The sequence below is a fragment of the Daktulosphaira vitifoliae genome, unplaced genomic scaffold (assembly GCF_025091365.1).
Source record: "Daktulosphaira vitifoliae isolate Bord-2020 unplaced genomic scaffold, ASM2509136v1 Scaffold_4, whole genome shotgun sequence".
Classification (NCBI taxonomy): domain Eukaryota; kingdom Metazoa; phylum Arthropoda; class Insecta; order Hemiptera; family Phylloxeridae; genus Daktulosphaira; species Daktulosphaira vitifoliae.
The window spans coordinates 37,610,306-37,682,394 of record NW_026099575.1 but is presented as its reverse complement, the minus strand read 5'-3'; the positions used below and the strand labels follow the sequence as shown (position 1 = coordinate 37,682,394).

The window sequence follows — 72,089 nt, the reverse complement described above, 5'->3', positions numbered from 1 at the left end:
AAAAACTCAAGAAAGAAACCTAAAGTTAGAAAAATTTAGATATGGAAGAAGAAAACTTAAACATTGTTTGGATAGAAATAATCTTAATTATAAATCCAAAAAATTTCTGATCATTGGTAGATTTAAATAGTTTATTTTACTAAAATTACTTTTTTGATTGATTTATATTTTTGATGTTCAAATCTACGGTTGGGATTAACATTTTTTATTAAACCACATTAATTAGGGTAAATCTCTTTAAATAAGTCAATATTGTATTTGAGATAACTATTTAGATAACTTTAAAATATTTTAAATTATAATAATAAATTATTATAATAATAAATTCATTTAGATAAGATAAAGATAATGAAAATTATCAAAACGACTTATTTATTAAAGTCCTATCACATTGGACTCTTGTTTAGTGAACAATTAGGATGTTTGGAAAGATATTTCAAACAATTCTAATGAATCTTCAATTTTTACAAGCATTATATAGTAAAAATCGTTGTCTAGTTTAAGATTTTACATTAAAAATAATTTTGAGTAATTGCCAGTGGAAATATATTTTCGGTTCGAAATAAGAGGGTAGAAAATGTTTATATATTGATTTTGGCAGGATTTTTAGTATAAGTAACCATTTTTTTTGAAATTGACATTTGTCATTTTTCGCTTCATTACATTATAATGCTATTGGTGATTAATTGATAACTAGTATTGAATTGAATAGTTGAGATATAAAAATCATTTAGCCTATGAATAATAAAATAGATTGGAAGTAATTGAAAAGAATAAATAAGAGCTTAGCACTAATGGTTCTTTTTTTTACTTTTAAAAATATGTCGTAAGTAACAAAATTCAACTTCAAACTAACAAACAACAATTTTTATAAATAATGGCTTCATAAAATTAAATAATTAGTATAATTTAAAACTTACACGATTAATCTTGTTTGCCAAATGGTATTGACGTATACCCAAATAACCTACAAATAGACAATGCAAAATATCTAAAGACGGCCATAGTCTAAACTTTGCCATCCAATTAATTTAAAAATATGAAATTTTATTGAGTACATTTGTACCACTTATTTTCCAAACTGAATGATTAAATTACTCCGAAAAATGTTACTAAAATTTTTACCTAAATTATTTTAATCCTTTACTTATTAAACTTATTAGTAAACTTTTTCTGTTTAATTTTTGTATACAGTGAACTGTATCCATATCACAAGTTTTACAATTTCATTTAATACAAAATTAAATACTTTTTGTATAAAGTGAGTACAGTATTAAGAAGTATGTATTATTAAAATAGTTATTATGGTTTATGAAACAGACAAATTAACTATTAAATTTATGCTCTTAAATTACGTCCTGTCACCAATTCAATGTTTTATATTTTAAAATTTTTATAATAGGTAATATAAAATTATTTTCTTTTTTATGGTTTATATGCTAATAAATAAATAATATAATTTGTGCTAAAATTCTTATGAAAAACTTTTTTTCTATAATTATAGGAAGTTCATTTGACTATGAAATGAAAGAAATGCTCAGAGAATACATGTACCTTTTCGAATATAAAAAAAAAAATGCACAGGAAATAGTTGAGGAAATAGTTGAATATATTCGTAGTAAGCTCAATAGAAATCAGTTAGCTAAATTTGGCTCGGTACAGTTGTGCAATCAAACAATAAGTGCATGCGCAACGCTATTTATGAAATCCCATAGAATAAAAGAAGTACCAAATAATGTGAGTACTTCTACATAATTATAAAATTCAGTTAAAAAAAAAAAATTATAAATTTTTGATTATTAAAACACTCTTGGTTATGCAACGAAATAATAGTTTATCATGTAAATTATAAATTAACAATACAACCTACTAAACACCTTAAGATGATATAATCCAACAAAGAGCTGATGACGACATACACACTCTTTTGGTGGTAGCTAATTTAATTAAATATAAGACAAAAGAGTAATGATCACGACGATGGTAAAAAGTAAACTACTGTTTGTGAAAATATACTTAGATGGTTTGGTCATTTTATGAGGAGAGAAGAATCGGAAGCTGTAAGAAAAGTTATAGAAATGAATTTTGAAGGAAGAAGAGGTAGAGGAAGACCAAAAAAGAGATGGAGGGATGCTATTGAATGTAATATGAGGACAGCTGATGTGAGCGTAAATGATATGAGTGATGGTATTAAGTGTATATTTTGGATAAGGATCGCCAACCCTAAGTAGTTTGGATGAAGGTGGGAATATAGAAGAAAGACAGGCTAATTAAATTTAAAATTGCCATTCAAAAATAAATTATTTAAGACACACTTACAAGATGTAAAATATTAACCAAAAAGAAGTTTTATAAACTAAGATATATACAAGATGATCCACCTTTTTAGACAAATCCTATAATAAATAATTACCTTAATATTATTCGTTATTATCTTTTTAAAAACTTATTTGGATATAATTCTAAAAACGATATTATAAAAATTATAAATTTAAAAACATTCAAAATTTTTTAGAGTTAATAATAAAAAATTTATTTTTTAGCAAAATCCTCTTAATGTTAAGTGATTAAATTCCTAAAGAATTTTGAAATTTGATTAAATTTGAATTTTAATGTATTTATTTTACTTAAAAATAAATATTATATTAAATCAGTTAGTAATACTAAAAAAATCCACTAAATTTTATTTAATCAATTAACTATTTAATAGTACAAAAATAACAATAAGTCCCCATTTAACTTAGAAATTTACTCTTGAAAACTACCCATAGAAATAATTTTACCTTGAAATAAATGTAGTATTAACTATGATACAAATAATAAATAAAAATTTTTTATGTAAAATTTTATGAAAAATCATTGTTTAACAAAAAAATTGGGGGTAGTATACTTAATAAATTATACAGAATGCTGTTATCATGAATTGCTTAATTATTTGAAAGACAAAAATAATATTAATAACCTTTTTATTGGTTTATTTTAGTAACATATTTTACTTAACTTACCATTCAAGAAGTATTTTTTACGTTCATCCCATGTTTAATATTTTTAGTGCTCATTTACCATATAATGATATAATTAAAAGTATGACTTGTTTTGTATAAATTATAAATAATTTTATGTAATGACTAGAAGAAAAGCGTAGACGCTGCTATTTTAATAGCTAGACATTTATAGACCTCACTTTCCCTTGCCTAGGTACAAAAATGTATATAACTTCAAAATAGTGGTCCAAAATTTGTTATCCACAAGTCATTTTTTCAATAATTAAATAATCACCCTGTATATATAATATATATATATATATTTATAATTTTTAAAAGGTTATAACAAAAATAAAAAAACGTATTGGGCTAGGAAGAAATCGTTCTATTTCTTACTCCATTATATCAGATAGTGATGATGACCTATCAAGAGTAACTTCAAATGAAAGTTTCTTTACAAATGTCGATGAGGATTTACCCAGAAATGACAGTATAGTCAGCGTAGCAGAAAGTTACTACACAACTACAGAAGGTAATCTCTCTAGAGAACGGAGTTTAGCCACACTTTCTGAAAGAGGTTACATATCGAATGAAGATGAAGTAGAAGATCCTAATATCGAAACCTATTTTGTTGAAGATATTGATCAAAATGAGGAAATTATTGAAAAAAAAGACGACGAAAAAAATGAAGAGAATGATGAAAATGTAGATGATGTAGCTAAAAAAGAAGACAAAGAAGAGAAAGCTAAAGATGACGAGGAAGCTAGAAATGATAAAGAATCTAGAAATGCTGAGGAAGCTAAAGATGATGAAGAAGCTATAAATGCTGAAGAAGCTAAAGATGAGGAGGAAGCTAGAAATAATGAAGTATCTAAAAATGCTGACGAAGCTAAAGATGATGAAGAAGTTAAAATTACTGAAGAAGCTATAAATGCTGAAGAAGCTAAAGATGATGAGAAAACTAAAGATGACGAGGAAACCAAAAATGCTGGGGAAGCTAAAGATGATAATGAAACTAAAGATGATGAGGCAGCTAAAGAAGATGAGGATGTCAACAATTCTGAGGAAGCTAAAGAAGATGAGGAAACCAAAAATGATGAGGAAGCTATAAATGATGAAGAATCTAGAAATGCTGAGGAAGCTAAAGATGACGAAGAAGCTAAAAGTGCTGAAGAAGCTAAAGATGACAAGGAAGCTAGAAATGATGAAGAATCTAAAAATGCTGAGGAAGCTATAAATGCTGAAAAAGCTAAAGATAATGAGAAAATTAAAGATGACGAGGAAACCAAAAATACTGAGGAAGCTAAAGATGATGATGAAACTAAAGATGACGAGGAAACCAAAAATACTGAGGAAGCTAAAGATGATGATGAAACTAAAGATAATGAGGAAGCCAAAAATTCTGAGGAAGCTAAAGATGATGATGAAACTAAAAATGATGAGGATGCTATAAATGATGAAGAAGCTAAAGATGATGATGAAACTAAAGATAATGAGGAAGCTAAAGATGATGAGGAAGCCAAAAATTCTGAGGAAGCTAAAAATGATGAAGAAAATAAATACATTGGGCTAAGAAAAAATCGTTCTCCTTCTTCCTCCATTATATCTGATAGTGGTGATAACCTATCAAGAGTAACTTCAACTGAAAGTTTCTTTACAAATATCGATGAGGATTTACCCATTAATGACAGTACAGACAGCGAAGCAGAAAGTTTCTTTACAAATGTCGATGAGGATTTAACCATTTATGATAGTACAGTCAGCGAAACAGAAAGTTACTACACAACTACAGAAGGTAATCTCTCTAGAGAACAGAGTTTCGACACACTTCCTGAAATAGATTACATATTGAATGAAGATGAAGTAGAAGACGCTAATATCGAAACCTATTTTGTTGAAGATATTGATCAAAATGAAGAAGTTAATGAAAAAGAAGACGCTGATAAAACTGTAGAGAAAGCTCAAAATGAGAAGGAAAATAAAAAAGAAAGTGATGATAAAAATAAAGAGGATGAAATAAAAGAAGTAAAAGACTGCGACAAAAATGATGACGCTAATGAAGATGTCTAGGATAATAAGAAGTAATTTACTAAGAATTTTACTAACTATATCTTAAAGATAATAATAGGCATTTTTAAATTATTATACTATTTAAATTTATCTGATTATTTTTTATATATACTTTTAAATGAATTCCTGATATCATAAATATATAAGATCGCCAAAAAATGGTTCTCTTTCAAAAATAGAACAATATAATCAACACAATATAATCAGCTACTTGTGGAAATAAACCTAATTATTATACAGATTTTAAAGTAATGCCTACATATAGAATTTCTAACATAATTAATCAATTTGATTTAATATTCTTCACTTCCAAGATTATACTAGGAATCGTACTACTCAAGATATTTCTTTCTGGAACTTAGTTGATTTTTCAATTTTAAAAACACTTCATTTTATCAAATTTCTTTGTACTTAAAATATTTTTTTAATTATTTGAGACTTAAAATCATTGAAGTGAATTTTGTTTTGATGTAACCATTTATTTATTTATTATATAATAATATTTTGTTTTCCTATTATTATAAGGAAATTAATGTCAATTAAAGTTAATTAATTATCAACACATCTGTTTTAATTATTTCAATTTATTTTAATAACAAATCTAATAAAATTTATATGATTATTTAATAATTAAAATCCATTGTGAGTTTTCTTAGTAGGTGAGTAGTCTCTATTTAATTTCTTTATTCTAACAATATCACGCCGCACTATGGTTCGATAGCAAATTTAAATATTATAAATTATTAATTGAGGGGACCAAAATTTTGTTTTTTTGGACAGAATACATCAAAATTATATGATATAACAACTCCACATATTTTTTAAATCGTCGGCATGGTGTAGTATCACATTTTAATACATGTAATAAATATTATATATACTTTATACAAATATACCACCAATACACATACACAAAATTAAACCACTTTCTTGCGCATTCTAAAACGCTCACGTAAAAGATTCTATCATAATGACTAATAAAATACAACAAAAAAAAAAACCCAGCACAGGGGGGTCGCGGCACAGTGGTGACGTGGCATAGTTGGATCAAGTATAATGATATCTGACAGTGATTAAAATCACTATAAAAAAAAAACGCTTCGATGCAAATCTTTAGATAGTATAATAAAAATTGATCACTTGTGGCTAATTAAGTAAAATTAAAACTATATTAAAAATATTATTAATTTAAAAAGCTAAAAAATATTAACTCAAAGCCACAAAAATTAATGAAAAGTCGCGGATACGTATTTCGGAAACAATGTTACCATTATTAACGATAAACACATACTCATGTATGTGTNGTTTCCGAAATACGTATCCGCGACTTTTCATTAATTTTTTTGTGGCTTTTGAGTTTAATATTTTTAATATTTTTTAGTTTTTTTAAATTAATAATATTTTTAATATAGTTTTAATTTTACTTAATTAACTAGCCACAAGTGATCAATTTTTATTATATAATTATGGCGTTCGGGCCTTTTGATCATAATAAAGAGTTAAACAAACTGATGCAAATCAAGACGAAAGTACGCCTGATTGGAGCTGATATATTTTTTCTCAAAAAATGTATTAAGTTCCATATGACTCCGAAGTTTGCCAGATTACCAAGTAAGTCAAACAATAATAATATTAATTTTTACAAGTCAATAAATTTCGCTCAGGAGAAATTTCTTAAGTTAGAAATAATAAATCATTATCGCAATAGAAGTAGATTAGAAATGGGGGCTTATCAATTACATTTAAAACTCTCTAATTTTTTGAGTCAATCACAGTGGGACATCTTCGAGCTGAAGATGTACCAAGTGGTTTAACATAAATTTAAAACAAAAAAAGAAAAGTTAAATAAAAAATTTCAAAATTTAAAGTATGTGTTTAGCGTTGATAATGGTAACATTGTTTCCGAAATACGTATCCGCGACTTTTCATTAATTTTTGTGGCTTTGAGTTAATATTTTTAATATTTTTTAGTTTTTTAAATTAATAATATTTTTAATATAGTTTTAATTTTACTTAATTCTTTAGATAGTGTTTAATTTTAAAAAAATTGGTGTATTATTCCAAAAGCTACATGATCTGCTAGTTCCTTATTAATATCCTGATTAAGATAAAGTATGTCGAATGAAAAAAAGATTATTAAAAAATATTATTTCTCATAAAAAAATTGTATTCATCCATATATTTTTCAAAAAGTTATAGCATAATAAAGTTAAAAATGTAAAAAAAAAAATCGAGAATTTTCACACAAAAATAGCATTTGGTAGCTGACACGACTCACGTAGCAAAAAAGGTGGTCGACTCTGGTTTTGAGGGTAGAGAACCGTGGGCCGTTTATTAAATGAGCGACAACAGATTATGTTAACAAAAATAAAACAAACCGAAAAGATAAACACAGTAATAATAATCTTCGCATAATATCGCGGCACTTTCGCTGGCGTCGACGACGCGATGTTCGGCGTAATCCTTGGACGGCAAAATGGTTAGCAGCGTTGTAGGCGACGGTGCGCGGGTGCGGTTCGGCTGTCGACGTTGTCGCTTTCACAACGGGAGGAAGACTCTCGCACCATTTTCGGCGGGTCGTCGTCGGCCGTGCGGCATTTGCTGGACTTTGCACCGTAGCGTATAACACGCGGTGTTGGTCAGTCAAATATTCATAGTAGGGCGACGGCTGATAAAGGTGGCACGAGTCGCGGGGCATCGTGTATAACGAAGCGACGCGGGCCGTGTCATAGCTATTTTCACCACGAAGATAAGTCCAGAGGTCAAATTTTTTTTTTCAAATTAAAGTATATTACATAAGCTTTAACTTAAGATATATATAAAAGTGTCAGACCTTCTGGAACATTTTCAATAGTCAAGTTGAAAAAGTTAATTTTTTGTAAAAAAATTGTCATAAATTCCCCCCTGTGGGCAGAAAAAGGGTCAGATTTACAAAAAAAATATACCAAATGATAGGTAAAGACATCAAGCATCTATATAAAAAAATTATATTGATATGTTCATTTTTGAAAAAGTTACGGCAGTTTTTATTAAAAAAAATTGAAAAAATATAAGGAACGAGCATATAAGAGGAAGCATAGGTGTTGCGTCAATCGTGGATAAGATGACAGAAAATAGACTTAATTGACTAGATTGTTTAGTCATGTTATGAAGAGAGAAGAATCGGAAGCTGTAAGAAAAGTTATAGAAATGAATGTTGAAGGAAGACCAAAAATGAGATTGAGGGATGTTATTGAAGGCGACATGAGGACAGCTGATGTGAGCGTAGGAAATCGTGTCAGGTGGAAGCTTAGGATAAGGGTGGCCGACCCCAAGTATTTGGGATTAAGGCAAAGAAAAAGAAAAAGATTACCAGAAATTCCGGTGGCAATTGACATAATATGATTGTTGTTTGGGAATGTACAATTCAACGTTTAGTTGGGTTTAAACAATATAGCGTCAAATCAATTACCTACTCTATCGGTTGTATTTTAATATACACTACACTTAAATGATACTATAAATAAATAAACTCANAATATACACTACACTTTAATGATACAATAAATAAATAAACTCACACATACACACATATGCATTTATAACATTGTGTCTAACGTAAGTATAACATGATAAAAAGTAACCGTAAAATGAAAAAAATGGAATATAAATTTTAGTACTCATATTAAATATAATGTAACTCGAAAAATATTTGTTTAAATGAAAAAATATAAGATAATTTTTTTGTTTATAATTGTCTTTTAAACAACTTTTGTACGAAACTTTTTTTTGTAAGTTAAATATTTTTTGAGAAAATTAAAAAGCTCATATTTTTGAACTTTTGCGAGGCTGTAAAAAAAAAGCTCAATTCCAATCGATGAGGACTATTAGTATGTCATTATACATATTTTAATTTAAATTTTAAAAAAACAAAATTTAGTTGGGAATTTTTCCGCAATTTTTCCTTTGTTGACTGGCCTAGATGTCAATTTTAAACTTGTAATTGAACTAAAAGTTATGGTATTATATCACATTTTTTTTACTATAATATAAAAAATTAGAAGCGATAGAAAAAGTCTACTTGCAGATTTGAAAACAACGCGAAAAGTTGATTTAGAAAAGGATATTTTTGCTTCTGATGAAAGTTCCTTGTAGTCCAATGCATTTTTTTATAGTAACAAACAGTTTTTATTGAAAATTATTGTATCAAGCCCTTTAAATTTTTAAACACGTAAAAGTAAAGCAAAATATAACTTCTTTATTATTTTTATAATTTCTCCGTTTAAATTACAATATTAAATTATTGAATCACAATTTCATACTAAATTTAAAAACTATAATTAGTATTTATTCATATATTATATTTTAAAATCAAAGAACTACTAATCAGGATGTAATTAAAGAAATAAGAGTTGATGTTGCTTTTGGAATAATCCACCAATTTCTCTAAATGAAACACTATCTACAGATTTGTATCTTAGCGTTTCTTATGATAGTGATTTTAATCACTGTCAGATATCATCTATACTTGTCCCATCTACATTACTTTATTAAACATGTTATAGAATATTTTGCTAAAAATTAAAGTAATGATGAAAAAAAAGGACATTAGGTCCTTATTTATTAGAAGTTGCCTAAAAAATATTAATAGAACTGGTTCAAGAGGGGCCCATATCTTCCTTAAATACACCCCTGGTATACACAAAAATTATTAATATTCTAGTTATAATAATTTTGTTTATATTATAGAATAATTAAAAAAAAATTCAGCAGGTTATTATACGTGGGACTATGTAAAAAATTTAATTTTGATAAAAATGTTGGTAACTGCGTTGAGTATACGTTGGGCAGCTTATTTGTCATAGATGAATCCCAATTTAAACGATAAACTCATACTCATACATCATAGATGAGAAAAAAAAGATGATTAATAATGTACTGTTCTGAAAATGAAAGTACAAAATAAGAGTTGATGTTGCTTTTGGAATAATCCACCAATTTCTCTAAATGAAACACTATCTACAGAATTGCATTGAAGCGTTTCTTTAGATAGTGATTTTAATCACTGTCAGATATCATTACACTTGATCTAACTATACCACGGCACCACTCTGCCGCGATCCCCCTGTGCTGAGTTTTTTAGCTTCGATGCAAAGCTGAGAAGGTATTGGTATTACTATGATGTGTTTTTTTTTTATTTTTTTTTTTTTTTGTGTCTGTTACCACTTTTTCTCAGCTCTCACCGAACGGATTTCTTTCAACGATACGTCAAAAGATCACAAATCGTATCTAGTCGAAGACATTACCCTTAAAAATTGAAAAAATTTCCATTGTTCCCTCGTTTGGGTTTTTATATCTCATTATGCAGCTTTTTACGACACAGTCACCTTTAATTTACAGTAATCTAAAAGATTTTAATGGGACGGGATTTGCCCTGCAAATAGTTGGTATAAAGGCGAATAAGGGGTGAAACAAAAAACAATTAATTAAACAAATTTTAAATAATTTCTTTTTTTTGTGATTTTAATATTTTTTTGGGCTCTTTAATAACCGATTTGAGCAACCTCTTAGGGAAATGAGGATCTTCAATCTCTAGAAGTAAACACTCCGTGTAGAATAGCTAGAAAATAATTCACCCGGATGAGCTATTTTCAAAATACTCGGTGAATGTTTCAAAAATTGTCTCATCATATTCGAAGAAAAATGTACTCTTGATAATTTGTGACAATAATTTAATGATACGTAATTATTTTTTATGATCGAAGTGAGAATGATGATTTTTGAAAATCCGAAGTAATGACATAAATGTTAATATTCCAAGTTATATTTGGTTGTAGATTAAATAGATTGTCATAGATTAAATACACATAGATAGACCACGCCGTACACAATTTTGGCAGTCCAATTTTTATCATGAATGGTCGCAGGGAAACGATGTACTGGACGCAGGCGATTATGCTGATAGATAGCGTAAATTTTGAGTGCTTCTATTGGTTAAAATATACGTGGTATTTTAAATCTTTAATAATTATTAAATGAATGTATGATGCACATAATTAAACTGTTATTGTTATGCACGTTAATTGCATTTTATGACATAATGTAAGGTTATTTATGATTTTAACTCTTTGTAATTATTTTTCATTGAAATATTATTTAATTTTTTATTTTAATACTATACTAAGAATCCTTAACAGAACTTTGATATAAAATGTGGTATTACAGTACAAGACTAAACTGTTGGTCTCTAAATATTTTTAAAAATTATTTTAAACAGAAAGCAGTGCAGATAAATAACTTTGTAATTAGGATGAGTTGAAAAATCTTTATGATAAAAATCATAATGTGAGCTGTGCCCCAATATCACAAAGCTTTTATATTATACTTATTTTGTATTTGTATTACTATATTAAGATATATAATAATCACATCTAATAGTCCACAATAATAAAATATATTATTATTATGGACTATTAGATGTGCATAAATGGCTTTCTTTTTATTAAGTCCGCTTCAAATATTTCATTTATTTTAGAATAGTATCCCATTAAATTTACCTACGTATGGGGTAATCAATTGAAACCAAATTTTTCAGGGATGCCAAATAATAAGTGGTAAACTGGGTGTTCGAAGTCCAATTTGACAACGCGGATAAGTGTTGTCAGGAAGAGTCAAAGTAATAACTAATTATAATATAACATTCACTGATAGAACACTGACCACTGAGAAGATGGTCAAGGCTCCTTTTATATTTACATTTTTCATTAAATAATCATTAAAATATTAATACTATAATACTTTATAGTAATTATAATGTTGCATATAAATTGCTTAAAACTAAAATTTACAAAATAATTATGGGTTCACGACACCATCGCCCTTAAAGAGAAATAATATCTAAAATATTATTTCAAAAATTTTAATACATAACACATTTGAGTCACAATAGGATACACAGCAAACTGATATATGTTAATACAAAACAATAATACATAGAATAAATAATTTATAGTGTTTTCATACATATAAACATGTAACATATTTTAAATAACATAAATACATAAAATAACCTATTTTGAAATCATGTATTATAAATTCTAAACATTCTGAAATTATGAAAAATATAAAATTTTAAAATTTGTTAAAATAAGATATCTGATACTTTGCTTTTAATTTAATTTTTACTTAAAATTATGTTTCTAATCTAATTAATTTAACAAGCCAGTAATACGATACTCAAACATGATTTTGCATGTTTATACATTTTTTTTTTAAATAATAAGCACTATTTTTGTATCTAGCTTTTCTGAAAGGTGTAATTTCATTTTATTCATAAATATAACATTATAATTTTTTACGAATACATTTATTATGTATCATTTTTTCCACTTAACATAGCATATAGTTAAGATATCATAATGACTCAAATAAGTATTAACTTATTGGTTCATTCTTTTTTGTAGGTATTGAGTAAATTCTATACTAGTGCCTTTTTAAAAAATATCGTTAATAAATATTTCTGACATGGTAAAAATAATTCAGATTATTTAATCTTTTATATAACTCTTTTTTTGAACAATTAATTTATAATTTTTATGAAAATAAAAAAAGAGTATAAAACAAATCAAAAAAATATTTATTAACAGACAAAACATAATATATATATATTCCTTTATAAAATTTAGAATTCTAGACGAGTTCCATGGACTATTTGACTTTTCAATGCTACCTTGCTTTAAAAGATTTTTTAATTGTTTATCAACTTCCTCGTTATGACACATAGGGTATCAATTGTTTTATATTAATTGGATGAGCATTAGGAGTAATTATTTTATGTACAATTTGATTAGTATAAGATAATTTATCATCGGATAAAATTAATATATCATTAAATTGATTGTATAGATTATTAATAGACGACTTTTCTTTGCCGTTTAAATGATTTAATTTAAGGTTTTGATTTAAAAGAGTTAATCTATTATTATTATTATTAGCATTAACATTATTACAATTGATAGTATTTACATATTATTTATGAGCACGAAATCTTGTGATAAAAAATAAAATTTAATATTATTTATAGAAATCGAAACATCTTTTTCTGATGTGTTTAAAATCGGTATGATTGCATAATTATCTTTGATTTATGTTATACAACTTCCAATAAAAACATTTTCTTAATTACTATAAGATCATATATATAGCTAGAGATATAATTCCAGTTGTATAATTAGTATGGGTCATTTTTACTTTAATGATAGATTCTGACAAGCCTAATTTCATGAATTCATGTGACCCTACAAATTTAACACGATTAAAAATAAAATTTAACACTTTTTGAGAGATCGTAAAACAATTGTACTATAGACCACGTAAAAGAGTACGATTTAATAATACGATATCTCGGCGCCAGGATTATATTTGGAATTGCATTAAAAACAGGATGTATTAGCTATGTTTACATCTTATTGTAACACGAATTATCATGCCTATTTTGTATTTTTGTGTTGTTTTTAAAACCTATCAATGTAAAAATATCCAACTAGATAAAAAATCTTCCCTATTTCATAATCACTATTCATATTTTCACTTGAGTACTGAAGACTAAGGTCCCTTTTGCGTGGTTTTACCATTTAATATATTTATTTGTATTATTATCTGTATAATTATAATTATAACAATGAGTACACAACATGAAAATAAGTGTATTTTTTTTAATTGCGGTAAAAACATATCTTAACTTCTTATTTTATCATTTTTAGTGATCTGAACTTCGGTTAAAATTGCTTTATTTGTTTGAATATTTTTTTCTAAAATATTTGTTTTTAAAATTTTTATATTTTAAACTATATTTTATATTTTAAATTATATATTATTAAAATTTGTTTTTTTTTAATATTTCATTGTATATTTGAAAAAATAAATTACTAATTTTATACATGAAAACCTTATAATATGTGTAATTATTAATAAATATCTTTATTAGACTTGATTACTGGTAAGTTAAGAAATTAAACACCAAATAATATAAAAATCTTGACAGTGGACAAATCGGTAGCGAGAAATTGTTATGTAATAAGTTAAGATTTTCAACACTAAGAGAAAATTAAAAAAAATAAATAATATTTAAATTTAATCAATATTAATAAAATAAAAAACACATATTTTATCGAATTCGTATTTAAAACGAAAAGTTTCATTTAAATCAAATAGCAATCGCCTTTTAGTATTAACTAATTCTTATCTTAATTTGCGCTAACGATGTTAGTCGTACATCAATAATCGTGTCTATTATTTGAATATCAGCAAACTGGACAGTTATTATTAAATATTTAATATTTCCAAGAGGATATATAGCGCTATCTCTACGGGTATAAATTAACAAAAAATCGGTTGCCAATTGTCTGAATGCCGTGGCCTATCTATGTGTATTTAATCTATGCTACGGTTATAAATCTATATAAACAAACTCGTAGTAATCATCTAACATAACAATGATAACACACGTAAATGATAAGATATAACGTCGTGGTAATTAAATTATTATTATTACAATGTTTTATCTTGTTAGACGTTAAAAATTCAATGTGAACGAATTTCGAATTAGAACTTATCAAAACATAATTATAATATATTAATATATTTTTTAAATCATATTTTCTCTTAAATGAAATTAACAAATTATTTAATATTTTTACTTTTATATAGTGAAATTGATGATTGAAACTTACCTCTGTCATAATATTTTCATTTTATATTGTAGTGATTAGTTTTCTAATGAAACCAATTTTTATCTTTAATGACTTCATTTTACTTTGATTTAGCAAATTAATAATTTTCTTTATAAACTTAATTATTACTTAAATTAATTTGATAGAACACATTCAGTTTAATTATACAAATTAATTAATGTATAAATAATTTGTTGAAATAATTGAATAATATGGAGTCCAAGTTAAATAGGCAGCAAAATTTAATGAGTACTTTATCCAAGCCTAAGAATTATTCTGAACAGAAAAAAAATACATGGAGTAATTTATTACAAAAAAAATCAGTTTGCAAAAGCACTAAGAATTTGGAGAGCAAAAAGCAAAATAAAAGTTCATCAACTCAAAATTGTTCAAAAAGTAGGTTTTTTTAATACATTATCTATAAATTTATTTTTTAATTATAATTTTTTAAACAAAATTAAGGTGTTCAATGTATATTACCAACTTCAAAAATATGTCAAAGTTCTACTTCACTTTCTATTTTCAATCCAGTACGAACACTTCAATTTTTATTAAGAGAAATCAGTCATTTACCTAAAGTTCAAAGTATTTGATTGTACTTATTTATGTAAAATGTATATTAAATATACATATTTTTAGATCCAGATCTTACAAATATTGTTCATGATATGCAAATTGTAGTGGAAAGAATTGTAGATGAATATTCAGAATTAACTAACCAAAATTTTATTAAAATAAATGATTTTTCAGCTATTCCAACCAAAGGTGAACATTTTCTAGAGAACTTAAATGATAAAAACAAAGTTAGTAAACTAAAAGTAAAAAAATTTTATCATAAGTAATTGTTATAATAAAAATATTTTCTTTAATATTAGGTTATAATATTATTATAAACTTCAGGGTGACTTTTCAATAATGTCTATCGATGTTATTTAAAAATAAAACTAAAATTTACATAGTTTTTGACTATGAATTAATATTATACATCTTTATAGAGATAATTTTATTTGTAATTTCTATAGAAAAAAGAGCTATGCATTATAAAACATTCTTTACCTTTTTATCTTTTGAGATAGATTGTAAAATTGATTTTAGTGAGAGGAATAATATCTCCATCTACTAAATTAATCTTATTCAGCTAATGTAGCAGCCCATGATCTAGTCTTAATTTGATTACAAAATACATCTGACACTGCACCTTTATTAAATTATCCGCATTATCTTCAGTATGACATAATTTTAAAATGAGTAATAAAAGTTCTTTATATATAATTTAAAACTAATTATTTAATTTTTAATTAAAAAATTTAAAATTGTGATCTTTTAATTAAATTATACATACAATAACTAATAATGTGAAATGCTCATAGAATTATAATTTTTAGGCAGCTCGTTTATTTTATTTAAAATAAATTTGTAATATATATTTAAGTTTAAATTAAGTATGATATTTTACTAAGTTATTTTGGAATGTTCACAGGATAAAACTTATTTAACACTTGTTAACAAAATATCTGATCTTGAAAATAATAATACCTTACTAACAAAACAATGGAAATCAGCAGAAGAAAAGCTTCTAACTGTCACTTCTGAAAGAGATGAATTAATTAGGTATTATCAACTACACATAATAAAATTCAATAATTAAATAATTTTTCAATTTATAAAAAATTGCTTATATAAATATTTTTTGGGAAAAACCTGTTTAACTAAATTATTGGCAACAAGTTAATAACATATTTTTAAGATTATTAATATGTAAGAGAATTAAAAAAGCACTGTATAGTACTAGGTGATATGGTAGCGCAGTAATTATGGTCTATCAAAAATGCCAGATTACGAAAAGTTATATTATTACCTACATATATACTGTCTGAACATACATATTATGGCATCATAATCTAATTTGGAATGTGTTATCAAATAATGCAAAATAAATTTACTAAAATTACGTTTCTAAGGAATTATTTTGGTTGTATAGCTTAAACAAGCTTGTGGGACGGTGTGGCCGAGTCAGTAATGCGCACTGCCTCAGGTTCAAAACTCGGTCACAGACAGCTTCATTTTCCGAACGAGAGATCAGTTCGGTAATTGGAGTTGCCATCTTACTCTCCGACGACGGATTAACCACCCCTCCTGGAGTATAAATGGTTAAGAAAACCTCCTCCTAGGGGAGGTTGCTATGATCCTTAATAGACTAATAAAAGCAATAAAAAAAAAATAGCTTAAATAAAATTTTACTATAGATTGAAATGTTTGTATTATTCATAGGAAATTAAAAGATAATTGCAATTCATTAGAAAAGTTTAATAAACGTGAAAGGGACTATTTAGACACTATTTCGGATCTCAAATGTAAACTATTGGTGATGGAAAAGTCAACTAATAATAAAGAAATTGCCATCAAAGAGTTCACTAAAAGACTTATGATTTTATCAAAAGTAATTTAATACTTTAAAATTTGATATCATGTGTTATATTTTTTATTTAATTGACCATAGACAAATGAATACACAAAAAAAAATAACTTCAAAGAACCAAAAGAAGATGACTTGATAATTTTACCTAAAGAAAATAAATCAAAGACTAAAAAAATCAAATTGTATCAAGATTTAACAAGCCAAGAACGGTTTGAAACAAATAGTGAACCAGTTCAATTTGTGTTTGATAATGAGTATTTACAATTTTAACATTATATATAATAATTTAAAGTTTTTTCATTTAAATAGATTGATTTATAAATTAATTAAAATTTTATTTGAGTAATAGCAAATAAAAACACTATAAATAAAAAAAATTCTATCTCAGTGAGGTCTGTCTACTATATATAATATATACTGACAATGGTTAACATAATTAATATAAAAAATGCTTGTATACAAATCTGTTAAATTTTACAATAATTTGTATATTTTAAAATTTTACTAAAATATTAAATACTTGTTAAATTATTTTAGTAGTTGAAAATAAAGTAATTAAAAAAAATATATATCAAATATTTTTTTTTATTTTAAAAATCAAAATTTTTAAAATTGAGAAGAATCTTACAATCTTTGAAGGTGATACTTCAACTAGATCAAATTCAATTCTTTTAACATAGAGATCATATAAAACTGTCCCAGCGCAAACTAAAATTTTTTATGGATAGACAAAAAAATGCACGTCATGGTAAATTCATTATCTTCTCAGCTTTATATCAAATCAAAAAATATAATAGATTTTTTTTCTTAAAAAATATTTCATTTTGTATTTTTATTTCAAATAAAAGCTTTTAAAGTTTGTTTTGTAAAAAAAATTATTTTTCCTATATGCATTTTAGGTATGTAAATGGTAATTTTTTTTTGTTTGAATTCCTTACTTATATTATTATATATTTATTTGTTTTATTGAGATCTTTTGATGCATATATCAACAAAATAAGTCCAATGAGCTTAAAAAAATTTTTAACAGACATAAAATAAAACGGACATCATAGTAATGTTTTAACTATGATGTGCATTCATAAAAATTGTCTATTTAGAAAAATAATTATGTTTAATATTAATAATGTTAATATGTTTCAAGCTTAAATTTCTTATACAAATTATCTTAAGTAATATTTATTAATATCCAACATTAATATACAGATTATTGATGATTTAAAAAATAGATGAAGAAGGTTAATTGAATTTCGTATTTATAAATAAACAACGCAAAACCTAAAAAGTTTTTGTTTCCATAAAAAAAAAAAAAAATATTTAAAATATTTTTTTTTATACTTAAATTTAATTTTGCACTTGCTATTTTTCAGGATCATAAAAAAATCCAATAGTAAATTTAAAAAAATAGATAATATATCTCCATCAAATACATTATGTCAGTTAGAAGAACAATGTAAAGAAAACATTGAAAAAAATATTGACTATCAATTTAATGAATATAATCAAGAAGCAACTGATTTATTATCAAATAAATTTGAACTGGAAAAAATATTTAAAAATATAAAAGCTAAAACAAATCTATCGGAAAAATGTTTTGAACAAACAAAATTAAATAATGACACTGAACTGAATGACTTATCTGATGAAGAAGACAATTATTCTGATACATCTAATATCCAGAGTGTTAAAACTCATTCAATAATAAATTAAATTAAAAAAAAGTAATATATTTAGTATATACAAATAATTGTTAATTACTTTTAATTAAATAAATAAAATACTATTGACAAATAATGTAATTTTTTTTGTTAAATTTTATATTGGAAATAAAATAATTTTAAATTTACAAAAATTAATACATCAAGAAATATGTGCTCCTTTTAATGATTTACATTTTATTTTACCATACTTTGTAATTAAGTAATTTGACTGCCATTGTGCTTCACAATTGTCAGACATTTTTAAATCAACCTAAAAATTATTTATCATTAAAAACCTAATGTTTAAATACACGCACATAAAAAAAATTGTTTTGGTTTTTAGTTTAAAATAAAAATTTTTCACAACTGATGTTTTTTATATCACCTGTAATTTTTCCCAAATTTTCTTTTTAGGGTTTAATATCTTATCAGGTTCACCCTGTTCATAACTTTCAATTATTACTCTATCACCCGGTTTACTATCTTCTGATGGTTCCAAGGGTTCAACAAATTTTACTCCATCTAGCTCGCTTAACATAACAGTTAAATTATATTTTTTTTAATTTATTAAAAATAAAAATAAATGTCAATAATTTAAGGAATACTACAGAAAATATACTTAGTAGCACAAAGAACCATTCCACAAGATTCCACACCTCTCATTTTTGCTGGTTTTAAATTACACAATACAACAACGTTTCTATTTTTCATTTCTTCAATTGAAACAAACTTGACTAAACCACTAACTATAGTACGTGGTTCTTGTTCACCTAGATAAGTCATTTTTTTTTATAAAATTTAATAACCTTGGTACATATAAATGTAAAATAGACTTAACAATACACATATATAACATATTTTACTTCCATTTTTGATGATATTTATTAACTACAATTCTTACCATAACCTATAAAGTATAAACCTACAAATTTACTTGACATTTTATTATATCAAAAACATTAATATTTATTATTTAATACGTTTGGATATAAATCTTAAATTAATTAAGTTTTAATACACTTAAGAGGATTTTTAAAAATGTATAAAAGTGTTTTGTTGAATTTATTATTAATTTTGTGAATTTATAACATTCACTCGCGCATACTAGTGATATAAACACATTATTCATACAAGCTTAACTTTTTTTATTACTCATATACTACAGGACAATCTCTGAGGACGAAATTTGCATCGTAACCATCTCGATTGGTGTTACAAAATTTTCCTGTAATAAATTCAAAACACCTCAAGAGGGCAAAGTAATTTCAATATTTATTATAATTTTAACCATCATCTGATACTTATATATAGTTATCGGATAATAAACATCTTATATTAATGACCAAAAGGTATTATAATGCTAAATAAATTAGCTATGACAATAATTCAATCATAAAGCAGATCTGACTAACAATCTGCCTGGAAGGTAAAAAAAAAACAAAAACCACTCAAACTCATCTGAATCTCGTTTACCTACTAACACACAAAATTAAAATATTACAAATTATTTTCATTTTCCAATTGTTTTGAAGTATTAGGGTAAACCAAACCAAACGAAAATAAATCGTCTACACATAACTTAATACCTGAAGCAAACAATACATACAATCCAATTAAACCAATTCCACGGATCTTTGTGAAGGTGTTACTGACTTACCTTGTTTATGCTCAGCCTTCATTGAATTAATTGACATTGTTAATTTTTTTTGCAAATCTTACACTGATCAAATGAAAATACAGTACAACTCTGAATCATACAGTTCTCTAATTCATTAACTAAAAGACGATAACACAGAACCTATCATCTAAAAGAAGATAAACCCTTACGTATCATCATTCGCAACTTACACACAGCAACATTACTGAACTTGAAGTGCGTCATTATGAAGTTAAACAAGTCACAAATATTCTTAAAAAATCCAGTAAATGACCTATACTAGTATTATTTGTCAATCTAGAACTTATGGTCTATACTTATAATGACATTTTCCTACTATCCCTTCATACAAAAATAAAGGTTGAAGAACCCTATAAAACATTTAGGAAATAAGCACACACTTGTTACTCAAATTTCTCTGAAAAACTTCAAAAACATTCTAACTCCTTAATAAAGGACCCATCTATTTCCATATTCCCAGAAAATCATACCGAAATCTAAAAGCAAATGGTATCGTGACTTGTTGAAAAAAAAAATAGTAACACAAAAAAATTATTAATATACATATTATATTATTATAGAGTTATTTCAATCAAACAATATTTTCCTTAAAGAAAATGAAAAATGATAAATTGTTTTCAAGAAAATGAATATATTATCCTTAATGAGTCAATCTGTATATTTATTAATTATTAAAAAAAAAAAAATAAATACGCACTTTGGTTTCAAATTTTTGTTTGTTACAAAAGTTGCATAAACAATAGTTAAAAAACGGAAGCACAGTGGGATTGTGGCACAGTATGGAAGTGACATAGTTGGGACAAGTATAGATGATATTTGACAGTGATTAAAACCACTATCATAAGAAACGCTTCGATGCAAATCTGTAGATACTGTTTAATTTTAAGAAATTGGTGGATTATTTAAAAAGCAACAATAATTCTTATTCTCTTAAATTTATCCCGATTAGTTATTTGATTTGTTATTATAATATATGAATAAATAACAATTATAGTAATTAAATTTAATATAAAATTGATATTCAAATTTTTAATATTGTAATTTTTACAGAAATATTATAAAAATAATAAAGTAGTTGTATATTTCTTTATTATTAACGCGTATAAAAATTTAAAGGGCTTAATGCAATACTTTTCAATAAAAAATTTTCGTTACTTATAACAAAGTTATAAGTTTTATACACTGGACTATAAGGAACTTTCATCAGAAACAAAAATATACTTTTCTAAATCAACTTTTCGCGATGTTTTCAAATGTGTAATTAGACTTTTTCTATCACCTCTAAGTTTTAATATTATAACTATAATAATATTATTATAAATAAATATTTACATACAAAAACAAATAATTAAAAACAAAAAAAAATTGTTTTAAATTAATACTGATTTTGATTATTAATATGTTAAAAATTAGGAATATGACATATTTAACCAATTTTTTTAATCCTTTGAAATTGATTTTTGTGAAAATTTATAATTAAAAAATATTAATTTATTATTATAGCTTTTAGCTTAATTTGCAAGTTTAAAATTGACATAATTAAATAGGAAATTTTATGAGAATTAAAAAATTGTATCGTTAAGATTAATATGCAGTCAGGAAATTTTATAATTACTATTTATAATAAATTTATCAGAAAAACTCAATATTTTTTTGCATTTCAATCGTAATAATTAACTCAAATAAAAATAATAGTAATCATTTCCTAGTAACTTTTGGTGTTTAATAAGGTTCTATAATGGAAATATTCAGAACTGAATTAATTTTAATGATTTACTTTAACCAATAAAACTATAAAAAAGTTGTTAAAAAGATCTAAAAATCCATTAATTCAGGAAAAACCAACAATCACTTTTTTTTAAAAATGATTTATATAGCAACATGTTACCATAAAATTTGGAATATTATAGTCTAGTAATAGTATACACAAATAGAGTAAAAAAATTATTAAATTACAAAGTAAAATGATTTAATTTTGTAATTTAAACCTATGATATCGAACTTGATTTCTCAATAAATACTTTTAAAACATTAGAAATTAATGATTTTAATTGTCTGTATGGAGAACATGGGATAAGTAACTGTTTAATTGATAAATTAGAATTTTTTTGTAATTTTTGAGGGTAATATCTACAACTAGATACGAATTATAATAATTTGACGTATTGTTGATAAAAGTAGGTCAAGTTAGAGCAGAGAAAATAAATAATAGTCACAAAAAAATACTTTCTCAGCTTTGCATTGAAACTGAAACCTAAAATATAGTAAAATAATTTTAATATGAATAAGAAATTTCTTCTCGTGAGGAGCGACTACAGTGAAGGGATTCTTGATCTTTATTGAACTTATTGAATCTAAATGAAATCAAAATCAAAGGAGTTGAAAATTTATTTTAACTTAAAAAGAATTTAGAAAAAATTGCAAAAAATTCCTCACCATACACAAGTTGGAACTTTGTACCCCAAGCGCGTAAGACACAAGTGTTACCGACTTAGAAACTGTATGTCGCTTACATTGACTGAGAGAAATGGCAATTTAAGCTAGTTCAAATTTCAAAGTTATTTTTATAGACTTAAAAAAAACAAAAAATTTTAAATAAGTTTAACTTTGTATGCTATATCAATTTGATTTATATAATATTTATGAAAATCAATGTGCTCCTTTTGTCAGGTATTTTAAAATAAAATAAAACACGAAACCCAGAATTTTAACACAAAAGTAGCATATTTTTAAATACTATTGCATTTTCACTATGAAGACAATCCAGAGGTCATATCTTTTTTCAAATTCAAATTCAAATTAAATTTGTAATTTTTTTGGAGGTTTCCCCCATTTACGGGGAACGAGGGAATTTTTTCAATTTTTGAGGGTAATGTCTTCGACTAGATACAATTTGTGATCTTTTGACGTATCATTGAAAGAAATCGGTTCGGTGAGTGCTAAGAAAAAGTGGTAACAGACATAAAAAAAAAAAAACACATCATAGTAAAACTAATACCTCTCAGCTTCGCATGGAAAGAAATACATCATGGTAAATTAATACCTTCTCAGCTTCACATCGAAGTTAAAAAAAAATATTTATAAGAAATAAATAACTAATATTTAAATGTTAATCTTATAAGCTTACTGTACAAAAAATTATATAGGTTGTTTATGTTAAATAAAAATAATAACAATTTTTAACACAATTTTATTAAATAACAAGGGTGTACAAAGATTTTGAGTAAAAAGTAATTAAATATAATATTTATCATAAAATTAAAAACTATTTAGCTCAAATATTATTAGGATTTGCAATATATTTTATGTATAGAATAAATAAATTTGATGCTGAATAATTATCTAATCAATATGTAAACCACAGAGCTCTAATTTTAAAATTAGTTACTCTCAAAATAAATTTTAAACTAATTAAATAATCATGATACCAACAAATATTTAATTCAAATATTTTTACCTATATCAATTTTTTCAACGTACAATGAATCAGCATCTGGATGTAAAGATATTTCAATTATTTTACCAACACGTATATCTAATCGAGAGGGTAACACCTCATCAGTTTCTTGATTGATCCCATTTTTTTGAGCTAAAAAATTGATTAATTAATTAAACTAATAGTTTGGAACATCTTTTTTATTTTTTACCCTTTAGTATAATTTCAAATCAGATTTTACTTACAAACTTTTGTAGCTTTTACAGGAGGTGGATAAGCTTTTGTAACAAGTTGCTGAAGTTCTGGTTTTTCAAATATTTTTCGGATTGGATCAAGTAATCTGTTAATGTAAAATTCAATAGAAGATTTTAAATCAGCTGGATGCAACTTTTGTTCAGCAAAACACAATTCAAGTTCTTCATAGGTTCCAAAATTCAAATCACCACCATTAGATTCGTTTCTTGATACTTTAAATTCTTTAAAAAATGTTATTCATAAAAAATATAATTCTATTGTTAAAATTAATTAATATTATTTTACTTTCATCAGGTTTGAAAAGACCAAATATCACATGTTTAGCAAATGCTAAAAGTCCATTATCAGCCACATTTCCTGGTTCACAAAAGGCTTTTTTTAGCTTTTTTTTTACAGTTGCTGGAGTATCAAGAAGATCTATTTTACTATCTTCTTCTGATGATGACATTTTACCACCAGCTAAACCAGGAACTAAATTTTTTTTTTTTAAAGTTAGACATCTTTATAAGTATTGAGTCACAAAAAAATATTGAGAGTACTACATCTACATTCTCCTTCTTCAAAAATATTTTTACAAAATTGCAAATGAGTTTTCTAATTTTTTTTTGTCAAAAATGACAAATATGGTTTAAAAAAGCAAATTAGGAATTAAAAAAAAATAAATATAATTAAGTGACTTACTTTATACAAAAATAATTTAACTATAATTATTAGATATTTAAGCATATTGTAAGCCAAACTAATATAAATCAGCCTCACTTTACAAGAACCCAATGAGTTGGTCCACCCTGGGCCGAGGCAAAGCCGGAGCACCAGGGATTTTGTACCTTATCCTATGGGGAAAGGTTATGAAGACTAGTAATAATTTAAGATAACAATGATTAGATTTTATTAAATATTATGATTTAATTTTGTAATTATCATAACAAAATACAATTTCTTGAAAAATTAAAACATGCTACTAAAGAATATCTATATATATAATCACAAAATAATAGAAAGAAAAATCTATATATATATATTAAATACCAAATTTTATGTTAAACACATAATGTAAAAAAAGAAAACACTATGAACAATTAACTTAAGGTCAATGATTCCCAAGGAACTATAGGATTAATAGGATGTATAAAATAATAAATATGCCACAAGTATATTCCAAAATGATTCAGTTAATAATATTTTTGCCCCATAAATTATTTATTTTACTTAAACTTTAGCATTTGCCACATATAACTGTAAAACAGTAAATTGTGTTTCATTGCACTAATCTAAAATTAAATGTCTACAGACATTCAGGCATCAGAACGGCCTCTGGATTTTCTATGTAATGTAACGATACATGATTCATATGTAGTGCTCACCTAGACACTATTTAAGTGTTCATTATCAGACAAATTTGCTGAGATACCAAATTCTGGATAAATAACTTTAGGCATAATGTTAAATAATTTATTTAAAAATGTACTAACAAGATAAAAGAAAAACAGAATAAAATAGTAGGGTAACCTGGGCATGACAGATCCAACGCATGGGTCAGGGTAAAATGGACATGTCACCAACGTCAATGGGTATTCCCTACATAAATGTAGGGGACCCATTGAGATGTTCACCATGTCCACCCTGACCACACCCGAGGACCTGTCAGGTCACGAAAGAATAATCAAAGAAACGGGAAAGACTTGACCATAATTAAAATTTATATAGTCAGTAACTAATAAAGAAGAAAAAAAAACATACCGTGTGGTCAGTTAACCAAATAAAAGATAACATAAATAATTTTACATGAGCACATTGTGCAAAGAGAAAAAAAAATCCAAAGGAAGATATACCATATTATTGTTGAGATGTCCAAATCGTGTGATCATTATACAGTGCCATAATGATGGCCAAGCCAAAATGACAAAATTCTACTCCATCCTTGAACTGGACGGCAACAGACAGAAAAATTTGACAAAGATGATGATGTTAGGTCAAAAGGTATAGATGTGTTGATGATGATGATGAGAAATTCTTTTTTGAACATAACCATGATTTTTTCTTATGCCGGCTTGATCACACATGGGAGAGGGTACTTGACAGTGTGTTCATTATTATGGTTTTTTAGGATGAGAATCAAAGGTGGTAGGAAATATATATCAATTTAATAAATAATTATGTGTGTATGTGCAACACTGAACCTACGGATGTACGACGCGCACTGTTTGAATACAGTTACCTGTGACCTGATACTCATGATAATTTTATTACGTTCCATATATAACTAATGTTGTGTCCACATTTTTACTAACTTTCATCTTTATGATCATTTTAAGGAAAGGATAAAGAGTGAATGAATAGAATCTAACATCATAATATTTTTCCAACTAGATATTGCCAAAAAAAGGCTTAGAGTAGAGATGATTTATTTAAAATAATTTTTTGGTCAATTATTTAATATACATTTTAATAATTTAGAAACACATAGTTTAGTTTGACTATTTTTTTTTTAATTTTTCAATATCAAGTTAAATTTATAGTATACTATAAGCTTGTGACTAAACATTTAAGTGGTCATTAATCTAAGATTAAGCAGTATCTAAAGCAATATAATCAAAGTTATTAGTTTTATATTTTTAATCTGAACTGTGATATATCATATATTTAAAATCTAAGCACTTGGAAATTTTTTTCCTGAAAAATAAAACCTAAAACCCAAAGACACACTTAATTTCACCAGAGAGATAATTTTAAGGACTGCTTAAACATAAAGAGGATGGCCTTACACAACGTTCTATATAAATAGTTTTAGGTATACTAAACAGTGATAACAATATTTCAGTGGGTTAATACTTAGATTAAAAGAGTAAATTATTATATTTCAGTATAAGGTGCACAGCAATAGACCAATAGATCTAGGTGCATGGGTAGTTCTTGTCTGCCTTTTTAATCACTAAACTACCATGTTTCAATTTTTGATAAACTAAATATTGGAATAAAGAAACTTATTTTTAAATAGTCCGGAAAATCAATTTTTTCTCTTTAAAGAATGTAGGACTATTGCAATAAATTACTTTATATTAGCTTACCCATCGGATTCATAAGATGTATTCTTTTAGTATATCCCATTTGAGGTAAGTATTTTTCTGACAAAGTAAATATTTTACGTTGATCAACTCCGCCAAATTGTGCATCGACTTTCAGGTATTCCTCATCTAAAGCTTGCAACCCTATAAAATAAAAATTATAAAGAATATAAGAAAAATGAAAGAGTTTATAAAACTCACATTTGAATTACTAACCTCTATGGATAAAGAATGATTCATAAATGAAAAATTGACATTATCATTAAACTTTTACTCATGATTTTAAGAATAAAATTTTTTTATTATTTATAATAATAATTTGGATGTAGTTTAGACATAATAATAAAAAATACCTGGATACAGCAATCCTGACAACAGTGGATTTTCTACTTGTTTTACAACTTCAGCACCAGCTTTTTTAGCGTCATGTTCAGTAATACAAGAACTTAAACGATATACATCCATTGTATATTCTCTATTAAAGTATTTATGTTAATAATTTCTTTCTTTTTTTATTATTAAAAAAAGATACCATAATTTATCATTTATTATTACTTGGAAAGCTGATATTCTGTACCACGCACAAATTTTAACTTATCTAAAGGAACACCTATTGAAGTTAACATAGCTTTAATTGAGTGTTCATAATATTGCACCCTGAGTTCTAGAAGTTCCCATGGAGCTTTCATGTTATCCAAATATGCATGCAAGTCAGCAAATAAAATTTTAACCTAAAAAAATTAATTTTATAAAAAATATATAAAGTTTTTATATTGAACTTTTATACAAACATACTTCACATCCAGCTTTCAAATAATCTGCAATTTTGGATATAGGAACAAAATATGCAATATGTGGTCTTCCTGTTGTAGCAGTACCCCAATATATTTTAAGATCTCTTTCTTTAAGAATTGCATCGATTTTCTCATCTCCTAGTACTTCTTGAAGATTGCGAACAATCAAATTTTTTTTTTCAGTTAAAGACATAGTCATGCTTTGTACATAAACTATAAAATGTTATAATATATTTTTTAATGCATATAGATTACAAACAAAGTCTTATAAAAATAGAAATGATAGATAAAAAATACAACTGCTTCTCATAAATTTAATACACCAGTACATACCACCAAATTTCCAATTTGCAACGTCTTCAACCACGAATTGTGATAAAGACTATATTATCACTGACATGCTGGTAAATGATAACGGTTATTTGTCAAACCTATTTATAAAAAAAGTATATCTACCTTGGTCAATTTTGAATTTTAAAGCAATTTTTTACTTAAAATGAATGTGTTAAGCTTTCATGGAATGTTGTATTATTTAGAATATTTACAGAATCTGTGAATATTCTATATACATGAATATATCTGTTTATTTTTTAAATAAATATTTACTTTAAAAATAATGTTCGATGATCATAGGCTTAAACCGAAAAGGAAGAGGTCAGCCTTATTAAAAATTTCTGTAGTCTTACTCCAAAATTGTTTAAAAAATCTTGTATTTCTATATATTATAAAAAACCCAGCACAGAAGGATCACGGAATAATGGTGACAGCTTAGTTTAGAAAATTATAAATGATATATTACAGTAATTAACATCACTTTCATGAAAAACGCTCGATGCCAATCAAATTTCACAATAATCTGTTTGTAATTTTTTAATTTCTATATTTTAAAATTTTATACATTAAATTATTTGCTTAATTGAAAAATTAATTGTAATTTTTTTTTACTTTGACAATCGATTTGTCATAGTAGAACAATCATCGGGAATTTTTTTTCTAAGAACTACAATTATAGAATCACTACCATAAAAAAATGTTTGATTCAAATTTGTAGATAGTGTTTAATTATTAGAAGGATTTGTTGGTTTATTTCAAAAGTGATATCAACTTCTATTTCCTTAATATAATCTAATTACACCTTTTATGATTTACTATTTACATAATAGAAGTTTAGTATTGTAATTTTTACGGAGAAATTATAAAAAATTATAATGTAGTTGTATATTTTGTCAACTCTATGGCAAACGTTCATCAAAATTGTAAATATGAATTTATTAAAAACAAAAAGAAAAGAAAGTTTGATTATTCTGACTCTTGTTAGTTAATTATAATTTCAATTATAAAATTAAAATTGTATTTTTCATAAGCACTTTTCAAATAAAATATTGTATCTATCAAATAGTATATTTTATTTGAAAAGGAAAGCCCCTTACTCTAAACATACTTATTGTATACACATTAAAAGTTGTATAAATTAACACTAAAATCTTATTTTTTGTAAAAGAGGGGTCACATGGCTTCCTCATTTATATGACTACACTAAATAACCTAAAGTAAAGGCATTAATAATTGTCTACCTAATATTTAATAAATTATTAAAGCATGCAAGAATACTGTAATATGTTCAAAAGTTAAGTTAAATAAGTACCATTTTTTATACGAATGTTTCGAGTTTTAAACCTCTCTGTTATAAGAAAAAAGGGTCAGATTTAAAAAAAAGTATGTCGTATGAAAAAATTTGTACTAATTTGCCTAATTTACTAATAAGTTTTTCAAAAAATTATCGCAGTTTTAAGTAATAGAATTAGAAAAAAAAAACAAAAAGAAAATAAACTTTTTAATTCGATTATCCTAACCTTCATGATTATTTTAGTTATAAAATTGAAATTGTATTTTATCATAAGCCATTGGAAGCTAAAATATTTTCTTGAAAAGGTCAGTTCTCTCCCTCTAATATACTTAAAGAATTGACATTAAGTATCAAAAGTTGCAAAGATCCCATCTTTTAATATTTATAACTAACTCTCAAATCACTTTTATTATTATATTTTTTTTGTAAAATAAGGGGTTTTATGGAGGTACTTACTCTTCCTTCTATTTGACTATTTTGTTTGCCATAAAATATAGACATGAATAATTGAAAAAAATATGTAGAAAATTATAACAACCTGAAAAATGGTGATTATATTTCTTAAACAACATTATTTGTTTAAATTCGGTGGCCATTTACATATAAAAGATAAATCATCAGGACAAGTTTTTTTAACTTGTAGTATTTTACACAAGCTATAATTTAACATATGTTTAAAGGACGCAGTATTTCTGGAACATTTTCAAATGTTAAGTCAAAATGTTAACTTTCGCACAAGTTTCTATTTTGAATCACCCTGTAGGTTGGTAAAGAGTCAAATTTAAAAAAAGAATATACCAAAGGAAAGGAAATAACTTAATTATTTATAAGAAAAAAAATTTATATTGATTAATTCATTTCAAAAAAACTATGATATATTTAAGTAAAAGAGTTTTTAAAAAAATGTAGTTATTTATAGATTAAATCGTAATTTTTATGGGTATTTCTGTAATATGTTCAAAAGTTAAGTGGAAATTGTTAATTTTTTGTTAAAAAGTTGTAATTTAGAATCCTCACTGTGGACAGATAGTCAGATTTTTTAAAATTTATATCAAATGTAAAGGAAATACCTAATGTATTTATTTAAATAAAAAATTATTTTGGTTTGTTTATTATTTAAAAATTTATGACTGTTTTAAGAAACAAGTTGAGATTTACCGATTTAAAAATTTTTATTTTTTTGTGGATTTCACTATCTACGGTGAATGAGGGAATAATTTTTAATTTTTGAGGGTTATTTCTTTAACTAGATATGATTTTTAATGTATCGTTGAGAAATATTGGTCAGATGAAAGCTGAGTAAAAGTAATGACAGACACAAAAAATAAAAGTAAACATATCAAAATTAATACCTTTTTAGCTTTGCTTCGAAGCTAAAAAGGTAAAAAATGAACAATTTTTTTGTCAAAATTAATTTTTTTAAAGACTTTTTTTTCATTTTCATGTTGCTATTATAACAAAAAAAAGTTATGATCAGAAAAAGATCATTTAAATTTTATGATATCTTATCCATGTATATAAAATTTAATTTAATTTACATTATTGTCAGTTTGTTTAGATCACAGACTCCAATAATATGTAGGACGATAAGTGTGCAGCTGTTTGTTGTGATAATGAGTTTGAACCTCCCAATTATATATATATATATATATTCATATCATAAGTAGCATATCTGAGTGTTATCTGAAGATATTATTTGTTTGTTGTTGCAAAGTTTTTCATTAATTATTACTTGTAAATTTAGTTCAATTATTATATGTAAATAAAGTAAATTCTTTTTAACCTATGTAATATTGCAACTATTATTAATGTTATATTTAAAGAATAATTTTATATGTTTTTATTATTACGTATTAAAGTAATAACTTTGATGATTTAAATTATGTCGATCTAGTAAAAAAATATTTATACATTTATATACATAGTGATACGAGTACCCTAAATTTAATTTCATATTAATTTTGGATAAAAGTATAATTATTGTACAATGGCTTATGTAAATGTAGCTGATTGGAAGTCTGATCAAGTAGCTGATTGGCTTAAAGGTTTGTTGAGAGATTTGTGTAAATTCCTAATAAATTCAAATTATAATATTTGAATTATCTATCTAGGATTAGACAGTGTAATTTTACCATACATTAAGTATTTCATTGATACTGATGTGAATGGTCAAAAACTTTTAGATATGCAACCAAATGACTTAGATAAAATTGGTGTGTGTAAAATAGGACACCAAGAATTAATATTAGAAGCAGTTGATTTATTGAGAAACTTTGTGAGTATAAAATTTTGTATTACTTTTAATATTATTTGAAGCTAGTTAATGCTTTCCAACTTTGAGTATTTAACTTAGTATAACATTCTACCAACTTGTCTTGACTTCTAGGTAGTTGGTATAATTTTTTATATATTCTACATTTTAATTTTAATTACATTATATTAGTGTATAAATTTGTAAAAACATACAGAATAAATCACTCACTATGATCCACTCAATTATTAGAAAAATAAAAATAATATTAATAGTTTTTTTATTTGTTTCTTTTAGTTCATTGTTTCTCTAAAATTTTTATTTTTTAAGTTTTTTTTATTTTTGTCCCTTAAATTATATGTATGTATAGATGAGAGAAAGAGTACGGCTTAATATATTTATACCTGTGGATAGGGAATAAGAATACTTCAACGGCCCCTCTGCCAGTCGTAAGAGGAGACTAATGAGGTTGCGTCAGGTCAACAGCTGATGTAAAAATTTTTGTCAAATAGTATAAGATGTCCTGAACAAAACTTAGGCGAATTGTCCCATCTCGGATATACGCGGGGACAACAGGTGAGAGGGAATAAAGTAGTTAAAAACGGAGAAGCCCTAAGGAATAAAGTGTTTGTTACCAGCCAACTTGTTCAGTAGCTGTTTCACCAGTCATGTGTACAGGTCTACCCAACACTTGTAGTGTCAACGGTGTAGGGACATCACCACTTAACTCTAGGCTGAACTCGTGTATAAGGGAGAAAGATAGATACAAAGTAAGAATAGGTACTTGGAATGTTGGAATATTATCTGATAGGAAACTAATTTGAAAGGAGAGAAATTGAGGGAAATAGGTGAGGGTTATAAAATAATATACTCAGGTAAGTCTAGTACAAAGAATGGTGTAGAGATGATAATTGATGAGGAGATGAAAAGTAAAGTAGCTAGAAAAAGTGACAGAATTATGGTCGTAAAATTGATATTCGAAGAAAAAGTGCTGAATGTAATAAGTGCCTATGCACCACAAGTGGGATGTAATGAAATAGACAAGGAAGTGTTTTGGTGAGTGATGGATGAGGTGATACAAGGGGTACCTGGCAATGAGGATGTGATGATATGTGGAGATATGGATGGACATGTAGGTAATGAGAGGAGAGGATATGAAAGAGTACTTGGAGGGTATTCTTTTAGTGGAAGAATGAAGCTGGAGAAAGAATCCTGGATTTAGCAGTATCGTATGATCTTGCTGTGGTTAATACTTATTTTAGAAAAAGGGAAAAATATTATATAACTTATAAGAGTGGGAGAAATAGATCACACATCGATTATTTTATGTGGAAGAGAGAGAGCGTAAAGCGAGTAAAAGATTGTAAAGTTATACCATGTGAGAGTGTAACTATAGAACATAGACTGATAATAATGGAGTTGCGGTGTACCGGAAAGAGAATAAACAAAAATAGAAGAAACACGGGGAAAAATCGAAGATCCGGTTGTGGAAATTGAAAGGGAAAAATGAAAAAGAGTTTGTAAAGACAATAAAAGAGAGGACGGTGTGGAATGTTGAGGAAGACATAAATGATGTGTGAAATAGATTTGCTAGTTCTGTAAAGAATACTGCAAAGGAGATTGTTGGTGAGAGTAGGAGTAGAATGCCAGGAAACAAGAAAAACTGGTGGTGGGATGAGGACTTTTAAAAAATCATAGAAAGTAAGAAAAAGCAATTTAAAGTAAGGAAAAAGAGCAAAAGGAGAGAAGACTAGATGGAGTATAAACGCTTGTGCAAAGAAGCCAAGTGTGCAGTAAGTAAGGCGAAGTTAAAGAAGTATGATCAGTTGTATGATAAGCTAGGAACAAAGGAAGGCATAAAGAAATTTATAGACTTGTAAAAGTAAGAAAGAAAGGTCTAAAGATTATCATTATATAAGGTGTATAAAAATAATATAATAGAGGATATGTATGATAGCACTTGTACTAGGGTAAAAAGTGTGGGAGGAGTAACAGAAGGTTTTCGGGTAAGAGTAGGAGTGCATCAGGGTTCTTTTCAAGCCCTTATTTATTCTCTATAGTGATGGATGAAATTACTAGAGAAATATAAGGAGAGGTGCCGTGGTGCATGTTGTTTGCTAACAATATAGTGTTGATAAGTGAATGACCTTGTATATTATGTTTTAACATTTTATTATACAATTAAAAAAAAAATGTATAATGTTATAAAACTATTTAGAGAGTTCTGAAGATTTTGACCTAGAGGAAGGAAATCACCTTAACAAAATGTGTCAATCATAAACAAATTATACTTTTATCATATAGGGCTCTTTTTTTTTTTATTAAAAATCCATTTTATTTCCCTGAAAATACTCATCAATCATTTATATGTATTTAAAAAAAATTATGAAAAAATGTATGAGATAGTATATTTATTTATTTATTAAACGGGACTTGCCCAATACGATATTTGTAAATTTTTAGTACATAACAATTGAAAAAAACGGTAGCACAGTGGGGTCGAGGCACAGTGTAGACAAGGCATAGATGGGACAAGTATAGATGATATCTGACAGTGATTAAAATCACTATCATAAGAAACGCTTCGATGCAAATCTGTAGATAGTGTTTCATTTAGAGAAATTGGTGGATTATTCCAAAAGCAACATCAACTCTTATTTCTTTGATTATATCCTAATTAGTAGTTCTTTGATTTTAAAATATAATATATGAATAAATACTAATTATAATTATTAAATTTAGTATGAAAATAAAAAAGTAAAAAAAATTTAATAAGTTTAATTTCTTATGTCTTATGAACTTTATTCTATGTCAATTAAATTATATAATATTCATGAAAGTCAATATATTCTCCTAATAAGATATTTTAAAATAAAATAAAATACAAAACCTAGAATTTTAATAGAAAAATAGCATATTTTTGAATACGGTAGCCATTTGCGCATAGAAGATAGGTCGTCGGGACAAATTTTTTTTTTTATTTTATAGTACATAAAATAAGCTTTAATTTGATATATGTTTAAAGGACGCAGTATTTCCGGAACATTTTCAAAAATTAAGTTGAAAAAGTTAGTTTTTGTAAAAAAGTTGCTATTTTAAATCCCCCCCATGAGCAGAATAAGTGTTAGATTTTCAAAAAAAAATGATATCAAATGAAAGAAAATTACCTAAGGTTTCAATATAAAGAAATATTATTTTGATTAGTTAATATTTGAAAAAGTTATGGCAGTTTTAAGTACAAAAAACATCGTTATAAAAGGTGATTTTTATCGCAAATATTACATTTTTTTTATAATTTCGACAGCCATTTGCACATAGAAGATAAGGTGTCGGGACAAATTTTTTTTTTTCATTTTATAGTACATAAAAAAAGCTTTAATTTGATATATGTTTAAAGGACGCAGTATTTCCGGAACATTTTCATAAATTAAGTTGAAAAAGTTAGTTTTTGTAAAAAAGTTGCTATTTTAAATCCCCCTGTAATGAGCGGTTAAGTGTTAAATTTTCAAAAAAATTATATCAAATGAAAGGAAAATATCTAAGGTTTTAGTTTAAAAAAAAATTATGTTGATTTGTTGATTTTTGAAAAAGTTATGGAAGTTTTAAGAAAAAAAAGTGAAAAAAATGACAAAATTTGTCGATTTTTAAATTTGTAATTTTTTTGGATATTTCCCCCATTTGCGGGGAACGAGGGAAAATTTTTAAATTTTTAAGGATAATGTCTTCAACTAGATACAATTTGTGATCTTTTGACGTATTGTTAAAAGAAATCGGTCCAGTGAGAGCTGAGAAAAAGTGGCAACAGACAAAAAAAAAAAAAAAAAAAAAAACGCATCATATTAATATTAATACCTTCTCAGCTTTGCATCGAAGCTAAAAGTATTTACAAAAGAATATTTAATTACAGAAAGTTTTAAGTAAACACACAAAGATCATTTAATTTGAAAGTGACAAATAAATATAAGTGTAACTATAAAATATATCGAACTAGTAACTCAAACTTGAACTACGGCATTATAAAGGAGGGGTCCGTGTTAGCTTTTCTCATCATATGGATTATAGGAGAATTGAGGAGATAGTTTGTGGAAGAATAGAGGATTAGGAAGGGAATATTTGAATGAGTATAGCGAGAAGGAACTTTAAGGTTTATGAGGGATAATAAATTTGGGGAATCAATTGTATCTGAGAGGAGACCTGTTAAAAATGAGAGGCTTAGAGAATGTCTTCGATCAGCAAGCGTAGAGAGGTTGAGGAAATGAAGAATAGGAACATAATTATGAGGAGGATGTTGGATAGAGAATTTGGAAGAAACGAAACGTAGGAACTTACGCTGTACACGTTCTAACATATCACTGGCACCAGAAGAAGGTGGATTCCATAGGATTTTCAATGCTTTGCAAGAAATTTCTTCTATGTGTTTTCTAGGGCACAGGTTTCGAGTAAGGGTAAAACTGTAAGGGTCACGAACAGAATTTCCAGCAAATTTTAGAGGAATATCATGAATCGAATAAGAAAAATAAATAGGGTCACTTTGGCGTGAAAAAGTCATTGAGGAGCATTTGTTAATGTTAAGGGAAAGACCTAGGGACTCGCCCCACATAACTAAACATTCAAGATCTGATTGGAGAATAAGACAATTGGACAATGAATTAATGCGATAATATAGTTTCATATCATCGGCAAAAATTAGTAGCTTGGCGTGGTGAAGAATTGAAGTGGAAGAATTTGCAAATAAGGCAAAAAGGAGGAGAGAAAGAACAGCACCTTCGGGGACACCTGATGAAGGAGGAAAGACATCGGAATAAGCACCGTGGACTGAAACGAATTGGGATCAATCCAGTAGATAGGAACGATGCAATAAAAAAAGATGTTCACCGATACCTAGATGGTTCAAGGTGCTTATTAGTAAGGAGTAATTAACACGATCAAAAGCTTTAGCAAAATTGGTGTAGATCACATCAACCTGACTATGAAGAAGAAATGACTCAAAAATATAAGAGGTTAAAACTAGGTTGCATGTTAGGAAAGAGCGGTTTGGACGGAAACCATGCTGTTCAGGTATGAGTATGTGGTTTAAGGAAGGGCGAATAGTATTTAAGACAACAGTTTCAAAAAACTTGGAGAGATGAGGAAGTATGGTAATAGGACAATAATTTAAAATATGAGAAGGGTCGCCAGACTTAAAGATAGGAGTAATAGAGCCAAGTTTTAAAACAGAGGGGAACATTCCAGTGCTAAGAGATTTATTAAAAATTAATGAGAGAGGCCAGACAATTACATCCTGTAATTTAAATAAATAATCACCCTGAAGGCCACCAGGACCGAGAGATTTTGTTACGGAGAGATTTAAATGATTTGTGTAACTCAATTACAGACACATGTACGCTGGAAGGAAGAGAAAACTGAAAATGGGAAGGGCTAATAGGACATATTTATCCAGTTACTGAACACAATAAGTGAATTACTTCAGTATTACTTAAAATTTTTACTTCTTAGCATTTAAATTGTATAACTTAGTTAATTTGTCTATGCATCACAAATTAACTATAATTAATCACTTACCAAAATTTAAAATTCTTATGTTAATAATTAAATGTTCTCGGAGTTATAAAAATTTTGTTTAGTTACTTTCCAGTATTTCATAATACTAAATCTTTAATTGAATTTAGAGATTTAATAAATCTTTAATTATTTGATAGCTGTATCTAATATAGTTAATTAATATATAGGTAATAATATTAGCTATCTACTTACTTACTAAGCAACATTTTCATTTTCAAAATAACGCATACACATATTTGTCAATCTTTTTTTTTTCTATCAACATTATTGAATAAAATATAATATTTGAAAAAATGTATGATATTTAGTTTTGTAATAGCCAAATTTTTATCAATTAATATGTAGTTATATGTATTCCACTAGCATTATGAATTGGACAAGGAAAATGTACAACTTTTGGCATTACGATTATCATGCTGTGCTCATAATTTGTACAAAGAAATTATGCAAAATCATTTAAATTCTTCTACTCAAGTTCCAACTTTAATTTTAACTGATGTTGCTAGCACAGTTGCCACATTAAAACCTTTAGTTAATTGGTTGAATAGGTATGTTGAAATAGTTAATTTTTTTTTTTTTTTTTTTTTTTATTAATTTTATTATCATTATTTTAAAGACCTCCATTTTGTGGACAGCCTCATTATATAAGTATGAAAAATAATTTACTTAAATTAGCTCTTGAAATAGTCACTAGTGGTCAACGTGATCGTTTTGCTGAAAACCCTGTTGAAAATATTTTTGAAAGTGCTAAACAGCTTGCACAGCTAGCTGACCATATTATTCAAGAAAGTCTTGATTCTTTAATTTTACAGCCTGCTACATTGGATGTTGCAACTCTTAAAAAAAGATCTGGCGAATCATTGGTAATATTATATTCATATTATTTATTTATTGATGATATTTTATTATTTTTTTAAATAAATGAAATTATTTCTTATACTTTTAGGGGTTTTATATTGTACCATCATTCCATGGTGTTCATCAGGTAGGTGAAGTAAAATGTAATAGTGTTGCTCATCAATGTGGAAAAATTGAAGCTGGTGATGAAATTGTTCAAGTTAATTATCAAACTGTGGCAAGTATAGTTTAAAATAATTAAATTTCTTCTAAAGTCTTTTAGTTAACATCTTGAGAAATAGTGGGAAACAATGAAAAAAACTTTAATTTGCTATAAAAATAATAATTTATTAATAAAATTCAGGTTGGTTGGCAAGCAAGACAAGTAATGGCCTTATTAGAAGAAGCATCTACTGATATATTTTTAACTTTGAAAAAACGACCTCGACATAGTAAAGTATTTGGTCAAATATACATGAAGCCATATCGTCTTCCGAGTAAAAAACTTTTCAATTATCCACAACGATACTTTGATCAACTTACACCACCTCGCCCTAGTGATCTTCTTACAATCCCTAATTTTAGTTTTCCTGTAAACAAGTAAGTTTTCTATAATTTTTGTAAATGTTCATATTAGTTCAGTAGCTTATGCAGAATTTTTCAAGAGGGGTAGAGATTTTTTGTTTTGTTGATTATACACTTTTACTATCTTAACACATATACTGTTAATATTTATAATTGGCCAATGGGAGAATATAACCCCTTTAGCCCGCCCTTGAGTACACTACTATATTTGTTCATTTTAATTACTTTTATGTGTTATTAAAATTAGTAATTTTGAATGCATTAATACAAAGTATGGTTCTATTATTCCTATTATGATTAGTTTGTTTCAATAATAGATTCTTATTACTATCATTAAGGATAAAAATATGTTTAAAAGGATATGTTTGATTTGCAGACAAGAAAAGAAAAAGACACCTAAAATCCAAGAAAATCAACTTTCTAATGACCACTTACTTAGTCCTCCACCAGTTATTCATTTAGGAGGCAGATCCATTTCTCCAGAAATTGGTTCTCATAGTAATAGTAGTAGTGGTGATGAAAGTGAACTTGAAAGTGCAAATTGTTCATCACCTACATCCGTTAGGTTATATTTACCCAAACCTCATATTCCAGTTCAACGTAGGGCAACAATAAGTGGTGCTAGTCCAATTGGAAAACATGCACCATTTAATTTTGATCAGGTAATCAACTTCCTTTGTTATTTTTCAAATTTTAAAAATATACAAATTTGTTATAAAAATAAACTAATTTTCATCAAAAAAATTTGTATAGTTTTTTAGTATTTAAAAAAAGTTGAGATAAATAGTTGATAATTAACTTAAAATCTTTGTAATATAATTTTTCTAAATTGTTTTTTAAGAATATACACAGAATAATTTATAATTATTATGTTACAAGTTATGTGTTATGCGTTATGTTTAGGGTGGTAAATTAAATTTATATTTATTTATAATTACAGTTTAGATTTTCCCGACACATAATTCTGGTGTTTAATTCTGTAGGAATCGCATTATAGTTTGATGTTTTTTTGAACAGGTTAATCTTGATGTGCCTAAATAAAAGATGTTTATGAGAGTTTTAACGTCATGCTGTCTTCAAACATAAAATTTGTATTAGTTTAATTTTCAGTGAAAAAAAATAGTTCAATTATATTTTAATATTTTATTCTATTTATAAATATTTTTCACTCAAATTTTTAAAACTGCTTTTTCATTAAAATGAAAAGCAACAATGTAACTTTATGGATGCTTCATTAAAATTTTCTTGGATTATAATAATTTAGAACGAGTTGCAAGAAACATGAAAAAATATTAACAGGTAATAATGATTATCTACTTTTTTCATATTGTTTTTGTTCAAGAACAATATCTCTTTCTGTTTTTTATTTTTTATAATTTTTTTTTTTTATTTATAAAATCTGTCTCTTACATTTGATATCTATTTAGTTTGTTATTTGTGTTCATTTGCTTTTTTTTATCGTACAGTAATATTTTTGATAATGAACTAATATAGAGGAACATTATTATAAAGTTATGGTATGTTGTAATAGACTTAAGATTATTTGATAGATTTGGTGTGGTCAGTAGTAATTTTTACTAAGTTGATTTTCTTAATGTCTGTTTACTATTATATTGTTATTTTAAAATTTTTCTTTTTTATTCTAAAATTCATAGTTTCTCTAAGTCTGCAAAACTGAGATAAGTCAAGGAACTTATATATAGTCAGGAAAATCATTAAAATGTCAGGGACTTTTTTTATTCTGAATTTTTTTTTTAATTTGTACATATATTAATTATTTATTTAAATTACAATCTGAGTTAATTCTTAGTTAAGTTATGAAAACAAAAAATGTGTGAGGTTATAATTGACAAGTCAAATTTCAGTTATAAATAGTATATACATATCATATCATTGGATGGTGTGAAATTTTTTAACACGTTGATGGACAGTCACTGCTATAGAAGTTATTTCCGTTAATGTTATAGCATTTTCATAGAAATCAAGAGAATTTAAATAATTAAAATTTCTGAAACCGTAAAAAAAAAATTAAACATTTTTTTGTAAAATCTGCATTATTGTAGTAAATAATTAATGTTGTGTAATATATTACACAAAAATATGTAAGTGATAATAACTTTAGGATTTAGTAATTATTTTTACTCTATAAAATCGCATATATTTTTCAATTAAATGGTATTATACAAATTTTCTATGAAATTTTTTTTTCTTTGACATTTCTACAAAGTTAATTTTATTTTATCGCTTAAAAATTACATAATGCATTATTCAGTTTAAAGTTTAATCAATTATTTGCCATTTATATTTCAATAAATAAAACTACTCATTTTAGTTATATTTTTTACAACTGTGTCAACTACATACACACACACATATATATATATATATATATGTTAATGGCTTTTTAACACGCTTATACTAGTTTTACCTGTATGTATGTATGTATGTTTATAACTCTCCAAACGCCACACGTTATCGCATATTCCGTCGTCTAGACTAGACTGTCATAACGCATTCACCCCACCCCACGTCTCGCTCATCACACGCCGGCAATACTATTCCTGTATAAATTTATTTTTGGTTATCGTACCCGTACACACGTGCGTGTCATCAATATTATATATATATAAACAAATTTTTATTTTGACTGACCATTATCATCCGCGTGCATACGGCTAACGTATATATTCCTACCGCCGTTTATACCTCAGGTTTAACGTTAGTCCGACCCGCCAGCCCACAAAACACGGCTATACCTAATGCATGATACGTTTACGTACTTAAATCGCTTTACATGTATATATATATATTCTAATTACTATTAAAAATATATATTAACACACTTATTCTTATTTAAAAATATAAAACTCATTCATTCCGATTACAAAGGATGAATCCAGTATCGTCATTTTTCGTCACTACCTCCATGTTCCGGATGTGGGTAATTTACGCGCCTGCTGCTTTCCTTGGATGTGGGAGCCGTTTCTCAGACTCCCTCCCCAGAATCAAACCCTGATTTCCCGTTACCCGTTACAACCATGATATTGATAGTAACTACTATCATAACATAAAACTAAAAATTATTTTTAACTTTTTAGTTCGATGTGCTTTAAAAGCGTGTTTTTTTAGTTTTTTTAAACTATATTTATTTAAGTACAATATTACTTAATTTTCACAGATGCGAATTTTAACTTAACCCAAATCTTGTATATAGTATATAATGCAGTGTTATCCTTATGATATTTTTAATATGTTTAAATTTATAAATTAAAATACAGTTTTTGATAAAATAATATTCTTTAATCCTTTAAAAAACATTAAAAATAACCCAATTTTCTTTTTATGAAAATATCTTTTTTTCTTCACTTATATTTTAATCTTTCTTTTGTAATCTAGTTTTTTCAATACATGACCATGTTGAATTATCTTGAAAAATCAGAGTATTTTTAATTTGTATTTATGCATGAACTATAAGTAGTTAATGTATGATCTAGTTATTATTATTGTAAACTTGTATGTTCTGATGGCTTTTTATAAATAGTTTCTTTTAAATAGATAAAAATTGGTTTTGAATATTTTATTGCTACAGATAATTCAGAGTTTTTGAAAAAATGTAGTTTTAATTTTGTCTAGTTAATGATTATTAAGTTTTTAAAACATTTTATAACTATATATAAAATACATAAAATTGTTTAGAACTTTATTATTAGATAAGTAAATATTTTAAATTTTAACTCTGAATGGTAATTATTTATATTTTAGGCATTGTTAAATATACAATGTGTGTTCAGAAACTTTTCGTTTTTTGAAAAAGTATTTATTTATTCATCTACATGAATGTTGTCGCCTTAAAAAAAAGTCCTCATTAATTATTATGCACTTGTGCCAATGCTTTTCCAATCCTCGAAACACTTGTCAAACTCAATATTTGAAATTAAAATTTCTTTTATTATCATTTTTAGACTATTTTAAAAAAAATGTATTGTTTTTTATTTTTAATAAATATAAATAAATAATTTTTTTTTTAATTAAAATTTTTAAATAATTATTTTTTTTTACAAAATATTTTGATACATTGATAACAATTTTAAGACCAGTACTTATTGAGTTACAAGAATTTTAATACATGGAGTAGATATATAACGAGGGTAGGTCTAGCTCGTAATAGTGTATATGTATAACACTACATACATAGTCTATATATCAAAATACTTATAACTCAATAAGTATTATTCCTAAAGTTGTTATCGACTCATCAAAATTTTCTGTAAGAAAAACTCTTAATTAAAAATGTTAAATTAAAAAAAAACTTACTTTTATTAGTAAAAGTAAATAATAAAAATAAAGCTTTTAACATAGTTTAAGAATGCTACAATTACTGCAAAATTTTAATTATATCAATAGTTATGAGTTGTCAGTTGGATCTATTCCACCTTGTACTTTTTTTTTGTTTTTTTTTTTATAAATTTTATATTTGGGATGGCATTAAGCATTATTTAAAATTATATTTAATCTGCATGATAAGTTTTTAAATTTTGTTATTTAAATTAATATATGTGTAAATTTTTCTTAAATATATTAATATTTCAGTTATGGCTAAAACAAGTAAATGATGCATATAATAACACTAGAAATAATGCTGAAAAATCTAACAGTGAAATACAACTTAGTAAGCGTTCTAAGTCTACTAAAGTTCATTGGACTTCATTACCTCCAAATGAAGAAAAACATGAAAGTCTAAAAGTGCCGGATAAAAAAAGTACTGATGTATCTATTAAAGATAAAGTGTTATGCAGTAATGATTTCATTTCTTTGAAGGAACGTATTAATCAGTTGAAAATTAATACAAGTCCTGAAAATGTTTGTAAAAAACCAAAAATTATGCCTAAACCAAAAATAAATAGTTCAAGTGATTCAAAATTAATTAAAGCACGAGGTAAATTGGATAAAAGTTATAGTACTCCTTCTTATGATTTTTCAATTGACAGTAACTCTCAAAATGATTTTGAAGACTTTAATTCAGATTTACAATTGTCTAATGAAGATGTGCCAAATCATAATACTTCAGAAGTATTTGATTTAAGTGATGTTTCTTTAAAAAAATCTAAAAGACCTGACAAACCTATATTAACTTTTCCTCAACCCCCTCCAATAAAAATTGATGATACAGAAATTCCATTTTTAGTTGATAACAAAGACATTGCATATACAATTAAAAAATCAATGTTAATACTTCAAAAATCACCTTATGAAAAATCAAATTATGTAGATCCAAATTTAACTAAAGAATCAGTTTCTGAAAAGATATTAAATAGTTATAACCTTGAACCTCAGTACAATAATATAGCTACTGAAACAGAAAGAGCATTTTTGTTTGAACAAAATAATAGCTGTACAGATAATTTAATCAAAAATTATCCAGAACTTCATAAAACAGATAGTGTTATTATTCAATTATCCCATGATAAATCATCTACTCCAATAGAACTAACTAAGTATTCAATCAATCGGCTAAAGAAGAAATTTGATGTAAATAACAAAATTCAAGATTTTTCTAATTTTGACAAAACATCATTTTCTGATTTATCTGATGTATTACCACCTCTGTCATTAACTGATCTTAGTGGTAGTGATGACAACATTTTTCGAGTTGAACCTAAAGATAACATCTCACTACCTTCTGAATCAACAGCAATCATACCTCATCAAACAGTTGTTAATGCACCAGCAACTTTTCCCAGACAAAAAACTGAAACAAAAAAATGTCAACCCCCAATACCTCCACCCAGACCATCCAAACCTGCTGAAATACCGAAAAGGACCAGTTACAGAGCTATGCTTGGAGCTAAAACTATTGGAAAGAAAGAAAATAAAGGACAAAAACTTCATCAAAGAAACCCATTGATAGCTAGTAAATATACTAATAAAAAAAAAAACAATTATAAACATGCTTTAAAATATATATATTTTTTTACAGAAAGACGAAATCTTAGTATTAAAGAATTAGGAGTATGTGAGTATCAAGGTTGGTTGTATCAAAGATCAAAGAAAATATCACCTCGCATGCAATGGATCAAAGGATGGTTTATTATTAAAGGAACAACTTTTTATGGTTTCAATAATAAAGAGGTATATAATTATATAGGTCAATAAAAATTTTGCTGTCTAAAATATTTAGGTGTCATTTATAAGAAGTATGTTGTTGATTCCAATTATAGCTTCAGATTTTCAGATTTGAAATTTAGTTTTTGAAGTAATGAGTAATAATTAATAGTTACACAGTACAAATTTAAAAATTTATTTATTTTTTAACTGAAATTCATTTGTAAATATTTTGAAATATCATACAACTTGTTTCGATTCAATAATTTTTAGTAAGATATTCCAATTCAAAAAAATAATTACAACATTTTGCATTTTGGTGCTTAAAATGTAGGGGTATTATGATTTTACATGTGACATTTAATTTTAGTTAATTTAGTTATTCAACTGTTCAAATAGTTATAAAGAAAAGGTTATTAAGATTTTGCTGACTTAAAAATAAAATCTTAGTTAGTATATTAATAGTTGTAGTAAGCTTTTTTGTGTTTTCATGTATGGTTCTCAGGTTGATCATACAACAAGATGGTTACTTCGGTATTTAACAAATTTACTGATAAGAATAGTTTGAAAATATTTATAGAGTGAATGCAATAATTTGTTACAAAGAAAACATTTTTAAAAATTATAAGAAGTTTATCTGATGAAATAATACACTTAAAATTTTTGTTTAAGATTAGCCTTTTAATACTTGATTTATAGTTATAAGTAATATTTAAGTTTAATTTTTTGTTGTAGTCTACTAAAGCTCGGCTCATGATAATTCTTTCTGGTTTTACGGTAGCAGTTGCTGATGAAGTTAAATCTAGATCTAATGCTTTTAAAGTTTATCACATGGGAACTATGTTTTACTTTGCTGCTGAAACACCAGATGATCTTACAATGTGGTTAGATTGGTTTTCAACTGCCACTTCCATAGATGGACATAACTCAAGTGAGTATTTTGAAATCAATGAAATAATCAGATATAATTTTCAATAAAAAGTTATACAGGGATAGCAGTGTAGTGATTTAGCCAAGACTATTACTTTTGGGAGGGGTAAAAATTAGCCAATAAGGAAGGCTATAACTCCTTTAATCACCCTTAAATACACTAATAAAAAAGGTTAAGATTGTATACTGACTTTATTACGAATTATTTAACCCATTAAGTCCTTGCGTACCCATAAGATAACGCTATATTTTAGTATGTGTCACACCTTGTAATCCTAGTAATATCACATAGTAACATTAAATATCTCATCAAAAGGTCGTAATAACAAAAAAAATTATTAATATTATTTGTTTTAAATATTATTTTAAACAAATGTATAAAAATAATAATTATAAAAATACAAAAAAGAAAAAAGAAAACTCTGGACTTAATGTGTTTAATTTAAAAATATCTAAATAGTCACTGTAAATTTCAGGCTATTAAAATAAAAGAAAAACATTAGTCTTTAACTATTTACTTGAGTGAATATAGTTTTTCTGTTAGTAAAAAAGTTATTTAAATTTTTTAATTATATTATTATAGTATTATTACATGATGATAGTCAAGTTTTTACATTTTATGTTAATACTTTATTGCACCTTAGTATCACTTTATTGAAAAAAATAAATTATTGGTAATTCTAAATATTTTACAAGAAGTCTAATTTAGGTAAAATTGAAATCTTATTTTATTTTTAAATTATTGTTGAGTAAAAATAACATTAAATCATTCTTATAAAATAATTTAATAGAAATAAGTTAATACAAAATTAAAATATCAGTAGTATAGTTTTTAAAATTTTGTTTGTTTTTACTATTAGATATTGAAGCTGTTAGTGAAACAGATGATGAGGAAGATGACTTTATAAATGAAAATGGAGATTCTATAGAACCGTCAGTTACATTACATCCGGGTATAACTCATGAATCTAATTTTACAAGTTCTGCTTTAAGAAATATATCTTCTTTTATATCTAATCATATGGGTTCACATTCAAATGTTAATAACAATAGTTCCAATAAAGTTAAAAAGTAAGTCTAATATGTATAAGACTTTTATATATAAAAAAAATAAAAAAATCTTTTTCATGTATAATGTGATGTAAAAATGAATAATTTAACATATTTATTGCAAATGAAGGAACTGTTTACATTAAAAAAATGTTTTCAAATGTTACTTTAGCTGCTATACTCACCTTATCTTAAGTATTTAAACCCTGTACCTCGTAAAATATTTATTCTTATTGACTGGTTATTATTAAATTTTTTTTTAATTAAAATTCTTATCTCTAGTCAATGAATTTTTAATTTACTATCATATAAAAATAATTATAAAATTATATTTTTAAGCATTTATCACTTATCAATAATTTAAAAAAATTTTATTAGTTATAACATACTTATTTACTCTGTATAATTGTACATTTTTTATTAAATATATTAATATATAAATATATTAAGGGGTAACTAAGTATAATATCTCTTTTGATTTCTTTAACAGCGATAAAAGTTGTAGTTCATTGAAAAAACAGCAAAAAAAGAATTTGCCTAAAGAAGATCAAACAAAAGGTAGTAGTTTGGATAGAAAACATTGGAAGTTTCTTGGAATGGGTATGATTGGACGTGATTCAAATGAACCTGTTCCAACATCTCAATATCGTAGTTACCGTAGAGTACCTCCTGCAGTTCCTAAATATTCATCAGATGTACCATTAGCAAACCTTTATAATCAAAAGTACCTTAAGAAATATTTTTATACTTAATTATAATTTAAATTAATTAATAATAAATGTATAATAATAATTTATAAATTTTTTTGTCATAAAATAGTTTAGATGTCAATTCTCCAACTCAAGTATCACAAGTTACCCATAATCGTCCTTCCGACATGGTTGACTATAGATTAGCTTCTGTGTCCAAAACATCTGATAGTAACCTTAGGTATTAGTAAATCATAACCATGAAAATACTCGTAATTAAAAAAAAATATTATTTGTAGACGTACTGATATTAGTAACAGTTCTGAAATTACTCTAGAATCATTTATGCAATCAAGACAAGAAGCAGAGAGACGCATTCAAAATATACATGTAAATATGAGAGTACCTCAATATACTGCACCTCCACCACCACTTGGTAATTCATATTAATTTGTTAATAGATAAATGATATAATAAAATAAATATTTTGCTTTTTATTAAAGGTAATAGAGAAGATCAAAACACTCAATATTTGGATCAAACTAATTATAGGTAAACAATGAGACTAAAATTAATATATAAATTTTGTATCAATTAGTAAGTTAAGGGTATTTATAAATATTGTTTTATAATAAAGAAATTATTTTTTGAAAATAATTGCTCCTACCCTATGGCTATTGGCTATTATTTGTTAAATTATTTACGTAGTATTTCTTATATATTGTCATAAAATTAAATAATGAGACTGTAAACTGTCTCGTTATTTAATTTAATTATTACTATTGCTGTTCATCTAACCAATGAATTAAATTTATACTTGTAAAACATAAAAGTTCCAAAAATCCCTAAATTGATGAATCATATTGTTTTTCCTAGTTTTTATACTGTGCATCAATTAATCAGAAAAATTTTAAACATTTTGTATTATAATTTTATTAAATAAATTATTTTAATATGTATTGTTATTGTAGTTCTGATATTATTAATAAGAAATGAACTAACTTATGTTTAGGATTGCTACTGAAAGTGAACCACGATCAAGGCAACCTATTACTGTTTTAACTGGCATGGAACACAATACTAACTTGAGTGTATTACCATCATGTAAGTAGGATTTTAATTATTTTCCTCAACAACAGTAACACATCTGTAATATTCTAAGGGTAACTAAAATTAAATGGGAGACTTTTTTTATAATTTTATAGATCAGATATTTATTTAATGTGCTTTATTGAGAGCAGAGTTTTTCTAAATGTTAATGTGGTTTTGTATATCATTATATCTCATTTGTGTTGAATAATGATATAAATAAGAAATTTTTTACAAACCATAATAGATCTTTATCATGTATTTATTTTCATAATGGGGTCCTTTATATCCTTTACATGAGAAAAGGCCCATATTAACTATAAATTGTAAGTTGCTGCTCAATCCTAAAATCCTGAATATGACACTGTTTTAATTTTTAGGGATAACAGAAGGATTAGATGAATCTAACGATCAAAATGGAAATACTAATACAAATAATTTACCATATCACTTATATTCAAATAGATATGTAAGTATATTTTTAATTTATAAAAATACATTTCCATTTAGAATTAGAAATAATTTTTTGATAGTGAAAAAATACTTTTAGAATATTAACAAATAATTCGTCATATTCAAAGTTAAAAAAGAACTCATAAAATATCATATTAGAATCTAACTATATTTAAAACTAGCATTGTAGTGTTATATTTAATATTTATGTATAAAAGTACACTAAAAAGTTGAAATTGTCGCAATTACCATTTAATCAATATTTATTAGTTTAGTTTGGTTTAAAATCATCGAAAATAATACTGAAAAATTCAGTTATTGTAAATACTAATTTTAGCTTGAATTCGAAGCGGAGAAGGTATTAGTTTTACGATGGTGTGTTTATTTAATTTTTTTGTCTGTTACTATTTTTGTTCAGGTCTCATTGGACTTATTTTATTCAACAATAGGTTAAAAAATCACAAATCGTATCTAGTTAAAGACATCAACCTTAAATGTTGAAAAAATTTTCAACTTAACTTTTAAATGTTTTGAAAATACTCCGAGTTTTTTAAATATGTTAAATTAAAACTTATGTTACATATTATACAGGGTGATTTTTTTATCACAACCCACTCAATTACTTGCAGAATATATATAATTTAAACATTTTTTTTTTTTTTTGGTTATCTTTAGATACACATTATTCTTGAATTATTAACTATTTAAAACTTTTTATGTTCATCCCTTATACCTTGTTAGGGTGTCATTTTTGTTTTTTTTAATGGGAACACATATTTTGAATTTAATAAAATGTTTGAGTTTTTAATTTAATAGTAAATGGCATTTGAATTTTTAGTATAACTTTATTAGTTTTTTAGATATAAACACTTAAAGTTTCAAATTTTTGAGTTAATATACATGTATAATATCTTACCTACCTTACTACTATTGTTATTATCAATGATAGTAAGGCACATTGTTGTGAGTTTATAAATACACTAACTGACGATACAGAAAGTATATCTATTGATAGTCATAATTGATAATAAACAATCCGTGAATGTGACAGCAATGTCATAAAAATCCAATTAGCTATCTATTATATTTATAATCCTTTGTGTATTATACATGTTTATCAACTCAAAAATTTGAAACTTTAAATGTTTATATCTAATAAACTAATAAAGTTGTACTAAAAATTCAAATGCCATTTAATATTGAATTAAAAATCCAAACGTTTTATTAAATTAAAAATATGTGTTCCTATTTAAAAAATAAAGTTGATACCCTTACAAGGTATAAGGAATGAACATAAAAAGTTTTAAATAGTTAATAATTCAAGAATAATGTGTAACTAAAGAAAAAAAAAATGTTTAAATTATATATATTCTGCAAGTAATTGAGTGGGTTATGATAAAAAAATCACCTTGTATATTAAAAAAAAATTTATCTCAACGATTTGTCTTCTATATGTAAACAAAGAAAAAATATTATTTTTGTGTAAAAAATTGCCGTATTTTCATATTGTTATAATTTTTATTTCATTTTTTTTATAATTTATTTACTTTTTATATGAAGCGGTATAGTTATTGCTTGTGTGGTAGGGAAGTACCTCATTTAACCCCCCCCCCCCTATTACAAAATAAAATAATTAAAGTGATAGTTATAAATATTTTGCAACATTTAATAACAGTTTAATAAGTATATTAACAGGAAGGAGGTAGCTCTTTCCAAAAAAGTTTTAACTATCATCAATCGCTTATAATAAATTGAGACTTTGAAATTCAGAGTAATTCTATTAATAGCCACTAGATTTCTCTTAAAATAATAGTTATGCTAAAAAAATCTATTTGGTATTCTTTGGATTTATATATTTCTTGATTCATCCATCAGTTAATAATTTTTTAAATTTATCTTTTATACCTAATAAGGGTGTCCACTTCAATATTTTAAATGGCAACATATAAGTAACTTATAAATAAAAAAACAATCTAATTAAGGAAATATCTGGTCGATGACAACTTATGATTCACTATTTTGGAAGTTATTACTATTAAAATTAAAGAGTTGAGTTGAAGTATGGGTTATGTTATTGGTATTATTACACATTATTATGCCGCCCTCTTCTTCCACTCTATATTTGTATTTTGTTACCTCAATTTATCATAAGCCATTTATAATTAGGACTTTTTTTTAGAAAGGGCAGCCTCCTTCCTTTTAATATACTTATTGAATTGACTTTCAAAGTTACAAATTATTTTAACTAGCATTTAAATAATTTGTTGTAAAAGGGGTTAAATGGGGTACTTACCTCGCCCTTCTATAGGATTTTACTGTTTGACTTAAAATATAGACATATTAATAAAAATAAAAAATAAAAACAAATTATAGCAACACGAAAAACAATTATTTTTTACATCAAAACAATATTTTTTGTTTAACTTTGAAGGCCGTGTATACATAGAAGATAAATCGTGGGGGCGATTATTTTTTTAACTATTTTAAGTACATAAGTTATAATTTAACATATATTTGAAGCTCGAAGTATTTCCAGAACATTTTCAAAACTTAAATTAAAAAAGGTAGTTTTGTAAAAAAGTTGCTATTATAAATCTCTTTCTGTGGGCAATTAAAGAGTCAGATTTTCATATATAATTTTATATATAAATAAATTTGTTTGATTTGTTCATTTTTAAATAAGTTATGGCTGATTTTAGAAAAAAAAATTGTAGAAATGTCGAAATTTACCGATTTAAAAAATTGTATTTTTTGGATATTTTCCCCATTTACAGGGGAGGAAGGATTTTTTTTTTAGTTTTTAACCCTTAACTGGTCACATCGGGCATATTTGACCCGACGTTTCTTGTCAAACGTGCTATTTTTAGATTCAGTTAATTGGGAATTATTCCATATACATGTAATCTCTTTTCATTTATCTGTCCATGTTGTTAGATATAAAATTAATCGTATATTTATAATTATACCAGTTAAATCTTGATTTTGACCTGAGACGATCGTTAGTGCGCTATAGTTTTAAGACGATTGACCCCATACGACCTTTGGTGTACCAATTCAGACGCATGATTGTTTATGTTACCAAATCTATATCAATTTTAGTATTTTATAATTATGGAAAAGTTTATCACAGATAGTGAGTTAGAAGCAGAACTTTTGAGACAAGAAGAAGAGCCATTATCTGACGATAATTCTGAAGACGACAAAGATTATGTTGAAGAAAGTGAACATGATACGGAATCAGATTTAGGTACGTGTTCAGACGATGACGAAGTGAATGATGTAAGTGAACCAAATAGTTTTTATTTTAGTAAAGATAAAAAAACCAATAAAAGTGAGTGGTCGGACGAGGCAACATAATATAATTACTCATTTACCTGGTGTGAAAGGTGTAGCTAAAAATGCTAAAACACCACACGACGCGTTTAAATTATATTTTGATGAGAAATTAATAGATATTTTAGTAAAAAATACAAATATTTATATTTTGAAAATACGAAAAAATTATAAAAGAGTTACAGATGCCCAAGATACAGCTGATATAACAGAAATTACAGCTTTTATTGGTTTATTATTGATGTCTGGCGTTAAACAAGCTGCTCATTTGAATATTGAAGAATTATGGGATGAAGATGGACCTTCAATTTTTTCTTTAGCAATGTCCTATAAACGTTTTTTATTTTTATATCGTTGCATTCGTTTTGACAATATACATACTAGAGAAGAGAGAAAAAAAAACTGACAAACTTGCAGCTGTCCGTGAAATACTCGATATTTGAGCTTGCGTATACACTAGCCGAATATACAACAATAGATGAGCAGTTAATTCCGTTTAGGGGTAGGTATCCTTTTCGACAGTATTTACCAAACAAGCCAAAAAAATATGGAATTAAAGTATTTGCGTTGGTAGATAGCAAAACCTTTTATTTGTTAAAATTTGAAATATATGCTGGGTTACAACATGATGGTCCTTATAAAAAATTAAACGCACCTTTTGGTATTGTTCAACGTTATGTTGATCCAATAATGGGCAGTGGAAGAAGTTTTACCACTGATAACTGGTATACAAGTATACCTTTGGCAAATTGGTTATTATATAATAAAATAACACTAACAAGAACTTTACGCAAAAACAAAAGAGAAATTCCATTTGGATTTCTCCTTAATAGAAAAAGGGAAGTTTATTCGAGTATTTTTGGATTTACAAAAAATATATCTATGGTTTCATACGTTCCAGCAAAATCTAGGTCTCTTGTAGTTATCTCCACTATGCATAATGATGATTTAATTTATGATGTCACTGGTGAAAAGAAAAGACCAGAAATAATAACTTTTTAAAATACAACTAAAGGTGGAGTAGATTCATGTGATCAGCTTTGTAGCAATTACAATATTGGTCGAAAGACCAGAAGGCGGCCGTTAGCTATATTTAATCATTTTATAAACGTTTCTGCAATAAATGCATATATTATTTTTAATTCTAACACGGAAGAAACAATGGAAAAAAGAAAATTTTTGAAAAATCTTGCCAAAAAACTTGCACATGATCAAATAATTAGAAGAGGAATTAACATTCACATATTACGTAGTCTTAGACAAAAATATGGATTTATTTGGGTAATCAAGGAATCAATAAACAACCAGTTACAAATTAAGTCGACAACATAAGAGACTCTAAAAAACGTAAAAGTTGTCATATTTGTCCAAGCACAAAAGACAATAAATACAGTGATGTTTGTAAGGTATGTAAACAAAATATTTGTTAAATTCATTCGGCAATTGTTTGTTTAAAATGTGAAGTAAAGTAATACTAAAATTATATTGTACATATTTTATACTTGGTATTAAGTTCATTATAAAAAACAAGGAAAGCAATTTTTTTTTATGTATACTTATTATGTTAAAACTATTATTCTTATTCATTAAGATTGTATCATTATTTTTTTCAATACACAAGTGAAATACAAAATGTATGAAATGAAGTTATTTTTTATTAATCAATTTAATCCAAAATTAAGTAAAACTTATAAAATCCAAACTAAGGGTCACTATGACCCGACGTAACTGTCTGTGTAATTATTCGATGGTGACTAGTTAAGGGTTAAAGGCAATGAAATCAACTAAGTACGATTTGTGATCCTTTGACATATATTTGAATGAAATTAGTCGGATGAAAGATGAAAAAAGTGGTAACAGACACAAAAAAATAAATAAAAAAAAAACATCATAGGAAAATTAATACCTTCACAGCTTCCCATCGAAGTTAAAAAATGTATTAATTATAAATATATGTTTAAATTTTAAACATTAATAGCATATAAAAGTACAACCTCAATTAGTGACTAGTTCTGTTGATGACTGTACTTTCATTGAAATATAATAACTATTATTGATGTTAATTTTAAAAATGTTCAAAATAATCCAAGCAAAATTTCTATTTCAAATATTATTTTTAACCTTTTTTTTGCCTTTTAAAGTTAAAGTTTTACGAAAGTTAATAATAAAAAAAGTTGTTTGAATTCTTTACCATAACTTTTTTTTAACTCAAATGTTACGTTTAATGTTGGCATCATTAAATAGAAAATTTGATACTCACTGACGTGATCAGTGCAAAAAAGAACAATGGTATTAACGAAGATTTAAGACACAGGATTAAGTGCAGGTGGGTTAAGTGAAGAGAAGTGGATGGTGTATAATGCGTTAAGAGAATTTTAATAAGTCTGAAAGGTAAGTTCTATAAGACGGTAGTAAATCCAGTTATGATGTATGGTTTAGAGTGTTGGGTGGTTGATAAGAAAGTAGAGCAGAGAATGAGTGTAGCAGAGATGAGAATGCTTAGATGGATGAGTGGAGTGACTAGAAAAGATAGAATAAGGGACGAGCATATAAGAGGGAGTATAGGTGTAATGTCAATTGTGGATAAGATGAGAGGAAATAGACTTAGATGGTTTGGTCATGTTATGATGAGAGAAGAATCAAAAGCTGTAAAAACAGTTATAGGAATGAATTTTGAAGGAAGAAAAGGTAGAAGAAGACCAAAAAAGATGTGGAGAGATGCTATTGAATGTGAATTGAAAACTGCTGATGTGGGAGATAGTGTCAAATGGAAGTTTAGGATAAGGGTGGCTGTCCCCTATTAGTTAGGATTAAGGTGAGGAAGAAGAAGATTTTCGCTCTTTTTTCATTATAAATATTTTTGAAGATTAAAGTTTTATTTTTATGTGGAATATTATTAATAATAATATTATTCCAAAATCTACATGATCTCCTATTTCTTTATTTATATCCTGATTACAAGTTTTAAGATTTATAAGTGTAATATATATATGTATATATATAAATATTTAAGAGATTTGGTTTTATTTAAAAAAAAAGTATGTTGAGTAAAAGAAGGATTTAAAAATTATTTCTCATAAAAAAATTATATTTATCCCTATACTTTTCAATAAGTTATACTATCCGGCCCGCGCTACATTTTCAAATTGCAACATATAATTTTAAAGTTTATTTACAAAAGAGATTGACATAAGCTTTTGGAAAAAATTACCTATTCTAAAATATCCACTTTTACGAGAGTTCGCATTAAAAATGTTATCCATGTTTGGGACTACTTACATTTGTGAATGTACATTTTCAAACATGAAACATATTAAATCAAAACATAGAAATCGACGTACAGATGAAACATTAAGTCACCTACTTCGTTTTTTCTTCGTCCGAAATGGAAGTCGATTTTGCCGCGTTGTCGCGTTTAAAATATACTATATTTTAAACTATCGTATAACTATTCGAATTGTGTTTATACAACCAAATAGTTTATTTTTAGTATAAACTATTCGAATAGACTATCGAATAGTTTTTAAAACTATTCGAATATATCGTGTATCTATCGAATATTTTTTGAATCACTATAGTTCGAATAGTTCGATAGTTTCTATTCGATATTTCCCATCATTAATTTAAACCGTTTTTCATTTCTTAATCTTAAAAATAATAATAATAGGTTCCTATTTGACTTTTGAAAATTACGCCTAAAATATACTCTTAGAAAATAATTATTTGTTACAACAAACTAGATATTTAGAAAGATTTATGAAAATAAATCAAATTTTGATGTGTACATTTTTATGAAAAAATCATTATTTAATAAAAAATTGGGTGGTACATTTTTAAAAAATTAAACTGTACCCACTAGGTAGTTGTCTTTCTAGTGCACGCTACTGGAGGTTATTACCTATTGTCAGTGCTTAAGGTGTGTTCTGACTCTCACCTACAAGGTATTATACCAGAGCTGATATAATTAATCAATAACTTTAATTTTAAGATAATTTAAACAGTATATAGAAATTAATTACTTTCCTTTAAATCCACGGAGTTATGAGTTGCATTAGCGTAACTAGATGGTGGCTTGTGAGCTTAGCCACCTTGATATCATTATTTCTACTTCTTGGTAAATTTTATATATATATATATATATATACTTAATATTTTATTATAGTTATTTTATATTGTGTTTAAAATATATTTATTTGATACCTTTAGGAACTTGAAAGAAAAAATAATTTTACATTATTTAGCTGAAAATTTATTTCAAATAAAGTGGTTTAATGACAAACCAGATTTTGAGAGTGCGACAAAATATATGGTTTTACCTATAATGTTATTTGTTAAACGCATAACGTAGACTGGTATCTTAATTAGTTGATTTTATTCTGATAACGAATGCGAATAAGTAGTATAGAGAAGTTAAAACTACAAAAAAGAACTAAAAATAAAAAGTGAAGTACAGTAGAAATCCATAAAAATGGAGTTGAGACATTTGTTAAAACATTATTGATTGATATCTGACAGTGATTAAAATTACTGTTGTAAAACATTTCAATGCATATTTTAAATATATATATTTTTTAATTTACCATGTCTATCATTAATTACTTTTTGACTTTAAAGGTTGATTACTTATAGAAGATAAATTACCGGAACGTTCTTCTTTTTTTATCTTATATTTCATTAAACATGCTTTAATATGAAATAATTTAAAATAATGTAAGTATTCTGTCGCATAGTGACAAAATATTACAAAATTGTCCATTTTTCCCGAAAATGTTATGATTTTTTTCCTAAAATAATCAAAACATCTAAAAATTAAAATTTCTGATGTTTTTATTTTTTTATCTTAAAATACATTGTAATAGCTTTAATTTGATATAGGTTTAAAGAAGTAAGAATTTTTAGGTCATAAAAAATTGGAAATAGAAGAATTTAATATGATGATTATGTTCCTTATAATTATAATGATAAGATATTAAAAACCTTTATTTAAAAAGTAAGGTACTTTTCTTAAGTGTTACTACTGAAAATTTTATTTTAATTCAAGCATATAGTTATTTATAGTGATGGGAAATATCGAATAGAAACTATCGAACTATTCGATAGTCATTCAAAAAATATTCGAATAGTAAAAATATTCGATAGTTACTCAATATATTCGAATAGTTTTATAAACTATTCGATAGTCTATTCGGATAGTTTTTAAACTATTCGATAGTTTATGCTAAAAATAAACTATTCGGTTGTATAAACACAATTTGAATAGTTATACGATAGTTTAAAATATTTGAAAATGCCCATCACTAGTTATTTATATTATTAGCATATTCATATAGTTAAAGCGGTTTATCATATCCACCAAGAATTACATCATTATTTTTTAGAGGCTAATTACTCATAGAAGACAAGTCGTCGAAACATCTTACTTTTTTAATCGTGTAGTAGACAATAGACCTTAAATTTCATTGGTGTAAAAAATACTTCAAAATCGTCTAATTTTACCAAATATTGTATGATTTTTGACTTTATTATACAATTACTTTAAATTTTATGTAAACGCAAAAAAAAAAAAGAATGCAAATTCTAGAAGTTTTTTTTCTGCATATAAAGAAAAGAACTTCATTTGCGAAAAAAAAACAAATTACTTTTTTTTTTTTTTCTCAATATTGCATACCAAGAATGATATTATATAGATCTCAAAATATAGTGGTTGACTCAAATTTCTAATTAAGCCCATGATTGGTTGAAATGTTCTTTTAAAATCAAAGCTTCAAAACTTATCTTAAATATAATTAATTGACTAATATAAAAAAAGGTTATATCAGACAACGTATTAATATATAACATTTAAGACTAGTAAAAGTTTAAATAATTACATAGATATATTAACCTAATTCTGGTATAAATCTATGTATTTTTAGATATATTTATAATATTTCGGATTTTTAAAAATTAAAATATGAATATTTAAATGTAAATTTTATGACCAATCTTCAAATTGAAAAAAACAATTCTTTAAAAATAAATTTAGGTATGAAACAATTTATGTATGCATTTTTAGCTATTAAATTGTAATTTAAATTATTTATTTCTAGTTTACTGACCAAAGTAGTGAAAGCGAATCATTAGAATATCCATCAGTATTTGAGCCCGAGACGTATACTTTGAATAAATCAAGACGACGAGATCGATCAAATAATAATTTAAATCTGGATAATTTACCTGGTTGTAGCAATAATCACAGATGATAAGTATCATATTTAATAGTAAACAAATTTATGCATAAACTACAAGTCAAAATATTGAGTAGTGTAGATCACTATTATAAATATTTAATTTTATGTTATAATTTTATTAAAAAGTGTGATTAAGCAACAAACCTATTATTTTAAATCTATATGATCAAACATAAAATATTATGTTTGGTCATTATTTTGTGTATAAAAAAATAAATCTCAACTATTATATAATTTTGTGATATGTCAGTGGCACATGCAGATTTAAATTAAAGTGAAGTTAAACTTTAGTGTAATATATTTTTCTCGCGTCCTAGGATTAGTTTTTATATATTGTTGGATATGAGGAAATACTATAACTTAATACTACTCTTCTCCTGTGCCACTGATATATATATATATATATACAGTATAAAATTACATGAATTTATATATAATTAATATAATGTTATGTATAGAATAATTTAAGTTAAATAAATTCGTGATAACTATTTTATTAACTGTTAAATTGTAATAGATTATGTATTCATAAGTTATATTGTGTATATATTTAACTAATATAAAAAAAATGCTTAAACGTTGACAAATTCTTCATATTTATTTTATTAAATATTTTTTTTTATAATTATTTGTGATTTTTTTTTTAAATTTTACCCCTGGTTTTCGGCGAATATTTTACTTTTATTATTATAATATGGTTAAAAATATCAATCATATAAAGTATATTATTGAGAACTAATTATTTTTAAATAATTTTTTTCGCATAAATTTTATATAAATTCGTAAGAATAATTTATGGATAATAGATAAATTCTTTATTTCTTCAAATAATGTAATTTTTTAAGGTATATAAAAAGATCAATTAAAATGTCTTCAAAATGAAATTTGTTTATTATTCACGCGTGTTTTAGAATCTAATTTGTAGTTTTATAATAATTAAGATCCGTAATTTTATGTAAATGCATATTCTTCAACTACCTTCCTAGAATAATTTTGATTAAAAATTTCAGTGTTTTTGTTATGTGTAGATTTTAAATATAATATTTTTATTTACATATTTCACTAAAAAGGCTAAAACGGTGGTAAGGGAGGAGTTCCACGGGTCCTTGTCTTAGTAGTTGCAACACTTTTTTCAGGGGTGTATGTAAAAATCTTTCTATATGGAAGTGTCTTAATTAATTGTTTTAACTACATTAAAACTATAAAATATTGTTAATGCGTTAATTACCCCTATTGCCTTCCTAAAAAAACCTTGTAATCATTTTCAACTCTTTTTGCATTAATGTTACACTGGAAACAATGAATGAATGAAGGAAAAACTGAAACTTATTTCCCAAACTACTTACTGAACTCTATTTAAGACATACATATAATATAAAAAGAAGTTGGTAATACTACAGCAAATATTAGCGTGGAAATATTAATCATGGGTAAATAAAGAGATGTAGATAAACTATATCCTTTTAAAAAATTTGAAATCGCTAATAAAATAGTTAAGTTTTAAATTTTAAAAGGTTTAAGTTTACTAAACATTGTTATATGAAATAAGATTAGTGTAACTTGAGTTTTCTTCTATAAACGTTATAACATTGATAACAATGACAAACTACTATTTAATTTCAAGTTGGTTATGGCTCATTATAATTTGAAAGTATTCATTCATCGTATTGCACTAATCGAAGTACACTAAATAATTTTATTGTAGTTCAAATTTACATAAAATGGTTACAACTGTGATTAAATTTTTACGTAATTTATCATGATAAGTTAATATTAGTTACAAATATAAACATTATGCGAAATTAATTGCGAAGGAAAAATATCAGTAAATATTAAATCATATATTTTTTCAATTTTCGTTACAGTCTTTATTTTTTTTTTAATATTTAGCTTAACAAGGTACAGTTAATGTCATGTCATTAAGCGTACAATTTATTATTTAAGACTGCAGTCTGAAATTGTTTTTCATTAAAAGACATTTTAAAATATTAAATAAAGTATTTTTTTTTTTAAATTTTAATAAAAGCATTAGTAGAAAATTATAATAGGATACACAGTGCATAGCCATGATTTCTTGTCTAAAAGGGAGACATAGTCAAAAAAAACTTAAAAACTCATATTTTAGTCTTTTTTTGCTCACCACTTTATTTTAGACATAAATATTACGGTCGGGTGAAATCATGGCACTCGCATCGAAGATAAAATATTAAGAATAAAATCATTAACAGTAAATAATAAATTATTACGTGGAAATTATTTCATAAAAAGTTCCATACATTTTTTTACATTATACTACTGTGACAAGTCTGTATCTAGGGGTGGCTCAGGAAGGCAATACTCATAAAAATGTATTATTTACAAATATTCTTATACTACAGCTCATCAAAAATTGTTTTTTTTTTACTATTTATATTTATTGTTTGTTTTGAAGCAATTTGTTGAATAATTTTTACCAATTTTTTAACTATCAACTTATCCTATAATAATTATTTGTATATTAATTATGTCATAATACAGGTAAAGATTAACTTTTAACGTAAACGGTGAAAACTTTTATATTTATATAAATTGTGTACATTTTTGTGCCTTAGAAAAATAGCTATTTATTTCTTTTAAATAAGGTGTGTACGGTAACTAGCAAATATTTTATTATCTATACAGTAGATGGCGCTTTTGTTGAATCGAAAGTTATGTGACAAACATCATTTCTTTATTTAACAAGATACACTATTTTACTCATTCTACTTCATTTCAGCTTAGTGTTTACGAAAGACAACATGTGTTCCTAAAATCACCTTGGGCCTTGTTTATTTCATGTTATAACTGTTTTATGTTATACACTTATAGACAATTAATATTTCTTGGAGTATTATGACTTTTATTTAATGAACCAAAATTACTTAGTTAACTATTATAGAGGGGGTTATTGTAAGTGTGATGTCACGATACTAATACTTAAACCATGTTAGTTATTTTCACTATTGGTTATCAGTGACCACTAACATGTACATTAGGAATCAAATTAATAAACTGAAGAACGTTATCGTTTTACACGCATTTGCATAAGTACATCGAATACTGCACAGGAATCATTAGGCATTAGGTTCGCTAAGCAGTCGAACGTTGTTTTATTGGTTTAAACGCGTTCGATAGCCATACACGTATTTGGATAAAAACTAATGTAAGTATTCTAAAATTTATGTAATAAATTTCAGATTGAATAAAAAGATCAAAATGTATTAACAATTTTACAAATTTGCTAGAACTAACATATTATTTATTTACTTTCCGAGTCCTTCAATTTTTTTAAATTAAAGTCATTGATATTTTATAAGTAATAAAATTTAAAATGTTACTTATTTGTAGATAATATTATTATTATTAATTTGATTTTTTGAATTTTGGTGTACTCTACTTTAAAAAGTAAATGTTTTATATCTTTTATATTTAACAGTGATGCGTGGGTGTAGTGATAAGTAAGTTAAACTGTTAATAATTTTCGAATGATTTGATTGTAAATAAAAATTGTCATTGACACTGCGACTAGTTATCACAATTCAACAGTAAAGCAGCTGTGACCTGCAAGGTTGCGCAAGGTGAACAAGTTTTGAGGTTATGTGGGTCATTCGTGAGCGCGATTATTTAACATCTCAATTTTTCCCATGGATAGAATGTCCCTCATTTTAATTGAATTCTTTAATAAATTATTCTGATACTGTGCTTTTATTAATTCAATTAAATTAATATTTCAACGTGTAGTAATATTTAAAATCTATTTTTTCAGACAAATAAAAAATATATTTCAATATTATATTAATAGTTAATGGTTCTCAGTAATTTTTATGTTCAACAATCATCAATTAATATTTAATTCAATTAATGAGATGTGTGTAATGAAAATAATAAAATATTAATAAATTTTAAAAACTATTAAGTAGAATATTTTTATTCAATGTACAGAGTGATTTTTTTATCTTAACTTACTTTTTAGAATAGGAAAAGCCAAACGAACAATAATAACATGTTTAAAAGTCATAATTATTATTAGCAAAAATAAACAAATTGTAGTGTTTTTACTATTATTTTGAAAACCAAAGGAATTATTTTTATATATTTGAAATAATGGATATTAAATTTATAATTATTACCAATATAATTATTTTCCAAACACAATAAATTTTTATTTTCTTAGCATTATAATTTTCTATTAATTGATATAACAACTAAATTTATTTCTAACATTTATTATAATTACTAATATTTACAAATAATAAAAATAATTACTTTTTAAATTAATGACTTTTGCAATTTATATGGGTCTATAATTAGTATTATTGTTTTATGATTATGTATTATTAACACGAAGTTTAGTAATGTTTTAATTTCATGGTAAGATGTGTTAATTCATTATCAAGTAGGATTTGTACCAAACATGGGTGTATTTATGAAAAGCTATTATTAAACAATTCTATTTTTTTTTAAACATGGCAAAAATTAATTTAACATAAAATTTTATTAAATAACACTAACATTGAAAAAAATCCATAACTTGAATTAATCATCTAATGTATTCTATATTTGAGTCAAATATTATATAGAATAGTCCACTTATTTAAATTAAAGAAATATTTAATAACATAGCTTGCAAAATCGCAGTTGCCTTATAATTAGTGCGTCTTTCATTTTAGTTTCGATGCGAAGAGGAGGTTTTAATTTTACTATAATGTGTTTTTTAAAAAAAAATTGTTTTTGTGTCTGTTATCGTATTTTCTAAGCTCTCGCCTAACCGATTTCTTTCATTGATATGTCAATATATCGCAAATCGTATCTAGTCGAAGACATTACTATATTTTAGTTTTTAGCTTCGATGCAAAGCTGAGAAGGTATTTTATTGTGACTATCATTTATTTTCTCTGCTCTCACTTGATCTACTTTTTTTAACGATACGTCAAATGATTACAATTCGTGTCTAGTTGAAGATATTTCCCTCAAAAATGAAAAAAAAATTCTAATTTATCAATTAAACAGTTAGTTATTACATCGTCTCCATAAAGACAATTAAAATCATTCATTTCTAATGTTTTCAAAGTATTTATTGATAAATCAAGTTCGATATCATAGGTTTCAATTACAAAATTAAATCATTTTACTTTGTAATTTAATAAATTTTTTACTCTATTTATGTATACTATTACTAGACTGTAATATTCCAAATTTTATGGTAACATGTTGCTATATAAATAATTTCTAAAAAATAGTGATTTTTGGTTTTTCCTGAATTGATGGATTTTTAGATCTTTTTAACAACTTTTTAATAGTTTTATTGGTTAAAGTAAATCATTAAAATTAATTCAGTTCTGAATATTTCCATTATAGAACCTTATTAAACACCAAAAGTTACTAGGAAATGATTACTATTATTTTTATTTGAGTTAATTATTACGATTGAAATGCAAAAAAATATTGAGTTTTTCTGATAAATTTATTATAAATAGTAATTATAAAATTTCCTGACTGCATATTAATCTTAACGATACAATTTTTTAATTCTCATAAAATTTCCTATTTAATTATGTCAATTTTAAACTTGCAAATTAAGCTAAAAGCTATAATAATAAATTAATATTTTTTAATTATAAATTTTCACAAAAATCAATTTCAAAGGATTAAAAAAATTGGTTAAATATGTCATATTCCTAATTTTTAACATATTAATAATCAAAATCAGTATTAATTTAAAACAATTTTTTTTTGTTTTTAATTATTTGTTTTTGTATGTAAATATTTATTTATAATAATATTATTATAGTTATAATATTAAAACTTAGAGGTGATAGAAAAAGTCTAATTACACATTTGAAAACATCGCGAAAAGTTGATTTAGAAAAGTATATTTTTGTTTCTGATGAAAGTTCCTTATAGTCCAGTGTATAAAACTTATAACTTTGTTATAAGTAACGAAAATTTTTTATTGAAAAGTATTGCATTAAGCCCTTTAAATTTTTATACGCGTTAATAATAAAGAAATATACAACTACTTTATTATTTTTATAATATTTCTGTAAAAATTACAATATTAAAAATTTGAATATCAATTTTATACTAAATTTAATTACTATAATTGATATTTATTCATATATTATAATAATACTTATAATAATATACACTTATCCAATATCACCTTAATTTTTTTTTTTTAATTTTTGGTCATTAAAATTATTTTATATCCCTTTCCTTTGTTTTTTAAATTTGTATTTTCTTAACGTTCATTCATTCTACAAATTAAAACGTGTGTATAGTTTGATTTTGGTGGAGAAAGTTAGGAGTTACCATTTTTTTTTTTTTTATGAAACCTTTTATCTTATTTTTTATATTTTATGTGAATTATAAATTGAGGTGTATTAAATTTAGTTATTGTAAATTTTTTTTTTTTGCAATCATTAAAATATTGTGTTAAACATAATATATTATTACGACTATAGTTTTACAAAATCCCGTTTGATTGAATAAGGTGAACTACTTTGTTCAGTATATTGTTAGTTAGGTAGTTTCAAAGCTAAAAATTGGGCAGGGGGTTTTACTGACTGCAATTTTTATTTTATTAGTTTTTAGGTAGCAATCTCGTTTATTTAAAAATGGACTTAAATGATAATATATATACATTAGTTGGATAGTGTAATACACCTACGCCTGTTCGGATGACTTTAAAAAAAACTTAATACTCAAGTCAAATGTTAAAAGTATATGAGGATGTTATACATGATAATTAGTGACACTCCCTTGATATGACATAGTTTTATATCGAATATAAATTATAGATTCTTAACTTTTTTTTTATGTAGCATGTTATATGTTGGAAAATAAAACTCAATATATCAAAATATATAACAAGGTATAGCTTCAATATTTTGATGTTTTTCTTATATATTACGATGAAAATCATGCACTAAAAACATTCGATGTTATAGAACACTTTCCTTTTAATTTTTTATTTAACATGAAAATTTATACAAACTTAAAATATTATTTTTCGTTTCTTCTGTACTAAATTACTTAAAATTATTCCAACTCGTATTTTTTTTCATTGATGATTTTGACCGCACAAATATGTACCTGAAAAATAAATTAATCATAGAAATTAATTATAAATACATAACATTGGTTCAATTATATGGACTTTAGACAGTTAAATAAAAGTTCATATAATGTGATCCAGATTGTAGTCAATTTTTTATATCATATTACATATAACAAAATAAAATACAAAATTCACATAAATTATAATCATCTAGTAATATTTTCTAAATAAATATATGCATACATACAGTGTGAGAATAAAATAGATTATGCTGATACAGCTGTCAAGGTCTAAAGTCATAAGTTATAAGAAGACTGAGACGTTTTCAGAAATTTGGCGCACAGGTGCTGATGTGTTGCCACCCCTCCATAACATTTTTTTTGTAAGCAAATAAAAAAAATTACTATCAAAGTAAATTGTTATGGTGACCAAAAAAATTCAAATATATCTAATAATTTGGAGGGAGTTATTCCTCTTACCCCTTATTTGCATCACTGTTTTCCATCTACTGAGCTAACCTTCCGTTGACCATCCTTTATGATGGTACTTTTGCATGGTAATTTATAAGGGCACGGTTATATATCACATATAGCTCTGTTATTCATAAATCTTGTCTATAGCGTAGTGCAATCTTAAAATATTATTGATAAAAAAAAATTAACCAATTTATACCATTATCTATTAACAGAATGTGTGCTAAGTAACAATTTAATACCACCCTTTAAAAATTGCCGCCTGGTGCGATCATTATTCTTAATAAGTCACTATACAGACTTAAAAGAGCGTTGTCTTTATTTAGTTATTATTATTTTTTATAAAGGAGATAAGCAAATGATTTTTAAAACATCAATTTTAATTCTTAAATTTAATTGTGTTGTTGAATGTCTTATCAACCGACTTGATTGTTACATTTGTAACAACTTGAAGAATACTAAGTTTGAATTAAAAGATAATGAACAACTTAGTTTATGTCAAAATTGTTGTAAATATTTGTTTGTTTTCAATTGATTGTTTTCATACTGTCGAGAGGTTGAGTAAAAGAGAAACCATAGAGTATCAAATTATGTCTACAATTAAATTGCATTTTTATCTAATTAATTGTATTTTAAATTAAATAGTGTCGCTAAAAGTGTTCACTTATTGCATAATTCTATCTAGTATGTACTTCATTAATAAATAGCAATTATAGAAAATCTATGAAAAGGAGCTACTTATTAATAATGTGTTATATATTTACTTTTTTATTTACTGAACATTAGCATATTCTTATTTGTAACAACTTTTCCGATGTTTTTCTTCTATTAATAAATTAAACATTTATTACCCCATTTAAATATACTAATAGTGTGTGACTTTATTTTCAAAAATTATCCTATAAATATTAAACGTATTACTAAAATATATCTCTAGTTAATTTTAAGTTAACCTTCAATTGTTATTGAATTTGTATTGAACTTTTGAAGGACACGGAAGTTATGGAGGCAAAATAATAAACTTAAAAAATTATGTGCTCAATATCAGTTCAGTAAACTTTTTAAATAAAAATTATGCTAATGAATAGAGATAGAGTAATTTTTTCTAAACTTATAAAAGTTATAATTATTTATATATCAATATTATTGTACAATAATTCATTTACTAATTTAATGAATTGTTTGATTGATTATAAGTATCAGATAGTTTTGACATTAATACGATAAAATGTTTAATAATCATGATGTGATTATTAATATAATAATGTTATCATACATTTCTTTCGCGATTTACTATCATCACGGTTAATTTGATTTGATGGACTGTTTTTTAAACGATAAATTGTATTTCTTATCTATTTATAAAAAACAATTTTCATTTTATTATTAAATGAAAATTAAAAACTTAAAAAATATTACTTATTTTAAATTTTACAAATAATTTGAAAGAATAATTGTATTTGTTCATCTCAGACATATTTCAAAGGCTTATATAATCGTGTTTTAATTTAAAAAAACAAATTAGTTCAGAATACGAATTAAATGCAACATAGATTTATAATGTTAGATATTGTTTTATTTTCATTAAAATCAATAAAAATTAAATCTTATACATACTATTTGTACCATGTAAATATATTTATGTGTTATTTGAAAGGTCAAGTGTTCAAATTGACAATGAATCACTTAGATTTATAATAGGCTTACACTTTAATAATTGTGAATTAGAATATATACATGTTCATTTAATTACAATTATTAATACATTCATATTGTTTTATAATCAAGTATATTTTCATAAGTTATGCATGAAAATTAAGCTGTGATTAGATGTTGTAAAAACTCATGTACAAGTGGAAATTTAGCATGTGACCGATCCCAGGTAGTTAGAATAAAGGCGAGGAAAAAGAAGATAGTTAAACATATAATTAAAAAATAATTTTTTTGTAAAAATAAATGTTTAACTTCCCACTATATTTTTTGCTTTTAAAAGGCAATAATAATACGTATATTTTTTGTTAAATCAATTTCACTCTTTTTCATTATAAATGTTTTTGAAGATTAAAGTTTTATTTTTATATTGAATATGATATCAAGAACAATTTAAAACCAAAATGTTACTTTCATAAGAATTCAATTAATATACAATAAAAAAATAAGTAAATTCAAGTTTGCTATAAAAAATTTTAATATTTTTAGTTGTATTATAATTAAATCAAATTTAAATTATTATAATCATTCAATTCTATTTTCTAAAAAACTGTATACGTTCATTGACTAGCTGCCCAATTTTAGAATATCAATTTTAAAGCTAGGCAATTATTAATATGATTCTGTACATTTATAAACGGTTGTTTAGATTGAAACTACTTAAGTAAGGAGTTTTACTATGTGAGTATTCTGGTAAAAAATAATTGCTTAAGGGCAGTATGAATCCTCAACAAGACCCTGATTGTAAAAATAATGAATTATAAGCAAAATAAAATTAAAAAATAATGGAGATAAATTGAATTAGTTGGTTTATATTCTAAGTTCTTTATTTGAAAAAATAAATAAAAAATGTAATTTATTTTTTAATTTTAAATTTCAAGAATATGTAAAATTTTCAGATTACAAAATTGCTGTATAACAATGATTATTCCAAGTGTAAGTGGCTCCATTCGGAACCATGTTAGAACCCAGTTTATCGCACTTTCTTTATGTCGAACAAGGTATTCTTCTCAAGTAGAATATAAGCCAATCAGAAGTGTATTAGTAGCTAACAGAGGTTGGTATAGAGTAAATAGTAATTTTACTAAATTATTAAGTGTTTATACATTTTAACAAATTTAATTATTTTTAAACTTTGATAAATAGGTGAAATTGCAATACGTGTATTTCGAGCATGTAACGAATTAGGTATTAAATCTGTAGCCATTTATTCAGAACAAGATAAAATGCATATGCACAGATTGAAGGCTGATGAATCATATCTAGTTGGAAAAGGTAAAGCTCCGGTAGAGGCTTACCTTGATATACCAGAAATAATAAGAGTAGCTAAGGTAAATAAATATGTGAATTATTATTTCAGTATAATATTAGTATAGTTTTTAACTTATTAAAAGCAAACATGACTTTAATATTGTTTGATTCGTGAGAAAATATTAACAATTAGGGGTGATCTTATAGTTTTTCTTGGGGGTATATACACAAAAATATTTTTTTTACGCCTCCAAAATGTATCTTTACCATATATAATATAAATGTTATAAAGTCTGTAATGACATAGTTAGCTAATTTTATTAATGATAAAAATAATTATAAAAATTAATAATTATTAATGTTTGAAAAATATCCTGTCACTTTTTATTTTTCTATAAATAAGTTGGATATTTTTGTTACTATATACAAACAATTTTTAGTCATGTTAATTCAATTTAATGACGTCTGTAAACATTTGTATTTATTGATCAATATTTTTATAACTAAACTGCTCTTAAATTTAGTAACGTTACTACTTATTAGAAAGGTTCTGGCGTATTATAAACACAAGAGTTTAACATAGTTTTAGTCAATAACTACTCTTTTGACCAAACGATGACCATATTTTTGTGTTCATTTCAATTTTGTAAAAAAACTGTGGTAGCCGGTCTACATGATTCATGCAACGGCATTTTTTAAACAATTACTACAGTATCGACTTGTTAATTTATGAGTGAAACATGTTAAAACAGTTGTATAATATACTCCCATGAATGTTGCACAATAATATTTATTAAAATTAAGTCGTTAAAATACTATTATCTACTATATTTTCAATGTTATAATGATGTAACATTATATTTTTCATTATGAACTATTGTGGTATGAAATTTATTAAATCAAATGTTCATAATACTTTTTGTTGTTTAGCGCAGTAAAATAAATAATTATGTATCATATTTTAGTCAAATTATTCTATTATTATTATTATTTGGTCGCGTAAGTGCAACCAGTCTACCGGTAAATTACCAGATTCTCAGTGACCCAGTTATGTATTTAGTTTTATGGTGCCCCAAAAGAGTAAATTATTTTGCTTTTCTCATCATTCGATAACCAACAATATGTGTATATAACTTAGGAATTTTTTATTTTAAGTTTTTTTTTGAAATATATAAATATTTCAAGTAGATATTCACTAAAAGACTTTTATTTAGCCTGATCTTTTTCAAATAAAATTTTAAAGGCGATTTTTTTATGTATTTAAATTATATTTACAATATTTTTTATAAAGACGATAGTTATTTCTAATGATCACATTTTCTTGAAAAACCGTGTCTGAATTTGGGTTTTATACTCCAAACCATTACTATTATATATGTATGCCTCTGTATGATACTAATGATAATAAGGAGCTAAAGTTAGTTAAAATAAAAAAATTAGATTATAAAATGTTAAACCAATAAATAGTAATTGTTTTTTTCATTTAACATATCTTTTGTAATTAGAAATATATTTTAATAAAAATAAATCTTACGATACAAAATCAAAGTTCATATGTAAATTTATATTTTTAATTAACAAATAAAAGTTTACTGTGAAATTTAAATAAATTGAAGCAAATTTCAAAGTTATACTTTCAGTGTTTTATTCATGTTGACAAACGCGAGGCATTTATTTAAATAAAAGTAAGCCTTGGGCTAGGCCGCTCTCTTTACAGACTATTTTAATCCAATGTATCGATTTTTTCTATTCATATTCTACTAATAAATACTGTTTTTCTTTACAATGTAGTGTATAAATTTAAAAATTAATATTTTATAATTCTAAAAAATTTTCCAAAATATTTTTTTTAATTATTAGGAAAATGATATTGATGCTATTCATCCTGGTTATGGATTTTTATCTGAGCGATCAGATTTTGCTCAAGCAGTTATTGATGCTGGAATACGATTTATTGGACCATCACCATATGTTGTACAACAGATGGGTGACAAAGTAGCTGCAAGACAGGCAGCTATTGACGCAGGAGTTCCAATTGTAGCAGGGACCCCTGGACCCATTAGAACTTCAGAAGAAGCTATTGAATTTTGCTTAAAGCACGATTTACCTGTGATATTTAAAGCAGCATATGGAGGAGGTGGGCGTGGAATGAGAGTTGTTAGAAAAATGGAAGTAAGTTGTGCAACATAACTTAAACTTAATTTATTGAACTCAAACGAATTTATATTAGGATGTTAAAGAAAACTTTGAACGTGCTAGTTCGGAAGCTAAAGCTGCATTTGGAGATGGTGCTATGTTTATCGAAAAATTCGTCGAAAGACCAAGACATATTGAAGTGCAACTATTGGGAGACAAAGCAGGAAATATAGTTCATTTGTATGAGAGAGATTGTTCAGTACAACGACGTCACCAAAAAGTTGTTGAATTAGCTCCTGCACCTCATTTAGATCCTAAGGTAAAACAATTTATTTGAAGTAATAAACAAATTATGTAAAAAAAACTTGATCTATTTTTTAAAATATTTAAAATAGTTTGTAAAATATAGAATTTGCTAGAGCCTTTATTACTTATAATAGTTTAACAATAATTTTATTTAAAGATTATACAACTACCCAATAAACACTGAACGTATATTCGACGAAAGTGTTTAGGTCATATATTATACATTCATATAATAATACAAAACAAATATACTTGAAATATTCTTATAATAGACGAAAACACTTAG

The 72,089-nt window shown here is 25.3% G+C and overlaps 5 protein-coding genes and 1 long non-coding RNA gene across 12 annotated transcripts in view; 4 read left to right on the top strand and 2 right to left on the bottom strand.

Moving 5' to 3' along the window:
* The window catches only part of LOC126904290 (midasin-like), an 8,977-nt gene extending 3,363 nt beyond the window's left edge, over positions 1–5,614 (top strand). Inside the window, exons 3-5 of the mRNA XM_050683204.1 lie at positions 1–116; positions 1,505–1,737; positions 3,324–5,614. The exon at positions 1–116 is cut by the window's left edge and continues 53 nt beyond it. Of these exons, the coding sequence (XP_050539161.1) occupies positions 1–116; positions 1,505–1,737; positions 3,324–5,054 (2,080 nt within the window). The 3' untranslated portion in view covers positions 5,055–5,614. The remainder of the gene's footprint in view (positions 117–1,504; positions 1,738–3,323) is intronic.
* A 9,144-nt stretch (positions 5,615–14,758) lies between these two features.
* LOC126905401 (uncharacterized) lies at positions 14,759–18,893 on the top strand. The gene is made up of 7 exons (XM_050685063.1): positions 14,759–15,160; positions 15,227–15,349; positions 15,404–15,567; positions 16,245–16,375; positions 17,036–17,204; positions 17,265–17,437; positions 18,554–18,893. Exons 1-7 carry the CDS (start codon positions 14,977–14,979, stop codon positions 18,891–18,893), a joined length of 1,284 nt encoding a protein of 427 aa, XP_050541020.1. The 5' UTR covers positions 14,759–14,976.
* An 86-nt stretch (positions 18,894–18,979) lies between these two features.
* Positions 18,980–28,566, bottom strand: LOC126905395 (tyrosine--tRNA ligase, cytoplasmic). 2 transcript variants are annotated; one of them, XM_050685047.1, is made up of 11 exons: positions 28,445–28,566; positions 28,113–28,324; positions 27,873–28,048; positions 27,671–27,792; positions 27,321–27,461; positions 24,538–24,723; positions 24,243–24,473; positions 24,019–24,150; positions 19,503–19,653; positions 19,269–19,413; positions 18,980–19,154 (listed from the first exon to the last, which is right to left on the bottom strand). In XM_050685047.1, the coding sequence occupies exons 2-11, from the start codon at positions 28,308–28,310 to the stop codon at positions 19,044–19,046; spliced, it is 1,593 nt and encodes a 530-aa protein (XP_050541004.1). In that variant the 5' UTR covers positions 28,311–28,324; positions 28,445–28,566; the 3' UTR covers positions 18,980–19,043. The 2 variants fall into 2 exon arrangements, with proteins under 2 accessions (XP_050541004.1, XP_050541003.1); XM_050685046.1 differs by lacking the exon at positions 28,445–28,566 and having other exon boundaries at positions 28,113–28,438.
* A 2,927-nt stretch (positions 28,567–31,493) lies between these two features.
* LOC126905388 (uncharacterized) lies at positions 31,494–59,474 on the top strand. 5 transcript variants are annotated; one of them, XM_050685029.1, is made up of 19 exons: positions 31,494–31,783; positions 31,850–32,013; positions 37,915–38,099; positions 38,168–38,414; positions 38,498–38,626; positions 38,753–38,988; positions 39,350–39,635; positions 43,564–44,884; positions 44,951–45,102; positions 45,811–46,006; positions 46,866–47,076; positions 47,546–47,779; positions 47,875–47,985; positions 48,044–48,180; positions 48,248–48,296; positions 48,757–48,848; positions 49,214–49,302; positions 52,407–52,565; positions 58,709–59,474. In XM_050685029.1, exons 1-19 carry the CDS (start codon positions 31,726–31,728, stop codon positions 58,859–58,861), a joined length of 4,209 nt encoding a protein of 1,402 aa, XP_050540986.1. In that variant the 5' UTR covers positions 31,494–31,725; the 3' UTR covers positions 58,862–59,474. The 5 variants fall into 5 exon arrangements, with proteins under 5 accessions (XP_050540986.1, XP_050540987.1, XP_050540989.1 ...); XM_050685030.1 differs by lacking the exon at positions 58,709–59,474 and adding an exon at positions 52,797–54,721 and having other exon boundaries at positions 31,495–31,783; XM_050685032.1 differs by lacking the exon at positions 58,709–59,474 and having other exon boundaries at positions 31,497–31,783; positions 52,417–52,553.
* On the bottom strand, positions 39,537–41,493 carry LOC126905421 (uncharacterized). Its single transcript, XR_007703997.1, has 3 exons — positions 41,402–41,493; positions 39,912–40,006; positions 39,537–39,647 (listed from the first exon to the last, which is right to left on the bottom strand). It is a non-coding gene; the product is annotated as an uncharacterized LOC126905421 (long non-coding RNA).
* Positions 59,475–61,606: 2,132 nt separating the features above from the next.
* The window catches only part of LOC126905389 (pyruvate carboxylase, mitochondrial), a 34,142-nt gene continuing 23,659 nt past the window's right edge, over positions 61,607–72,089 (top strand). Inside the window, exons 1-5 of one of the 2 annotated variants that reach the window (XM_050685034.1) lie at positions 61,607–62,030; positions 69,010–69,167; positions 69,257–69,441; positions 71,222–71,533; positions 71,592–71,816. In XM_050685034.1, coding sequence (XP_050540991.1) covers positions 69,032–69,167; positions 69,257–69,441; positions 71,222–71,533; positions 71,592–71,816 — 858 coding nt within the window. In that variant the 5' untranslated portion in view covers positions 61,607–62,030; positions 69,010–69,031. The remainder of the gene's footprint in view (positions 62,031–69,009; positions 69,168–69,256; positions 69,442–71,221; positions 71,534–71,591; positions 71,817–72,089) is intronic. The other variant, XM_050685036.1, reaches the window with a different exon arrangement.

What these genes read in the sequence shown, in the direction of transcription:
- LOC126905401 (XM_050685063.1), top strand. Translation starts at nt 14,977, where the DNA reads ATGGAGTCCAAGTTAAATAGGCAGCAAAATTTAATGAGTACTTTATCC. An exon ending in GAAAGAGATGAATTAATTAG is followed by an intron (nt 16,376 to 17,035) that starts GTATTATCAACT and finishes TATTATTCATAG; the next exon opens with GAAATTAAAAGATAATTGCA. An exon ending in CAATTTGTGTTTGATAATGA is followed by an intron (nt 17,438 to 18,553) that starts GTATTTACAATT and finishes GCTATTTTTCAG; the next exon opens with GATCATAAAAAAATCCAATA.
- LOC126905395 (XM_050685047.1), bottom strand. Translation starts at nt 28,310, where the DNA reads ATGACTATGTCTTTAACTGAAAAAAAAAATTTGATTGTTCGCAATCTT. An exon ending in ATGGTTCTTTGTGCTACTAA is followed by an intron (nt 19,414 to 19,502) that starts GTATATTTTCTG and finishes TGTTATGTTAAG; the next exon opens with CGAGCTAGATGGAGTAAAAT. An exon ending in AAATTTGGGAAAAATTACAG is followed by an intron (nt 19,155 to 19,268) that starts GTGATATAAAAA and finishes AATAATTTTTAG; the next exon opens with GTTGATTTAAAAATGTCTGA.
- LOC126905388 (XM_050685029.1), top strand. Translation starts at nt 31,726, where the DNA reads ATGGCTTATGTAAATGTAGCTGATTGGAAGTCTGATCAAGTAGCTGAT. An exon ending in TGCACCTCCACCACCACTTG is followed by an intron (nt 48,181 to 48,247) that starts GTAATTCATATT and finishes TTTTTATTAAAG; the next exon opens with GTAATAGAGAAGATCAAAAC. An exon ending in ACGATGACGAAGTGAATGAT is followed by an intron (nt 52,566 to 58,708) that starts GTAAGTGAACCA and finishes ATTTATTTCTAG; the next exon opens with TTTACTGACCAAAGTAGTGA.